The sequence below is a fragment of the Sorex araneus genome, chromosome 7, assembly GCF_027595985.1.
Source record: "Sorex araneus isolate mSorAra2 chromosome 7, mSorAra2.pri, whole genome shotgun sequence".
Taxonomy (NCBI): Eukaryota; Metazoa; Chordata; class Mammalia; order Eulipotyphla; family Soricidae; genus Sorex; species Sorex araneus.
This window is the reverse complement of record NC_073308.1, coordinates 42,840,850-42,892,915: the sequence shown is the minus strand read 5'-3', so window position 1 is coordinate 42,892,915 and position 52,066 is coordinate 42,840,850. Positions and strand designations below refer to the sequence as shown.

Sequence of the window (52,066 nt, the reverse complement as noted above, 5' to 3'; positions counted from 1 at the left end):
AGGATACCATTTTTGGCATTTCCAGTCACTCCTGGTCGTTTGATGTGACGGTGAGTGTGCTTTTGGAAATTTTTTGCAGGAAACACCACCAAACGCTCCCATCAGGGAACACAGGAGGTTCCAGGCTCCAGGAGAGAGAACCGAATCATCGTGGTGGGGCCAGTGACTGTACAGGGCCTCCCCCACGCGGGGCATGTACTCTAGCACCAAGTCACTTCCCTGGCACTGAATGAAACAATTTTATTATTTTTAATCTCTGATTGGTTTTGGGTCCATACCCAGTGATGCTCAGGGGTTACTCCTGGCTCTGCACTCAGGAATCACTCCTGGTGGTGCTCGGTGAGGGATGCTAGGGGTCAAACCCAGGTCAGTTACAGGTAAGGCAAGCGTCCTACCTGTTGTACCATCGCTCCAGCCCCTGAATGAAACAATTTTCAAGTCTGTATATCGGGTCGGGTGCTTGCTTTGCATGCGGTCCAAACTGAGGTTTGATTCCTCTCATCCCCTGAGCACCGCCACAAGGAATTCTGGAGTGAAGAGCCAAGAGTAAGCCCTCAGCCTTTGCCAGGTGTGGTCCAAAGACAAAACCAAAACCAACCGACCAAATAAAGTAGGCGTATCTAGGTACCTTCTACAACTCCCCTCTTCAAACCGGTCAGAGACCAGTAAAACCAATCTTTACACGTCAGCAGGGCACCAGCGCCACCTTGTGTTCAACTGTGTTCATTACGACCACGCTAGGACGGAAGAGCAGGCTCTGGGATTCGGGAGTTACAGAATATAGCTTTATTTATAGAATCTTACAAATAAAACATTTACAGTCCACATAAGTTATTTTATTTGCTAATTTGTTCTCATAACACCTGAGTTATTTTTTTTAAATACTGTGATGGAAATGTAGAACTGCAAAAGGAAATATGAGTAAAAACTACCCTCTCTCTTTGCAAAAAGGAGACAACTTGTTTTAGAGCAGGTTCCCGCGGCCTCCCCTCTCTGTGGAAGAACTTACTGAAAATGGGTCGTGGGGGCCCCCCGGACAGAGAAGTCCTCACTTTCAAGCCTAGAGGGAAGGACTGTCGTGGGCGGCTCCCAGGTGGACAGGACACCTGACCTCCGACCCGTGTCTGCTGAGGGTGATGGGGACAGGCAGGACCCTGCCTCAGGCTCCTGGTCTGTGGGCACCAGCCTGACACTCCCAGCTCAGTCAGAGGCGCTGGTCCCTCAGGGGAGAGAGACTGAAGGCGCTGACGCCAGGGGGAAAACAATCGCTTAGGCTCGCTACTCCTCGGGTTTCTACCACGTACAAATGCTTAAACCAGCAAAGCCGACACTCAAAGGCCAGCGAGAACCTGCCCCGTTCCCCACCCATGAGGCAGACCCACCACAGTGGCCACAGAACGAGCAGTGGCAGGATCTTCGTGTCTGTGTCCCTCCCGGGTGCCCGCCAGGACTGGCCTTCTGGGGCAACTTCAGTTAAGACTTTCCCCCCTGAGGCAGTTGTCTATGACAGGAAAGCTCTTTTCGCTTTCTCTTTTATGGCGCCGGGGATCAAGCCCGAGGGCCTGGCGGCCCGGAGGGAGGCGTGCGTTCTACCACGGCCACCTACCAGTCCAGTCCGAGGAGACTCCTGACAGACATTTTCATGACAAAAGAAACGGCCCTGCTTCTTTGGGTTTCATCGTTTTTCCCCTTACAAGTTAAAAGATTATAGTTTGGAGCTCTTCTAAACTAGAAACCCACTAATATTCTAACTTAATATTCTACTCCAAGAATAATGGTGTTAGTAAGGAATGGCAGCTCTACTGGGAATGGCTAAAATTATAATACATCAATGTGAATAGAGGAAAGCAGAATCTTCTAACGTCTTTATTTTGCTCTTTGGGTCACACCCAGCAGTGCTCAGGGCTTGCTTACTCCTGGCCCTGTGCTCAGGAATCAGTCCTGGCAGAATCGGGGGACTCTATGGGGTGCTGGGTATCAAACTCAAGTTGGCTGTGTGCAAGGCAAGCGCCCTCCCCACTGTACTATTGCTCTGGCCCTGGATATTCTAAAGTTTAAAAGTCTGAGTGTTAGCTCCTGAGAGCAAACTGAAGAAAATAAAATGGGGGGACAGGGGATGGGGCATAAATCATTCTCAACCTGTAACATATTACTAATAATGAATGACAGCTACAAAATAAAGATTCTGACATTCAAGGAATTGGTTCTTTGGTAAAACCGGATCATGATCCCATCAGGAGCCAATCCTGATTTTCATCTCGAATCCTGCTAAGCTGGAGCTTTCCCTTCGGCTTCAGCCCATTCTCGCATCCATCAGAGTCCATGCACGAGAGAGGCAGGAGAACGTAAAAGAGCATGTTGCCAGGCGGCGCGCAGACTCATTTCAAGGATATTCCTGTTTGAGGGGCGCGCCCCGGGAAGCAAAGGATCAAAATAGATGCTGCTTTGTGGTTTCCGCGGAGAACGAAGCTTTCCTGCGCCAGGACAGAAAGCTGGCAGGTGTGGGCCGTGGGCCAGCTCTGCTGGGCCCCCTCGCACCTCCGGCCCCGGACACGGCCTCTGGGCTTGCCGAGGCGGCACCGTGGGGAGGAGGAAGGCTTCCGGGGAGAGAGGCCCCCCAGAGTGGCTCAGGAATCTCACATTATCAATATGATAATAATAATTCAATTCACCTAGTGAACCTGGAGATGAGCTCCCCGTGAAGCCAGGGTTGTGTGGGGCCGCCCCCGACTGCCCCTGCCTCCATCCCCCGTTTTCCAAAGCGTCAGAGCAACGGGGATTCGGCCCAGGACAAGGTTTGCCCCGTTCCGGTCAGGGGTGCGGGAGGGAGGGCTGGAGCCCAGCAGCCACGGACCACAGGGACCCGCGACCTCAGACTTGTGGTCGGGAAGTGAACAAATCCTAGGGTCAACCCCCTGTCCTCCCCCAGCCCACAAGCAGCGTGAGACAGGGGTGAGGCCCCCCCTGACCCCCACAGACTGGATACCCCTGGGCCCCACTGCCCCCTCACAGAGGAACCCCGCTCCTCCTCCTCCCTGCCCTGGTCAGCTGCTCCGGCACTCCCACCTCAGGGTGAATGGACCATGCAACCCAATCGGAGCGACCCGATTCGGGGTCCAGAACACAAATTCATGGGTCCAGACATGATTCCCCTGCAATTTCCCACCAAACCGGGACCGGCCACTGCATTTTGGCATTGTCGGGGGAGGACCTGGCATCTCTCGGTGCTGGTTCGGGGAGGAAGGTGCGGGGAACCAGAGGTGAGTGGTCTGGTGCGTGCTGGGGGGCCTCGAGTGTCCGGCCTCGAGTCACTCTGAGGAGGGGGGCATGGCAGCTTCGTCCGAGGCACCGTCTTTGCTGGAGCTGCCCACTCCGAGGGGCCCGCAGCCGAGGGTCCGCCCCGTCCCGCCGGCCCGCTGCAGCCCTAGCCAATCTGGATCTGTCCCGAGTACATGGTGAGCACCAGCATGATGGCGAAGCCTGTCAGAAGCCCCAGGTTCTGGATGGCAAAGGGGACCAGGACGCTGCCCTTCCGCTCGTCTTCCTGGCAGACCTCGTTCATCTCAGGGAACTGAGAAAGGAGACAAGAAACGCGGTCCAGACGGGCTCGCAATCCCGTCACTGACCGCCAGGCACGTGCCCCACCGGGGCCCAAGGACCACACTGCGACGTGCACCTGCGACTCCTAACCAAGTTGGGGCTGACCGCTACACTGGTGCCCCGTCGGGAAAGGGCCTGGCAGCTCTCAGTGCTGATTCGGGGGGGGGGGGGGGGGCAGGTGTTCGGGAAACCCAAGGTTTCCCGAATCGGGTCTGACATATGCTGAGAACTGACTCCAGACTCTCACCTGGGCCCCCTCGTGTCTTTCTCAGCAAACCTCGTTCACTAAAAACAATCGAAAGGAGACAGAGAGAGACAGACAGACAGACAGATAGACAGACACACACACACACACACACACACACACACACACACACACGGGGGGGGGGGGGAACGTGCCTGCCATAGAGGGAGTGAGGGGTTGGGGCGGTGAAAAGGGGACTACTGGGGACAGAGATGGTGGGAAATGTACACTGCCGGAGGGATGGGTGTTGGGACATTGATTGTATACACAGTTACAAAGCTGATTGACACATACAGCTTTGTAACTGTATATCTCACAGTGATTCAATTAAAAAGGAAAAGAAAAAAAAAGAATCTTGTTTCACTTTTTTTGAAAGAGGGAAATAATTTATGCAAACATGGCAAGTAGATATCATGATCAGAAACAAGGAAACTAACCTTGCTATGCAAGCCGACAGATGAAATATTTCAGTAGCATATCTTAAGCTGGTGGGTTGTACTAAAAGGCATACTTCTTTTTTCTTAATGCTCAAGAGTTACTTCTGACTCTGCACTCAGGAAATTACCCCTGGTGGTACTTGGGGGATCATATGGGATGCCAGGGACTGAGCTCGGGTAGGCAGTGTGCAGGGCAAGCACCCTGACTGCTGACTCTCTCTAGTCCCGAAATAGTATATTTTGAAGTTAATGGTAATACCAAGTGTTGGTAAAGTACAATGGTATATGTTTTACACACTGCTAAGATTAAAAAAATTTTAAGCCCTTTTAGAAAGCAACTTTGCAGGGCTTAATAAATGCCTTAAAACATGTACTTCAGGGGCTGGAGCGATAGCACAGCGGGTAGGGTGTTTGCCTTGCACGCGGCCGATCGGGGTTTGAGTCCCAGCATCCCATATGGTCCCCTGAGCACCGCCAGGAGTAATTCCTGATTGCACGAGCCAGGAGTAACCCCTGTGCATTGCTGGGTGTGACCCAAAAAAGAAAAACAACAACAACAACAACAACAAAAAAAAAAAACCCAACCCAAACATGTATTTCAACAATTCTAGTTCTGGATAAGATATATGTTTTCACCAAACAATAATACCACTGAAAAGGGTACTTTTTAAAGCGCATGCAGCATGAATTATATTAATGATGCATTATATCGGGACATGAGTATTCAAAAGCAGACAGTGTGTTGAGACAGAGTGACAATGGGGCTTCAAGGGACAATGACTAAGGGGGACTGTTCGTTCCATCTTTCCCTCTCTTCTTCCTTCTTTTTTTTTTAAACATATATAAGTTTCTTTTATTCTTTTTTGCTTTTTGGGTCACACCCGGTGATGCACAGGGGTCACTCCTGGCTCTGCACTCAGGAATTACCCCTGGCCGTGCTCAGGGGACCATATGGGATGCTGGGAATTGAACCTGGGTCGGCCGTGTGCAAGGCAAACGCCTTACCCACTGTGCTATCACTCCAGCCCCTCTTCTTCCTTCTTGATTATGCAAATGCCAAATCTAGACTGTATAACTGGGAAGCCTAGGTTAAAAACTTTATACTTTTCCTTACAGAGGTAGATGAGTACGAACAGACCTTCTTTTCGCTCTGCTGTCCCCAACGAGGGCACTGGTGTGTGAGGGGCTCCTCAGGAGAGCTCTCACGGGCGCCGAGCTGCTCACGTCCCCCGCGCTGTCCCCCCACCCAAACTCAACCCTCCAGGGCAGGAAGCGGGGGCGACTCACCATGTCGGCCAGCGCGATGTACAGGAACATCCCCCCGGCCAGTGCAAAGATCCAGTTGGCGGAGAAGTGGCTGCCCGCCAGGATGCCGAAGGCCAGGCCCACGTAGCAGCAGCAGGCCGAGAGGAAGTTGAAGAAGAGCGCCTGCTGGATGCTCATGCCCGCGTTGAGCAGGATGACGAAGTCCCCTGGGCGGGAGAGAGGGGCCGCGGGGCCTGAGCACAGGGCGAGCGCCGGCTGCTCCCGGGAGGGGTGGAGCCCGCCTTGCGCTCCTGAGGGCAGCGGCCAGAGCCCTGGACGTGGGCCGCCCTCCCTCGCCAGGCTCCTGCTTCCACCCAAGAGGTTTCAGAGGAACCGAAAACGAGAGAACTGACAGGAAGAGCCTCAGTTTTTACTATTTTTTTGGGGGGGGCGCAGGTGGCGGTACCACCCCATGATGATGATGTGAGGGTCAACGTGGGGGTCAACCTGGTGCCCAGGACTAAACCCGGGAGTCCCGCATGTAGGCACGTGCCCAGCCTGCGGAGCTGCCTGTCGGGCTGAGGGGCGAGGGGAGGGGCTCCCTTGCTCATAGCTCTCTCTACTGGGGAAGACACGAGACTGGAAGAAGGAACGTGGGTCTCCGAGAGCTCGGCACTGGCTGTTGGCGACACCAACCAGAGAGAGGGGCGTGAGTGCCGCCCCAGACCCGCCTCGCCTGGGCCCTTTGTCCTGTCTGGGCCCTAAAGGGCGGGACACACTTGTTTCCATTTCTCCCAGGGGAAAGTAGGGGTGGGTGCCCGGGCCTGTAGCTTTCTCTTTCTGCAGGAGGCAGGGAGCAATTGTGGCTCCTCACAGAGTAAGAATATGAGAGAGACAGAGAGAGACAGAGAGACAGAGAGAGACAGAGAGGGAGGGAGGGAGAGAGAAACAGAGAGGGAGGGAAGGAGGGAGGGAGGGAGGGAGGGAGGGGGGGGAGGGAGGGAAGTAATTTCCTCAAAGTACCGAGTCAGTAATGGCAAAGCCAGGATTTGACAGTCTCTGAGTGAGGCAGGCTCTTTTTGTTTGTTTGATTTTGGGCGGCCACACCCGGGGATGCTCAGGGGTAACTCCTCACTCTGCACCCGGGGACCACTCCTGGCAGGCTCAGGGGACCATATGGGATGCTGGGGTGGAACCCGGGTCAGCCACCTGCAAGGCAAGTGCCCTCCCTGCTGTCCTGTCACTCCAGCCCTGAGACAGGACTAAGTTTTGGTGCTGCGGTGAAGCTAAAGACCCTCTAATCCTCGGGCACTTCGTCCACCCACCAGGCGCCTCACATACTTCTGTAAAATGACGGGGGCGTTAAGACACAAGCAGCCTGGAACACAGACTAGGGCCCAGCACGCGGTAAGGCCTTGTATACTCCCCCCTTTATTTCTCTCAGTAGAGCCGGGAGCCGGACACGGATCTGAGCCCCATGGTACAAGGGAGGAAGCAGAGCCTGGGGACACCAGAGGGGAAAGCAAATCTCTGCACTGAGCCATCTCCGGGCCGAGGCGATAGTAAGGGCATTCGCCTTGCAGTGACCGACCCGGGTTCGATCCCCGGACATCCCACATGGTTCCCTGTATTTCCCCAGATCAACTCGCCAGGGTGGATCCAGGAACGCAGAGCCAGGAGGAAGCCCTGAGCACCACCGGGGTCTGGCCCAACCCCCGGGAACCCCCCACGCCCCAAACCCTCTGTTTCCAGCCTCGCTCGCTGAGAGTGAACTCAGCCGTCGGGGTGAGCACTGAGGTTTCCCCGAGCAGGCAAGGAGCCGAGGGACTCTCAGTGGGGGGGCTTCCCCCGAAGGGTCAGGGTGACTGGGGGGACGACCGGGCGCGTGCTCACCCAGCTCGTGCGGGAACTCCTCACAGAGGATGGCCACCGAGGTGCTGATGCCCTGGAAGACGGACACGGTGAAGGAGGCGCCGATGGCCAGGCCGTCGATGAAGTTGTGGAGGCCGTCGCTGAGGGTGATCATCCAGGCCAGGGTGCCGATGTCGGAGTAGCGGACACCTTTCAGCCAGTAGCAGGCGCTCTGGGAAGCCTGCAGGTCCTGGAGGAGAGGCCGTGCCGGGGGTGCCCTTGGTCAAAGGGGTCGGCGGCAATGACCTTCCCGGCAGGCCCCAGGAGAGAGGCCGCTCCCCCCGGAAAGGCGCCCCCAACGAGGGGGACGGCCTCCTGCTGACCTGCACGGAGAGCGAGCCCACGATGACCTTCTCGTCGCCCCCGGGGGCCTTGCTGTCCGGCTCGCCGTGCTGCGGGATCATGTGGTCCAGGTCTCCGTTCTGCAGCTTCTCCGTCACGCCCTCCTCCTGGTCCTTCTTGGATGGCAGTGTCTCGGAGGCGTAGTGGCTGTGCCCGTGAGGGTGCTGGGATGGGGGTAGGGTGCAGGAGGCAGATCAGCCACAGCCCTCGCCCAAACCGCCCAGAGTGAGCCGGCGATGGCCCCGTGCCTGCCATCCTGGCAAACACAAGCACAGAATCCCAAGGAGAGTTCTACAACGCTGGGCCCTGGCCAAGGGAAGCCACGGTGTGTGTGCACAGACACACACAGAACCGGGAGGCAGAACCACTCCCAGTGCTCACAACTGCTCCCACACAACTACTTAGGGTGTGGGCACGTACCAGACACCAAAACCAAAGCAAACCGGGCACCCTTTGGGAACTATAATAAAAGGTTCTGTGGTTTTCTTTTCTTTTTTATTATTTTCTTAAAATTTTTTACTTTCTAATGAATCACCGTGAGGTGAAATTACAGGCTTCCAAACTTTCGTGCTTACGTTTCAGTCATACAGTGATCGAGCACCCATCTCCCCACCAGTGCCCATTCTCCACCACCAATGCTCCCAGTATCCCTCACACCACCCCCCCACACACACACCCCATCTCCCCTCCACCCACCCTGCCTCTGGGTCAGGCACATTCCCTTTTACTCTCTCTTTCCTTTTGGGTGCTGTGGTTTGCAATGCAGGTCTTAAGTGGCCATCACGTTCGGTCTAGAGTCTATTTTCAGTACGCATCTCCCATCCTGAGCGGGCCCTCCAAGCACCCTTTACTCGGTGGACCCTTTCCTATCTGAGCTGCCTTCCCCCCCCCCCCCCCCCCCCCCGCGCAATGCGAGGCCGGCTTCCAAGTCGTGGAGCGATCCTCCTGGCCCTTCTCTGGACTATCTAAAAGGGTCCATTTACAGCCACTCTTTACCCACGATGAATGCACGTGTGGAGTCCCTGCCTGCTTTTCCGAGGGGCAGAAGAAGCGCAAGGAAATATTCTAGGACACAGCAACGGGGATCACTGCTGCCCACAAATGCCCTCCTGGCCTGAGGGCCAGTGTGTGGGGAGAGCCGAGCCCCCGTTCCCGGGACACACGCGTGCATCCCCTCGGAAGCACCCCCCACACACCTTCTACCAACACGGGGGCCTCACCTCATTTTTCTGCTTCAGAAGCATCTTCAAGATCTTCTCTGTGAAAAAGAAAAGGTAAAAGCCCCCAAATACCACTGCAGACTTGGAGACGTAATAGTCTTCCAGGGGGTTGAAGCCGAAGGCCTGCAGACACAGGAACACGAAGGAAGTTTAAGGAAGTAACACCCCTGGGCTCGATCCCGCCCCGCTCCTAAGCGCCTCCGGGATTCTAGGGAGTGGGAGGGGCGCCTTCGAGACCACCCTCAGAGCCCCGCCCCGAGGGCTGACGCCCCACCACTGGGCATGTGACGCCAAGGGCCTCTTGAGCGTCGAACAGCCTCCCCCTCACGGCCCTGCGCTCGGCTCCTCATGTGCTCGGTCTGCCAGAGGGGCAGACTGCGGCCAGTTCCGTATGTAAGGAAAGGACTCGGTATTTATTTTCATCTGGCGTCCTTGGCTGACCTGCCTGTAGGCGCACAGGGAGAGGGTGGAATTACGCTTTCTAAGATGGTAGGGCCACTGCCCAATTAAGAAGCACGAACTGGAACAGCTCTGAACACAGACCTCCCGCTGGCCCCAGGGCCAGGAAGGCAGCGTGTGTGCCTTGGGGGGCCCCCGAGGTCCTTCCTGAATAGTCTCCTTGTGGGGCAAGAAAAAAAAAAAAAAACGAGCAAGAGACTCCACGGGAAGAGGGCAAGAGGGGTCAGAGAGATCTCCGCTGCCAGTGACGCTGCCGACCAAGGCAGGTCTTGGGAATCTGTCCGGGACTTGCTCACACCTCCGCTTTCGGGCGGGAAACAGGCCGCAGGGAGACGCCAGGCTCCTTGTGAAGGGGCCAGAGAGATAAAAGCCGGCCTCAGGGCCTCAGGGATGCCCGGATTCATTGCTCTTCCTCTCTGTGCTAACGGGACAACCTCCCCGCTCTGGAGCAGTTTGCCGAGGGGCACAGGGCCGTGTTCTGGAGCAGAGAGGACACACTCGGGGCCACTTCCCAGGAGAGCCGAACAGCGAGGCACAGCCGAGCACACAGGCAGGAAGCGCCGTGGCCTCCAGCGTCTGAGGGCCGGTAAAGGCAACCCCTGCTGTATGGTGAGGGGTGAACTCGCCTTGCTCTTCACGCCGTAGCTGATCTGTGATATTCTGACCCAGCACGAAAGTGCACGGGAGAACCCTCAAGGGTCCCAAGAAACCTGTGTGTGTGTGTGTGTGCCTGCCCACAGATCTTTCTGCTTCAGCCCCAGGTGTGTCCATCCTCCTGGCCACCCCCAGGCAGGCAGGCCCCTTGTGTCCCTGGGCTCAGCTGTGGAGACCACAGCAAGCACAGCCATCTCTGGGGGGGTCTCGCTGCCCCTCACAGACGGAGCAAGTCCGCCCCCTCCAGGGCCTTCTCCAAAACCTGGCCGGGGGGCTATGGGAACGCCCCCTTGACCTCCCTTTCTCTCTGGAGGTCCTGCCTGGGAAAATGGACCTTCTAACCCAGACCTCAGGAGGGTGTAGACGTGTTTGACCCCGGGGGGAGCCCCAACATGATGTGGTGACGGCCGGCCCTTGGCCAGCACGGCGCAGACCCCGCGTCTGCTGCCCGCCCGGGTTTCCAGAGGGGAAAGCGGTGACGAGCGACGCCGTGGGTGGCGGGGCCGGGGCTGGAGCCGGTCCCTCTGGCTCGCCCCCGAGTCTGCGCTTCTTCCCTTCCTGGGAGGAGAGGGCTCCGTGGAAAGGCCTCCCACCGGGCTCTGGGCCGGGCTCGCCATACCTCGGGGATGAGCTGGAAGAGGGCGTTGGAGTAGAGGGTTCCAATCGCCAGGGCTATGAAGTAGAGGAGCAGCCGCTTGTAAAAAGTCTTCTTCATGAAGGGCACCACGCTGGCCCCCATGAGGGAGCAGAGGGAGATGACGGTCACGCAGAGGAGACCGTACCCCCACACTGCCGGGCGGGGAGGGCAGCCCACCCGGGACGGGGACGGGGACGGGGCACAGAGGGTTGCCCAGCGCAACGGCGACCACCATGGAGGAGGAGGGAAGTGGGGGGGGGGGGCGAAGGGGGAGGGGGGTGAGGAGAGAGATTAACATAAGGAACAAGAGAGCAAAATTGGAGAAGAAAAAAAAAAGGAGGGAGGGAGGGAGAAATAGAAAATTTGTTAGTGATTCGAGTCCGGTGGAATTTCTCACAATCAAGTTCAGCAGAAATGAAGAGGGATTCGGGGTGATCTTAGAACCCTGGGCCCGGGCCGTGCAGGGCAGCGGGCAGGGAGCGAGCCCTGCGTGTGTGCTGACACCCGGCTTCCCGGGCTGCACACGGGGCTGGGGGAGCAAGCGCCCCCCGGGCCCCTGGAAACTCGGCAATTCCACTTTGCTTTAGTAGACAGCGGTGTTGGCTGCTTTCCATTTTTGTGTTTTTTGATTTTTTTTTGTTTTGCTTTGTTTTTTTAAGGGGGAAAGATCGGTTAGGGACCAGAGTTCCAAGATCACCCAGTCACAAAATTCATTCCTCCAACACTAGCCGGGCTCACATAGCCCAGGGGCAGAGCCAACAGGAGCCTGGTTCAGACACGCCCCAGGGGGCCAGGCAAGGGGCGCGGAAACTGTAATCACTGCATTTCCATTCAAGTCTTCGCGCATATTGCATTTCAAATTATTAATAATAATAATAATAATAATAAATTCAACTTTGGAGCTGAAAAAAAAAAAAGTCCAAGATGCGGGAGACCCACGAGAAGTGCCGTCAAGGCTCGCCACGAGTCCCGGAGCCCAGCAGTCACGGTGATAGAGAGCCGGCTGCAGGCCCGGCCACCTGCAGGAGGCTTACGTGAGGCCCCGCCCCCGCCCCACTCTACCCTGCGGGAGGTCTGCTCAGGACCACCCTGTGTGCCCCCATCTGCGCCAACTTGGACTCTATTTTTTTTTTCAAGCTCCTCAGTCTTCACAATTAAAAAAACAAAATTAAACATTTCAAAACAGCCTGGGAAGGGTGTGCCAGGAGTCTGTTCTCCTCAGGAAGAGGCCACGATGCAAGGCGTGCGCGGTGCGAGGCTCCCCTCCCCTCTGCTCTGCCCCCCCCTTTTTTGGTTTTTGGATCACACCTGGCAAGGCACAGGGGTTACTTCTGGCTCTGCACTCAGGAATTACTCCTGGTGATGCTCGGGGGACCCTACAGGATGCTGCGAATCGAACCCGGGCTGCCGAGTGCAAGGCAAACGCCCTACCCACCGTGCCATCACTCCAGCCCCAGCTCTGCCATTTTAATTGCTTTAGGTGAAGCCCGTCTCTGATCCAGGTTCAGCGCCTGTGCTGTGAATTCCGGTCACTTCAAACACGGGCGTGGCCCGTCTTCAGCCAATTCTTCCTTGTGAGGCGGGTAGCTCACTGGCGAGCTGCCTCTGAGGGGCCTCTGAGGGGCAGCTGGGAGCCCCCCTGCCCCGCCGGCCCAACAGACGAGGGCCGGAGTCGCCACCACAGAACCTTGCATCTGGCATCACCCTGAGGGGCCCAGGGCCTACCTGGTGACCCAGAGAGAGAAAACGCTGGAAACCCAGAGGGAGAGGTCATTGGGGTCCCTGGACACAAGAGGGGAGGCCACTTCTCAGGGGGGCGCTGCCGAGGCCGGGCGGGCCGGGGTTCTACTGCACCTCGGGGATGAGCTGGAAGAGCGCGTTAGAGAGCAGCGTTCCAATGGACAGGGCGATGAAGTAAGTGAGCACACGGCTGAAAAACGCTTTCTCCGTGCAGGGCAGGACGAGGACTCCCAGGAGAGAGGCCAGGTTAATCAGTGAGACACTGAGGAAACCAAAGCCCCACACTGCGGAGGAACAAGAACAGACGAGGCCTCCATTACTGAGGGCGGGAGCGGCCCCAACTCGCTGCCGCTCGGGCAGGCAGAGAGCTGCGGACCCGTCAGGAATGTGGAGCCAGGCCACCTCTCCTGGGGGCTGGGATGAAGGAAAAAACAAAATGAAAAATAAAACAACCACACGCACACTCTCATGCACGCACCTCACACACACACACACACACACACACACACACACAAATACTCTCTCACGCACATACACACACTCACACACACTCTCTCACGCATCAATACACACTACACACACTCTCTCTCATGCACTGATACGCACAATGACACACCCGTATACACACATTCTTTCACATACACAATCTCTCTCTCTCTCTCACACACACACACACACACACACACTCACGCACTGATACACACACACACACACATACTCTCTCTCGCAGCATGAGCACCCAATACACACACACACACACACAACTCTCTCATACACACACACTCTCACATACTGGTATACACACACTCTCTCACATACATTCTCTCTCTCTCACACACACACACACTCATGCACTGATACACACACACACACATACTCTCTCTCGCAGCATGAGCACCCAACACACACACACACACACACACACAACTCTCTCATACACACACACTCTCACATACTGGTATACACACACTCTCTCTCACATACATTCTCTCTCTCTCTCACACACACACACACACACATACACACACTCACACATACACTCTCACACACAGACTGAGGGCTGCAGAGACACCACTAAGGGTCCCTGAGGTCTGTCAGATGTGACCCCTGAGCACAGAGCTAGGAGTAAGTCCTGAGCACTGCTGGGTGTGGCCCCCAAAACAAACTAAAATAGAATACAGAAAATCTGCTATCCAAAAGTAGTGTCGCTCTTCGATGGAGAGGCAGAGGGAAATGACACACCTCGGGGCTGGGCAGCCACTGGGAGGTGGGAGGGGGGTGTGGCGTGGGAGGGGGACACAGTGTGAGGCAGGACGCTGACCCCAGCACCCGAGCTGGGAGACGCAGGAGGCCCGACCTGGTAAGATCTTCCACGCAAAACAAAAACACAGAAGCGCCAGGTCCCTGGGGTTAGGAAAAAGGAACCGTGGCCCGCAGCGGCCGGCACTCACCTGCCCCGCCCTGGCGTGGCCCTCAGCCAGCAGCGCTGCCCACCCCCCGCGCCCCGGCCGCCGGCCCTGGGCCTGCCTCCCTCCCTCACCTTCCACGGCGCTGGGCCTCCCCTCCTCCGTCTGCTCGTTCTCCCTGTTCTCCCGGTTCTCCGAGGAGCAGGCCTGGGAGTCCAGCTGCTGCAGGATGGTGGGGCAGAATTCCTGGAACTCCCGCCTCCCGATGCGCGACTGGTCACTGAAGTTGTGGGCAGCGAAGAGCTCTCCAGCACTGAAGCACTGAGGCGGGTGGGGGGGAGGGACAGAGAAGACTTAAGAACCCGCCAGCCCAGTGTCCCCCGTCCCGCTCAGCAGCGACTCGGTCTCCCGGGAGGAAATCACGAAGACTGAAGTATCCCAGTCACACAGACAGTGCTCCTCGGACTGATTGTCAGGGTCAAGAAAGCCACTGGAGAGAGTCAGGCGCAAGAGACCGGCCGTCCGCAGGAGTCTCAGCCTGATGTGCCTCCACCTCTACGTGGCTGTCCAGAAAAATTCTGGAAACAATTCAGTTCCAGTGGCCGGGACCAGGACATGGATTCTTTGGAAACTGCCTTCTATCTGCACACCTGACGGGCTACGCTACGGAGACCCCCGGCCTGGCAGCACATCACCAGTCAGGAAGCTGCCACACTAAAACACGGAGTGATAGTAGTATAATGGGTAGGCCGTTTGCCTTGCACGTGGCCGACCCGGGTTCAATCCCCTGGCATTCCATACAGTCCCCCAAGCACAGCCAGGAGTGACTCCTGAGTGCAGAGCCAGGAGCAGCCTTGAGCATCCTGGGTGTGACCCAAAGAGAAAACCCAGAGCTTTGGGCCCAAGTGATAGTACAGCAGGTGGGGCGCTCGCCTTACAATGCTAGGGGTGGTGCCAAGTCAAAACAATGACAACCCCACAGCCACTGCCTCCCAATGCCCCCCTCCCCCTCCAGACCCTGCCCCGTAGCTTCTAGAACCTTCTCCAGGGGTGTGTGCATGGCAACTCCAGGGAAATATTTGTCTCTTCACCATATAGGGTTGGGGAAGAGGTTCCCAGCCTGAAGGGGTTGGCAATGGTGAGGGAAGGAAGGCTGGCCTAAAATTCAGTGTCTACCGTGGGGCGAGCGTGGGCTGGCCGGTGGGCATGAGCCCGGAGCCACGGAGGGCGCAGGCAGGAGGCCGGCACATGCCATTCCTGTGACACATCCAAGCTGTACTTCTAATTACACGGACTTGCTTCGACACGGACCAGCCCTCCGGGGGTGCTGACAAGCGAGAGCTTTTGGGCCTACGAGGTGGAGGGCTGGACTATGGCAGCATGGGGGGTCGGGCTGAGTTGGCATCCCCCTCCAACTGGAAAGCGCTGCCTGCTTCTCTGAGTCCACACCAGGCGGGCGAGGAGCTCACCGAACTCTCCCACCCGCCCTGCAGGGGTAGCGCCAGGACACGGCCTGGGAAGCTTCCTGCCCGGGCCCCTCCAGGCCTGGCCCGTCCCAGCTCTGACGCGTTCCCGAGGGGGCTGCTAACGCTTTTCGAGGCCGGCTGGGCCCCACCTCCCCATCAGACTCCCTGCACAGGGGGCTGGAGTGATAGCACAGCGGGTAGGGTGTTTGCCTTGCACACGGCCGACCCGGGTTCAATTCCCAGCATCCTATATGGTCCCCTGAGCACCGCCAGGGGTGATTCCTGAGTGTAGAGCCAGGAGTAACCCCTGTGCATTGCTGGGTATGAACCCCGCAAAACAAAGAACTTCCTGCAGAGCACACAGGGGTCTCTGCTTCTCACAATGCCCTGAGAGGGGACACAGAGCCCTGCTGGCTGACACACAGCCTCCCTCTCTGGTCGGCTCGGAGGTCTGGAAGAAAGCACAGGGAACCAGGAGTCAAAAGACCCCAGCGGCTCAGTCCCAGGAACTTCATAAGCAGCTCCCAGAATAACGAAGATTTTTTTTTTTTTTCCCTGCCAGACTCACCTGGGATAGCAGCTAGCAGGAAAAGGGTTTTGAAGACTGAAAACCACCATCAGAAACATGCCAACGGGAGTTGACAGGGCCATAATGGAGCCACTTCTGCTACTCCCCACTGAGATTTATTTACTGCTCCACTGCGGTTCAGCCTAGATATCCCGATAAACAGGCAGCCTGTGGGGAAGGCTCCTGCCCCCGGCCCCCCGACGGTGACCCTGCTGAACTCATTACAACTCCTTGCCAGCTGGGATGCTGACAAGCACAAGTTACTAACAAAACCACAGAGATCTTGGGGTTCGTGCCACTGAATTTTCTCTCTTCTTTTTGGCAGGAAGGATGGGGCTCAGCAGGCCTCACTCCTGCCTCTGCACTTCCTCCTGGTGGCCTCCAGGGACTATACGGGACGATGGGGATGAAACCCAGGTCGACCGTGTGTGAGCAAGGCAAGCATCCTACCCGCTGTACTGTCATCTCTTCGGCCCTCGTATAAAATTTTATTCTTTCAACGCCATACCCAGCTGTGCTCAGGGGACTGCATGGGATGCTGGGATTGAGCCCACGTCAGCCGCATGCAAGGCAAACGCCCAGCCTGCTGTGCCATCGCTCGGGCCCCAGAAGCTGTTTCCTAACAATGTCACCGTCCCCCAAGAGTTTCGGCTTTCCAGCAGTCCCAGGGCACCCTGGCTCAGTGGGAGAGTCTGGGGGAGAGATAATTCCCCACCCCCCAAATTTCACAGCCACACGGGGAAAGGGTTGGCACACCTGACGCTGGCAAAGCAGAGGCAGGCCTGGAGAAGCCCCCTGGCCGGCCCACACGGTCACCCCAGTCCCGGGTTGCTGGATGCCCGCCCCCACTAGTCCGTGACCCACACCCAGGCCCAGGCCCGGGGCTGCCGGGCCTCACCGTGGAGAGGTTCCGAGGCCCCTGCACGGGCTGGCTCACGTTGGCCCGGCTCACTACCACGTTCAGGTGGCTGAGCAGCTTCTTCAGTTCCTGCAGGGTGAGGCTGTCGCCCTCGCCATAGTGATGCATGAGGTCATTCAGGAACGCGGCCGCGCTGAGGGTGGTTGTCCCCGTGGACACAGCAGAAGCCCCTGGGGCAGACGTCCAGACGCTGAGCAGGGTGAGAAGAAGGCAGGCCCCGGAGTCTGGGCGGAGCTTCATGGTGAGAAGTCGGCCTGGACAAGAGGGGGAGAAAAAGCAGGTGAGGGAGGGCGCGGAGGGAGAACGCCTGTTGGGCCGGAGGGGGCAAGTACGGCCACAGGACTACAGGACAGACGGGGAAGGCCTCACGACCGGACCACAGTGGGCAGTGCAGCCCCATGTAATCACAAGCATTGTGGGGGAGGGAGTGTACACACACACACACACACACACACACACACACACACACACACACACACACACACACACACACACACACACACACACGGGCCCCTGGACGTCACTCTCGGTTCCTACCTGTGCTGAGCGCAGGTATTAATAACGCCCCTGCCCCAGGTGTGTGCGTGAGGCACACTTTGGAGGCCACAGCTCCTTCCGCGCTACCATCTCCACAAAATTGCTCCCCACCTCCATGTTCTTTGTCAAATCTGTCCCCAGCAACTTTCAAACAGCCCGGACAAACACAAACCCACTCCCGGCGGGAGAGACCCAGGTGACCGAGCGGCGTCCCCAGCAGGCACTCCCGGAGCTCCCTGAAGTGCCAGGCGACACGCCCTCTGGGCGACACCTCGCCCACCTCACCCCACCCCAGGCCCCTGGCCACTGCGGAGCGAGTTACTTCAGGTCAAGGGGAGTCTGTCGAGGGCCGGGGACACCGGGCAGGGGCCCCACAGCTGCTGGGGCGAGGAGGGGGTGTTGGGGGGACCTGTGCAGGGACTCGGGCAGCTGCTCGGCCACTGCAGACTCGAGGGCACCTGACTCTGGCCGACACCCAGCGCACTTTCTGCTCTGGTGGAGACTTGCCCAGGAGAGGCAGATGGCGGAGAAGCAAGTCTCCGGAAGAAAGGAGAAAGCAGAGCACGCGGGCACGGTGCGGGCACGGTGCGGGCGCAGTGGCAGGGCACGGGTCCCGAGTGCAGGAAGGACAAGTAAACAGCGGAGAAAGAACAGGTGCGGCCGGGCATGAGAACATCCGACCAGCCTGGAGCCGGCCACCGCTTTCTTCCCTGGGCGCAGCTTCAAAGAGCCTGAGAGCCTCAGGTCTGTCTCCAGGGCGCCAGGCCCAAGCTGCATTGACCTCAGTGCCTGAGTCTGTGTGTGTGTGTGTGTGTGTGTGCGTGCGCGCGCACTCGCAGGAACAGGCTGCATTGACCTCAGTGGCGGGGTTACCGCCTCGCCTGGAACTTGGTGGCAGAGGCTGGACACTGAGGTGAGAACACTGGTAGACGGGAGTGGAAGGGAGGGGCGTGAAGAAGTTCCCGCCGGAACGGCATCTTGTCAGAGCTGGTGAGGGGATGATGGGAGCAGGAGATAGATGGAGACAGAAGGAAGCCCCCGGCAGGGAACCCTGAGCCCTCAGCTCTGCCCAGACAGACGAGAGGACAGCCGGGGTCTCACCCATGTGCACAGGGCCAAGGAAAACCACATGCTGGGGGATGGCCCGAGAGAGGCCCAGTGACAAGTCCAGAGCAGCACAGCCCAGCAAGGGGACAGAGGTGGGCCGGGCTCCAGCTGCAGATTTCAGGCCTGGGACATGTACAATGGACAGACAATGGCGTGGAGAGAGTGGAGGTGGGGTGGTGGCCCAGGGACGGGCTCAGGACATCCGGGCATTGGGGACAGGACATCAGGCCCTGAGTGGGTCGTAAAAAGGTCGTAAGTGGGTGAAAGGAGAGGCCTGGACGTGGAGAAGGGCTCAGACACACCCACACAACTGGACAATGAACCTTAACTTCCACAGCTCTGCTGTGAGTTTCTTCGGGGGCCACATCTATGATGCTCAGGGATCACACGGAACGGTGCTCAGAGGGCCCTACAGGATGTCGGGCCTGAACCCAGGTTGGCCGCATGCAAAGCAAGTGCCCAGCCTGCCGCACTGTCCCTCGGGCCCCCAACTTGAACTTCTCAAAGTGTTAGCGCTGGAGTGACAGCACGGCAGGCAAGGCACTTGCTGCGCTCGTCCACAGACAACCCTGACTCAGCCCCAGGGATCCGAGCACAGAGCCAGGAGTAAGCCCTACACATAGCTGGGGATGGCCCCAACACTTAACAAAAACTACCCCAAAAAGTACCTGAGTTTTATATGCAAAGTCCCCACACAATACTGAAGAGCTCAGGGATAAACACACACACACACACACACACACACACACACACACACACACACACTTGTGGAAATAAGACCAAGACCCCAGCTCCACCCTGGGTGAGACCCCTCCCCTCCCCACCCAAGGGACCCGCCCCGGCAGTGGAAAACCTCCAGAACTCAACTGCTCAGCCGCTCTCCACACACGGGGGCCGAGCCTCACCCGCGAGTGAACCTATTCCTGAACGCCTCACAGGACACACCCGACCCATACTCCGAGAGCACCGCACCACATCTGATGGGGTTCAAAGCAGGAGGCAACCAACCTTAGAGGGAAATATTCTATTATTTCGGTTCTGCTTTGGGGCAGGGACTGGGGTTCGGGATGGAAACACCTGAAATACGGTGGTGGGAAGGTGTCATGGTGGTGGGATTAGTGTGTGAATATTACATGTAATCAAATATTGTAAACTACTGTATAAAATTTTTAAAAAAAGAAAGAAAAGAACAGGATCCCTCCCCCTCCCATGGACGTGGGAGCCGCCAGGTGCCCAACACACGCACGGCAACCTCTGAGGGTGAGTGTGGGCCAGGCCAGACGCGTGTGGAGAAGGCCCAGCCGCTCCTGAGGCCGGAGGGTGAACCCAGGAAGAGGTGCTGGGCTCCCGCTGAGGCCTCCTGTGGGAGTCCACTGAGGCACGGGCCAGCTGTGCACACCCAGCATGGCAACGGCAGTGCGGCTGGACGCTGGCTGGGGACTGGGAGATGGAGTGGGGGTGGCAGTGCTCCAGCCATCACAGGCCTCTGTGAAGCGCTCGAGCTCATTATCTGTGTCTCAACTGAAATATATATTAAAAAAAAAGGGGAGGGGGGCGACGCGAAGAGTCTAATTCTCTTCCAGGCCTCTGGGGACTGAGGACAAACAAGCGTCAAGGGGCCAAGATCTGAGTCCACAGTGCAAGGCAGGGCAGCCCCCGACCCTCCCAGGTGTCACTCCACATGCCAGCCCCACTGCCCCCCTCTCATGGGCGACTCATCCCCCTGGCAGGGCCAGCACAGTGGGTGCAGGCTCTGTGGAAGTGCTTTGTGGGCACTGTTGCAGGGTAAGCCAGGGCGGGTGGCCCTAACGGCCCCCAAACTAGCATGGGGTGGGAGGGCCAGCGGCCTCAAGGATGAAGGCTCGGAAGCTGGTGCCTGTCTCACAGCTCACTGAAGTCACCAGGTCTGTCTCCTGAGCTTAAAAAAAAAAAAAAAAAAAGGACAATAAAAAAGCAGAAAGGGAAACACTTTATGGAGAGGAAAACACTACATAAAAAAAAAAAAATCAAGATGTTGAGCTAAAAGGGGAAACTGAAATGGCATCGCACTTTTCCTCCCCGGGGGCCATGTACATGTGAGGAAAAAACAGCGGAGTGGGCCAGGTGGGGGAGAAGGCCCAGACGCCGGCCGCAAGGAGACTGCACTCACTTCAAAAGCAGGGGAGGAAAGGGCTGCGGCCGCCTGGTCACCGTGACCTCCCGGAACCCGGAGGCCGCCTGCCGCCCGGACCTGATTCACTCGTCAGCTGCTGGGAAACAAAACAGGTGGGAAGTGAACAGCATCACCAGGTCAAGGTCCCCGCTGAACTGCCGAGCCCGCCAGCCGGGCCCCTGCACGAACAGGAAACACAGCCTCCAAGCAAGCAAGGACAAAGACAGCTCCCGGAGCCCCAGGTGAGGGCGGACCTGTCACCTAACCGCCATCTCCCTCTTCGCCGCCATCAGGCTGCAGAAAAGCGGCTGCAGCTGGGTGAGGACAGACAAGTCAGCCTGGGGAAGGAGAGGGAAACGCCGTCTAGTTTGGGGGGTGACCAGCGAGGCCCCAAACAAGCAGAGAGCCACAGCGGGCAAACGTAAATAAATGAACGTGAGTCGGAAAGTAGGGCGGACTCCAGAGGGCGCGAGGACACACAGTGGGGCTGGGGAGATGGCCCACAAGACCTGTTCCCAGAGCACCTGTTTGCGAGCTGCAGCCCAAGGGCAGGCGCGACACTGTCTGGTCCTCCAAGCCCAGAGCCAGGAGCAGCACCACCATGGGTGGCCCAAGACATTTTTGAAAGGGGGTCGGAGTGATGGCACAGTGGGGCCTGCCTTGCTCACAGCGAAGCTAGGTCAGATTCTCAGGACCCCCTATGATCCCCAAGCCCCACCAGGAGTAAGCCCTGAGCACAGCCGGGGGTGGTCCAATCCCCCTCACCCCCCAATTGTAAAACACACTTTAAAAAAGGGTCAGCAGACTCAGATGCCTCTTCCCAGTAGCAGCACAAAGAAAATGTGTTTACCTAAGTTTGAAATAAGACAAAAGGTAAAACTCTTTTCTTTCTTTCTTTTTTTTTTTTTGTGGGACGGCCTCTCACGGATTGCTCAGGGGGTCCAAGGGAGGAAGGAATCAAACCTGGGGTCCCAGATTATAGCAAGGTCTGTATGGGCTTCAGCCCATCCACCTACCTCCCCAGGTCTAAAGGGAGAAATCCTTTCACGGGAGCAGCCCCCCGCTCCCCAGCCTGAGACTGTACCCCCCCCCCAGAACTCAGCAGGGGGGGACCAGTTCCCACGCCTGTGGACGTGGGCGCAGTCTGATGACTGCCCAGTGCGGCTGTGGGCCACTGAGGGGGTTCCCAGGCCTCAGCACCTTCCCCGAGGTCGGGGTGGGTGGAGAAGGGAGGCAGCATCTCTTCTCTCGGGACTGCGACAAGTTACACAAGTCCCAGCGTTCACACAAGTTACCGGCACCCCCGACCACAAAATGGTAGTATGTTATATGGAAACGTGGATGAGGCTGTCTGGGGTGGGGAGAGGGCCAGTCCTCGCAGGCAGAGCTCGGGTTCGAATCCTGGTCACTGCGAGTGCAAGGCGCGCGACCTCCCTGGGCCGGGTGACTTGTGTCAAGGAGTCAGGAGTCACTGTCTCAACGTGGCTCCAAGCCCTGGACCCACCAAGGCGGGAGGACAAACCCTGCCAAGAGCCTGAATCCGAGGTAGTCCAGGATGGGCCACGACTCGGCTGTCTGCACATCCTTCAGCTGCAGCCAGGAAACCGGGAGTCGAACAGCCTGTACTCGGCCGGGTCCGAGTAGGAAATATTGCCTGGGGTTCAAAGTTTGAGAAAAACGACGAGCCTGTGCCCTCCCTCCCCAGGTCCAGCACAAACCACGCTGGGAGATCTGCCCTGCCCCGGGCCCTTGCCCCCTGAGTGGACATACTCTTCTTCCTCTTCCCACCCCCAGAACCTTAGCTTTGGCCCAGCTCAGGGAAGAGGGACACACACACACACACACACACACACACACACACACACACACACACACACACACACACACACACACACACACACACACACACACACACACACACACACACAATCTCATGAAATCTCTCATCTTGCTGCGATGAGAAAATGAAAACAAACTGAAAAGCGAAGGGTGACCCAGAAGCAGGGAGGGAACCAGGCTCAGAAGCGGCGTTTGCTGAGCCTGGCCGTGTCAGACAGAGCTGCAGGAGGGAGTCTGGGAAGGGCTCAAGGGCCTGGCCCCACGCTGGGCCCTGAGCGAGGGCCACGGCGGCCAGGCTCCGAGCCGAAGCCTGGGGCGCAGGAGAGCATCTGCCAGGGCTCGACGGAGCCAAAGTCTTCCAAGACCAACCCCCGGGGCCCGGCGGCCTGGGGAGCCAGAATCCGCCGGCCAGAGCCCCAGACGGCCGGGAGTGGCCCTCATTCATCATCGAGTTCCAGACGCTCGGTTGCAAAATTCTCACTTACGGTGCTGAAGTCCACTCTGCTTTCTGGGGTCACGGGGCCAGCCTGAGGCTTAGGAAACACGGAGCCCACGTTACATCGCCTGTGTCCAGTGAGAGACTTCCGATGTGTTAGGCAGGGCAGGGGTCGACACACAAGTAAAAGGGATGGTCGAGAGGCTCTGGCATCAGGCCACGTGACGACGTGACAGAGATGTGTCCTGGGGACAGCAAAGCTCTAAGGTTGGAGCCCAGCACGCTCCCTGCGTCACTTTCTCACCAGTACCCTGTCCTCAAGCCCTCAGTCCTCTTCTCCCCAGACCTGAATCATGTCCCTTGACAGAGGGTAGCTCAGTTACCTCCTCTTCTAGGAAGCCTTCCTGGACCAGTCTTCTCCAATTACTGCGAACTCTCAATTACCTGGTCTCCCCAACAGATTATTCCTTGAAGGCAGGAAGGGCCCATCCCCCATGGCCCCTCCTCACAACTCAGCACCCTTGGGGCCGGCTAGGGGGGAAGAAGCAGAGAAATGGAGCTGAAGTTGCTAAGTCCAGCCTCCTTCCCCACAGAGGTCTGCCCATCGGCCCAGCGGCCTTCTTTCCACAGACCCACCCTCTGGGTTCCCTGAGCCAAGTTAAACCCGAAGGAGGCCAGTGATGAGACTCCTCTAGACTGTTTTTCAAGTTCATGTAGAGTCATGAACTGAAATGCGAGTTAGTCCTTTCAGCCAGTTCAAGCTCCGTCCAAGAGTTCACTCACTCAACAAATACTCATTACCCTTGGGTTTCACAGGTTGGGGGGGGGGGGTCCGTGTGGGGAGTAGCACTTGCTCTCAAAGCAAACAATGCAACAGATCATTCCTAAGAACGACTGAAGGAGGTACCAGGTTTCCTGGGAAGTGAGAGAAGGGGCCCTGCTGTCACGGGCCCCGAGGCCACCCCCAGAGGCACGAAGGATGCACCCCTTTGGAAATGCAGGAACTGATGAACCAGTTCCCCCCAGAAAAGGAGAAGCTCCAAGAAGGCTGAGACTTGAAGAAGACGAGGACCACCAAAACCACAAAGCCCGTAAGCCAAGGGTCTGTCTCGCTGTATCTATCCGCAAAGGGAGCCCCAGAGCGAGGCAGTCTGGGGAAAGTCCAACCACAGCGACTCTGCAAAGGCAAAGCAAGCGTCCCTCTGGGGCTGGGGGCGGGGGGCAGGGGGCTGCACATCAACCTGGACAGGCGATTCCTTTCTTTCACTCTGTGGGGTGCCGTGGGCTCGCTTCTCTCTGGAGAAGTCCGCGTTCTCTCTTGAACACGTAATTCTCTCCCTCATTATTTCTCCAGTGTAACTTACTTGTCTCCTCCAGAAATTCCTGCCCGTGTGGGAAGATGATGAAAACAAGTGCAACCTGGGGCTGGAGCGATAGCACAGCGGGTAGGGCGTTTGCCTTGCACGCGGCCGACCCAGGTTCGATCCCCGGCATCCCATATGGTCCCCCAAGCACCGCCAGGAGTAATTCCTGAGTGCAAAGCCAGAAGTAACCCCTGAGCATCGCTGGGTGTGACCCAAAAAGCAAAACAAAAATAGAATTACTCCTAGCAGGGGCTGGAGTGATAGCACAGCGGGTAGGGCGTTTGCCTTGCACGCGGCCGACCCAGGTTTGATTCCCAGCATCCCATATGGTTGCCAGGAGTAGCCCCTGTGCATCACCAGGTGTGACCCAAAAAGAAAAAAATAAAAACAAGTGCAACCTGGGGAGAGGTAAGGCCCGGCAGCCCCAGCCGGAGCCCCCGGCTGCCTGAGAAGGCAGGGAGGGCCAGTCCCACTCCCACAGGGCGCTGCGTGAGTGAGCCCACGCTTCGGCTTCTAAGCGGCTGGTGCCCTGCTGAGAGTCCACCCTGAGCTGCTGCCTGGGACAGTGCCAGGGAGACACAGTGTGGGCAGCACTCTTGGCAGCTCTTACTCCCCTCGCTCCCTACTCCCACTGGCCTGGTAAGTCACCATCTCAGATCGGGGGAACCCCAGGAGACCCAGAGCTCTAGGGGGATGACCCAAGTGACCGGCATTATGGGAGTCAATTCCTTCCGTTAGGCGATCTGAGCAGGATGGGGTTTTGTCACGCTTCACCGAGTGTTTCTCAACAAGGAGCCCGATGCGCCCTGTGGGACTCCAGAATCTTGCAAGGGGGCCGGTCACAAGAGAAGAATCACACAAATGGATGGAAGGGGCGCACTGCACAGGGGAGGGTGCCACGGGAAAGAAACCAGGTTGGAAGTGGGCCGGGAAAGGGTTGAGAGGCACTGCCTGGGAGTATCCCAAGAGCTAGAGAAACAGACTCTAGGTTCTAGCCCAGGGCCACCCCCAGAGATGACGCCTGTCCCAGGGCCATGCCACCCATCCTGACCTACCCTGCAGCAGCTGGCAGGGCGCCACACACACATTTAAGACTGGACTGAGTGGGGCCGGAGCGATGGTCCAGCAGGTAAGGCGTTTTGCTTTTTTGGCACCTGGCCGACCCAGGTTCGATCCCCGCATCCCATATGGTCCCCCAGCATCACTGGGAGTACTTCCTGAGGGAGTATTGCTGGGTTTGCCCCCCCAAAAAGAGACTCGACTGAGAGCAGCCAATTCAAAATTCAAAGATGGACTTGGCTAGAAACTAAGTTCAAAGATGGCTGCAAAACCAAAAAAAACAAAAAACATTTTCCAGAATGAGGGCGGGAGCTCAGTCAGCAGGCGGGAGCACACGGGCGGGCTGCACACAGGCCTGGGCTCAGTCCCTGGCAACCGGACACAGTCCCCCCCAAGCACTACCGGGGGTGAGCCCGGAGCGGAGCCAGAGTGAGCCCTGCACAACTGGGTGTGGAACAAGTAACTTATCAGTCTTTTTGGATGAAACTTTATTTCCTAGTGACTTACTTGCCTTTTGTAAACGGATTTGCCAGTGCAAAGGGAAAATCGCATCTGAAGAACCTCTCGGGTTGGGGTCATCTCAAGGGCTTCCTGCCTTCACCCTTTCCACAGCAGGACTTCATCTGCATCCCAGTTGAAAACACTGTTACCCCAGCAAGGGAGCCTGGCAACGTGGCATCCCCCAGGCCCCAGGCTGGCATGGGAAGTTCCAGCGGGCACGGCAGGGCAGCCGTCCTCTGGTTAGGGGACACCTCCAGCGAGGGGATGCGGGGAAACTCCGAGGAGTTGGTTTTTTTTTTTTCTTTTTTAAAGCTGAGACTGAAGCGAAAAAGTGGGTAAGGGGGGAAAGGATGGGGATGTGGCAGGATGTTCTAGGAAGAAACAGCTGCATTTAGGAAGATGGACCCAAGAGCGGAGGGCCTGGCTCAGCCACGGAAAACAGAGAGGAGCATTTATTTATACATGCTAACTGCAACCCTCTGAAAACAACTTTGGGTAGAATTTGCCACCCAGGGGCTTCCACAAGAAGCGACTTCTGTTCCCTTCTCCCAACACGGGCGAGCCACACCCTGAGTGCCAGGATGCGTCTGGGAGGGAGGCTGGCCCAGGCCTGGCAGTGAGAACTGGCCCTGGGGATAGCCCTGCCCCATTGCGTCCCCTTGCCCACACTCACTCCCTTTTATCTATTTATTAATTATTTTACTGAATCACCACCGTGAGACGGCGTTACAAAGCTTTTATGTTTGAGATTCAGCCATATTAGGATCGAACACCCATCCCTCCACCAGGGCACACCTTCCACCACCGACGGCCCCAGTATCCCCTCACCACCCCCCCCACGCCCCGACATCCCAGTCCTCACCCTCCCTCTATGGCAGGCAATTTCCTCAGTACTCTCTCTCTAATTTTGGGCATGACGTTTTGCTCGAAGTTTTCCACCACCATTCAAGCCTACCTGCCAGGGGCAGCCGCTAGATAATGTATTTTCCAATTGCTCCTTCTGAATACCGTGAGGGCTTGTGCAGCCGCAAAGGCAGCCGCGTGCTTCTGGGATTCTAGATTGTAAATGGCTGGGTTCCAGAGACCTCTCTGTAGGGCACTAATCCATTCTGGGAGTCAATGGGGAGTCTCTGGACCAGGGCTGTGGGTGCGCCAGGATGGCGCCCGGAGGCAAACTGTGGGCGAGACAGCAGCCCACACTCCCTTTCTTAATTCCAACCCCCGACACCGTCCGCACCGACCTCTGAGACTCGGGCTGTGCTGAGTTCTCTAGGGTGAGGCGCCCAGGCCACCCATGGGAAATCTGCAGGCTGGGCAAGCTCTCGGTCCCGCGCATTCCTTCCTAAGGAATTGGAAACGGGGCTGGGGGTCGGGGGATGAATACCACGCTCGGGAGAAGACCGTGCTCACAGGACACGTCCGGGTTTCTCTACCAAAGCTCCACTGCAGTCCCCAGGGTGGCTGGCGAGAGGCACAGGGCACAGGCAGAGCCTCACGAGTACTTATTAGCAGGGTAACGAAAGAGTTACCTCAGGGTTAAAAGCCGCTCTTTTCTAATCCAAGTAAGAAAGGGGCCGGGGGGGGGGGGGGGGGTAAGGCAATGTTCCTGAGTGGAATTGCTCTTCCTGCCCAAGGTCAGACCTGAGCGCCCGCATGGCTCAGGTCCAAGGTCACTGGCTGTCACCATCAGAATTATCAAGGCGAAAGGTCTTCCCACCCACCTTCCCTGCTTCCTCACGGGGTAACACGGGCATCCTGATCCCTGAGAAAGCCAAAGTGGAACCTTCCCAGGAGCGGGCGGGCGGGCAGGCAGCCCTCCCCGGGCCCCACCGCCCACTTCCCTCTGCCCCAGGCACAGTCCACTCCCTAGCCTGGGAGTCAGGGTTTCTCCATCCTCTCTGGCCACTGCCCACTGCTCCATCCTGCCCCACCCAGGCCCTTATACCCCTGCACCTTCCTGTCACCTAGAGACACGGGTGCCACCTGAGAATAGTAACCACCAAGAAGAAGTCTGACTGGTAACCTGTCAAGAGAAGCGAACAGGTGCCTGCCGGGGTCCCAGACACTCTCTGCACCCCACCCCTCACACAGTCCCGGGGTCCATCAGCCACCACCGTTCTGATGGTCAACTTCAGTTCACTTTCTTGGTTTTTTTCTTTAGTTTTAAGATTTGGGGTTTTTTGTTTTGTTTTGGGGTCACACCTAGTGATGCTCAGGGGTTACTCCTGGCTCTGAACTCACAGATCACTCCGGCTGGTGCTCGGGGGACCATATGGGATGGCGGGGATTGAACCCGGGAAGGTTACATGCAAGGCAAACGCCCTCCCCACTGTGCTATATTGTCCGGTCCCATCAGTTCACTTTCTTGGTCTTTTCAGAACAACCAAGGGAGGTTAGTGGGGGTCTAAGTCAGGACTTGCACAAGTGCCCATGGGACCAGACGCACCCTCTTCCTGGCTAGGGGGTCATTTTCGGGGAAAGGCTCCGCAGGTGCCTTTCTCGGGGTCATGGGTCAAGGACAGGAGTAGACACTACTGAGGTCCAATGGACAGCCCCAGGGAGAGAGGGGGCCACTACTGGGGACAGTCAAGAATCGCACATGGGTGCAGCCTTAACCCTCCTCAGGTTAAGACGCCCCTCAAGGTGGCAGGGGCCTGGGCAGTCTCAGACAGCCTGAAGTAAAAGCAACAGTGAGAGCAGTGACTCTCTCTCCCCCTGGCCCCCCACCCCTGCCCGTCCCAACAGTGAGAGCAGTGACTCTCTCTCCCCCTAACCCCCCACCCCTGCCCGTCCCAACAGTGAGAGCAGTGACTCTCTCTCCCCCTGGCCCCCCACCCCTGCCCGTCCCAACAGTGAGAGCAGTGACTCTCTCTCTGACCCCCCAATCCTGCCCGTCCCAGCAGAGCTTTGTTACTGGGTAATCGCATAGCCACTGTGCAGACTGGCCAGCAGGTGACCCAGCCTCTGCCTCCTTGGGTTCCTGCCTGTCAAAGGAGCCAGCCCAGCACCTGGGTGAGAGACCCCGGCCGAGGCCTGGGACGAGAAACTGTGAGCACAGGGTAAGGAGTGTTTGTTATCGAAGGAAAATATCAAAAGCCCTGCACCAGAAGGCCCACAGGCCCGCGGACACCTGGACCCCTCGCTTGCCCAGAAGTAATGATCGAAAAGCCCCACAACTCTCTCCGTTCCGGGCCCAGAGGGCAGGAATCCATTGCTCTTCCCTGGGTCCAGCTGGGTGCAATGATTAAAAGCTTGTTGCTGCTGTAAGTTCTCGTGAGTGCCGGCATCTGTTCGACCGAACGGGGTCTGTTCCCACAGCATTCTCCCAACTCGCAGGTCCCCACCCCCACCAGCAAGAAGGTCACTTCCCTAACAAGACCAACTTCCCTCCGCTCCCTTAACCTGCCCCCAACTCTGCCTCTCCATTAAAAGGGGATCAACATTCTGACCAGACTTAAAGGCTTACTCGGCCGACACCCACCCAAAGGGGCCATGGGGCTGCTGGCCAGAGAGGGCCTCTCATTTCAGAGACAAGCTCCAGGCGGGGGGGGGGGCACTTTCAACCCCCGATAGAGAAAACCAAAGAAATAACCCGTGTCCATGGCACCATTTCACAATAGAACGCCAGACAACCCCAAGCCCATGGGCAGAAGGGCAGGAGGGGAGCGCGGACAGTCTCACAGGGAAGGGCACAGCCACCGACCAATGTGTGGGCAGGGCACTGCCCACTGCTTTCCGCCTGCTCCCCAGCCATCCTTCAAGGCAGAAAGGCTGCCTGACTCTCCCGCCCAGAGACAGGACAGGGAAACCTAGGAGCTGCAGTGAGCGATATCCCAGAAATGCTCGTGGAAGACCCCGTGGCAGCACAGACTAAGGCGCCTGCACGAGCCACCCCTGGCTCAATCCCCAGCACCACACATGGTCCCCCAGAGCCCTGTCAGGAGTCACTCCTGAGCACAGGGGCAGGAGTAAGCTGCTAGGTGTGGCAATAAAACAAAACAAACAAATCTTGTTTTTTTGTAAAGTATTCCGATTTTAGGCTGGCAAGAGAGTACAGCCAGTAGGGTGCTAGCCCTGCCTGTCGCCAACCCAGGTTCAATCCCCGGGACCCCAGAGGCCCCCCCTGAGCCAGGAGTGATCCCTAAAATGCATCAAAATTTTCTTCTTTTTTTGGTTCTGTTTTGGAGCCTGGGCTCAGAGATCACTCCTGGCAGAGCCCAAGGGACCATATGGGGTGCCGGGGATCTGGGATAGAACAGCAGGCAGGCACAAGGTCCCTGCGTCCTCCAGGAGGGATCCCTGAGAACAGAGCCACAAGCCAGAAGCAAAGCCAGAGTGTAGCCCAGCACCCCCCACAGCACCCCAAGAAAACAAAAGATTTTTAAAAATCTGTAAAAAGAAAATTAGACCTTCTGACCAGAGATCTAACTTCTTCCGCACTGTCAGAGTCTTTCCTAATTTATTTTGTTGTTGTTGTTGGGGCTGGAGAGATAGTACAGCAAGTAGGACGCTTGCCCTCTACGTGATCAACCTAGGTTTGATCCCCAAAACTGTATGTGGTCCCCTGAGCACTGCCAGGAGTGATTTATGAGTGCCGAGTCAGAAGTAGCCCCTGAGCATCATTGGGTGTGACCCAAAAACAAAACAATATTTCTGAGGTTCTGTGGTTTACAATACTATTAATAATGCTTTCCCATGCACATAATTCCAACATAAAAGGCACCATCCTGGCTGCTTTTTAACATGACATGCATCAGCATTGTCAGGTCTGAGAGTTGTGCCATGCCAGAGATGAGACCAGGGGTCCTTGCACAACCCCTTAAGCCACGTCCCTGGCCCCCACCTGGTTATCAGAGGACCCTCACCCTCCTGGTCTTCCTGCTGTCCCTCTGACAGTCCAGTGCACTGTGATCACAGGGACTTTGCACTTGCTCTCCCTGCCTAGGAGCCTTAAGGCTCTATCGGTCTCAAGTTCAAAGGCACTTGAAAGTGGGGAACCAAACAAAAGTGGGGCTTGAAAATGACTGGACAAACAAAAAAAAGTCCAGTCATTCCCAATTCCGAATCCCTCTGTACAGGATTCAGGGAGAGCCTGTTCCCAGCCGGCGCCGATTTCCTGACTCCAACTAGGCCACAAGGCCACTCACTGGCTCCGGTCTTTACCTCCGGGCCATCGACAGGTAACCGTAGTGGGTGAACCTCTCTTCCTGCAGGGCTGCCTGGGCAGGGCCGAGCTCGGAGACAGCCAGAGAAGCAGGTCTGGAGCGACGAGGCCACATGAGACACCCAAAAACTCAAGGTGGGAAGGGGCAGCCCGTAGGAAGGGGGGCGGTAAAGGGGCAGGGCAGGCGGGCAGCCTCCCCTAGGGAACAGCCTGTGCACGATTCCCCGCGCAGGGGAGAGACGGGAGCCCCTCCTCCCGCCCCGACCAGGCACAGGCTGTGTGTCGCGAGTTCCTCTGCTCTCACGGAAACTCTGACACCTGCCCCGTGTACGCACTGGAGACGTGGCGGAAAGGGCTCCGGAGCCGTGCCAAGGGAAGGGAGGGTGTGAGCGAGCACAGCCAAGGCCACAGGCCAACGGGGCAGTGCCACGGGTCAGGGCCACGCCGTGGGAGGCTTCTGTGCTGGCAGCACTCGGCCTCATGCTGTTGGAGGGGCCCGGGACATGGGGGCAGGGGCAGGGGGCAGGAGCTCTGCGCCCAGGCTGTCAGAGCAACTTGCCAGGGGCCCGGGGCTGGGGGAGACTAGTGGCTTTGGATGCGCGTGCACTTTCCTGGCAGGGATGAGCAGGAGTGTGGCCTGCTGACCCTGGGAGTGAGGCAAGGACCCCATACTCTGAGAAGTAGGCGGCCCTCGGACGGAGACTCTCCAAGCTCAGGAAACCCCCGGACAAGGACATGTAACGTCCCCATGGCAAGATAACCACAATTTCCACAAATTTTCTTCTGCAAAAATATATGATGATGACTCCATTAGCCATTTGGGGGTAACATTGTGGGGCAGACTTGAGGGGGGGTTGGGAAAATGGAGACAATGGTGGAGGGAAGGGGACAGTGGAGGTGGGACTGGTGTTGGAATATTGAATGCCTCTAACATATCATTAGGAACAACTTTGCAAACGATGGAATTTATTTTTTTTTAACTTTTTTCTTTTTTTTTTGCTCTTTGGGTCACGCCTGGTGATGCACAGGGGTTACTCCTGGCTTTGCACTCGGGAATTGCCCCTGGTGGTGCTCAGGGGACCATATGGGATGCTGGGATTCGAACCCCGGGTCGGCCGCGTGCAAGGCAAACACCCTACCTGCTGTGCTATTGCTCTAGCCCCCGCAAACGATAAAATTTATATACACTGTGGGTGTGGAGGGGAGTCTCCAAGATCAAGGCTGTGGTGAGGCCTGAGGGACACAGCAAAGGCTTCATGGCCGCTGAGAAGGCCGAGCAAGGGAGTGAGCTGAGCTAGCTGGACACAAGGCCTGGGGCAGGGAGCAGTGAGGGAGGGTGGCAGGGCCGTCTCCAGGCCCAGGCCTCCGGGAAAAGGATGAGTAAGTACCGGACTGGCCGGACACCACCCGCCCCCACTCTTGCACACAAACCAACCTTTCAGACTGTGAGTGAAAGTGAGGAGAAGCAGCTGGCCAGGAGCGGCCCAGTGAGCAGGGGCGGGAGGCCAGCAGGGAAGGCCCGGGGCGGGGGGTGGGGTGGCGAGGGGAGATCCAGGACGCCCTGGGGGCTCAGCAAGTACAGAGAACTCGCAGGTAGTTTGCACAACGTGCTCCACTACCCCTCCGGGAGTTAACCAGTCGCTGACAACCACCCTTGGGTGCGGACGTTAACCAGTTGCCTACTAGCATCCACTGCTGTTGACCAGTTGAATACTTCCACTATGTAAAACGGAATCTGCTTCTGAGCTTCTCTCCTGCGCTGCGTTCTCCAAATGCTGTGACTTTGGTGGTTTAAAAATGTAAAGATTACTGTTATAATCTTTAAAATTTGTATCCTGGGGCTAGAGCGATAGCACAGCGGGCAGGGCGTTTGCTTTGCATGTGGCCGACCCGGGTTTGGTTCCCAGCATCCCATATGGTCCCCTGAGCACCGCCAGGAGTAATTCCTGAGTGCAGAGCCAGGAGTAACCCCTGTGCATTGCCAGGTGTGACCCAAAAAGCAAAAAAAAATAAAAATAAAAAAATAAAAATAAAATAAAATAATTTTAAAAATTAAATTAAAAAAATAAAATAATAAAATAAAATTTGTATCCTGTGACATTACCAGCTTGGCTAAACAGACTCAGGGGCCTAACCCGTACTTTTTTGTCTTCTCTCACAGGCTGCCTGTTTCCCTGCAGTTTTGCTGACATGGTCGCCCTTCTCCTTACTGGTGTAAGAGTTCAGCATGTGGTAAAAACATTAACCTCTTGTCACATGTCATAAGTATTCTTATTTACTCGCCTTTTAACTTTATTGATTAGTATTGATGACAAAAATTGTTAAATAAAGGCAAATGCATCACTTTTCCTTTAAGGTTTCTGCTTCGCGGAGTATGCCTGAAAAATTCTTTCTCACCCTGAAATTATTGAAATACATGTATATATTTTCCTGTATTGAAAAATACAGATCTAAGCCTCCACAGAGAGGGCTCCAAGGGCTGGAACACGGAGCTGGCAGGAACAGGGCCCAGGTCAACCACCAGCTCTGCAAGGCCTCCCATGCAAAAAAAAAAAAAAAAACATCAAAAACCAACTACACAAATCTAATGTCTCAGTGTATGCCTAGAATTTAATCTGACATGAGAAAGAGACCGCAATGTAATTTTGTCTAAACACCCAATTTCCCGATGCTGCTTAGTGAGAGTCGGGTCCTTGCGCAGGAGTGCACTGCAAAGTCCGTTAAAAGTTAACGAACAGAAGCAAAGCCAAATATACCCTTTGCACTGAGACCACGGGAACCATTCTGGCAGTGAAACCTGAAAACGCCGCTAGGAGTACAACTCTTCCCCTTCCTTCTTCCTGCTTGGGGGTACAAGTAAGTCTCGACCAAGAGGACAAAGTCCTCTGCGCCGAGGATGGCAGAGCAGAGCAGGGAGCTCATGAAGGTGCTGGATTTCAACAGGTATCACGAGGGGAAATGGGCCTCACAACAACAGCTGCCAAACGAGGCCTTTCGTCTGCTGCCAGCTCAAACCAGTACTGCGCCCCAACACCACAGAACTCACTCGCATCCTTTCTTCTTTAATTTTATAATTATGAGCTGTTAGGACGCAGTGTTCCCAGGCACTGCGCACAGCAATTTGGCCGTGTTATCTCAGTAAGAGACAGTCTACAAGGCCGGGAGATAGTGCAGGGGGCGGGGGGGGGGGGTTACGGGCAGTACGAGGGCCTGCCATGCTCACAGTCAACACGGGTTTGCTCCTGGCCTGAGCACCACCGGGAGTGATCCCTGAGCACAGGAGTAGGGCCTGAGCACTAACGGGTGTGCACCAACCCCTCCCTACACACACGCACACACACGCACGCACGCACGCACTCGGTCTACAGGGCTTGCCTTGCACACGACTGACTCCAGTTCTATCCTGGCCCTGCTGAGAATGTTCTCAGACAGGGGCACGGATAGTCCCAGCCCTGTCCCCTACCACAAACTACCAGATAAGGCCCAGACCCCTCCCCCAATAAAAAGATACATAATCTACAGTGTTTCCCAATTTCTAAGTACTGTTAATGACAGCTTTGCAGAAAAGAAAAAGCCTGTATTTAGTATATACAAACAATTTTTTTTTCTCAGAAACTGTAACATAAAACAGAAAAGCATCTTAAAGTCGAGGAAACAGGGTATCATTTCCACTTTACAGATAAGGATTCTGAAGCTAAGCTCACTCTAAGTCATACCAACTAAGGGCTGGAGAAAGACACAAGGAACATAGCTTTTTCCCTGCATGCAGCTGGTCCAGTTCAATGGCATGTTTAATTTTTCTGTATTAATATTTTTCTGGTAACCAGGCCCAACTTCACTGCTTTCACTTCAAATTTTTCTGGCTCTTTCTACACATTTATTGTTGTAGAAAAAGACTTCAGCCCAGTACTTCATTTTGTGTACGGAAATTATCATAAACGAGGGGAGGCATGGTTAGTGGGGAGGGAACTTAGTGGTAACTCAAGGTTTACCCCTGGTCCTGTGCCCAGGGATCACTTCAGGTGGTGCTTCAGGGACCATATGTGGTGCCAGAGATTACCTTTCACATGGTGAGGTCAGCTGCAGACAAGGCAAGTGCCTGAACCTTTGTACAATCTCTCTGGCCCCAAACATTCAGGTTTAAAGTACACTCAGCAACAAATATGTAGCACTGTAGCACTGTCGTCCCATTGTTCATTGATTTGCTTGAGCGGGCACCAGTAACATCTCCACTGTGAGACTCGTCACTTTACTGTTTTTGGCATATCGAATACACCACGGGTAGCTTACCAGGCTCTGCCGTGTGGGCGAGATACTCTCGAAAGCAATTTGAGAAAGGTAGCTTGCTGGGCTCTCTGAGAAGGGCGGAGGAATTGAATCTGGGTCGGCTGTGTGCAAGGCAAATGCCCTATCCGCTGTGCTATGGCTCCAGCCCATCAGTTCTTAGTAGTGTAATGAAAGTAAGCATACAAATATGTATGGAATATTCATATCCTTGGCTGAAAATACCTACCCTCCTGGAGCTTGCATTCTGCCAGGGAAAACTTGCAAATGACCTAAAAGTAAAGGGACTGCTAAAATAACCCATGTAAAGATGCACAGAGTTCCAATCCAGAGATCTGGAGTGGGGGCCTAAGTGAGACACCTCAGTGAATCCGAATCGCTCCAGCTTCAAGGTTTTGGGTCGAGCCATACCTTCAATGAGATTCGTTTTCCTTACATAAGAAAGGAAAAAGAAAGAAAGAAAGAAAGAAAGAAAGAAAGAAAGAAAGAAAGAAAGAAAGAAAGAAAGAAAGAAAGAAAGAAAGAAAGAAAGAAAGAAAGAAAGAAAGAAAACGCAAGCAAGCAGGAAGGAATACCAACAGTGCCAACTTTGAAGCAACTTAGACCAAATAAGTGAGATTCAATGCACAGTAACTGCTCAGTGAAAAATTTAGGTGTTGGGGTGGTGGAAGAAGAATGGCCTAGAAAAGATATTTGGTAGCAAATAAAAAGAGTTTGGTAGCAAATAAAAACAGGTGTGGGTCACACCTGGTGATGCACAGGGGTTACTCCTGGCTCTGCACTCAGGAATTACTCCTGGCAGTGTTCAGGGGACCCTATGGGATGCTGGGAATCGAACCTGGGTCGGCCTCGTGCAAGGCAAACGCCCTACCCACTGTGCTATCACTCCAGCCCCTAAAAAGAGTTTTAGAACAGATCACCTTTCCTTAGCAAGCTTCCACTCACAGACAAAGACCACAAACATATAGAAAACATGTCTTGGTGGTGGGTTTAACAATAAACCCTGTTAACCTTCTGGATTCTTCTGTACTTCCTACGATACACATATATACATATACACATATACACATGTAGTACTTTAAGGAGAAGCTAATGAGAGTGCAGAAAGGCTTCATGCTGATCTACAGGTCTTCAGAAACAGTGTATCTTCCTGGGGCCAGAGCGATAGCACAGCGGGTAGGGCGTTTGCCTTGCACGCGGCTGACCTGGGTTTGATTCCCAGCATCCCATATGGTCCCCTGAGCACCGCCAGGGGTAATTCCTGAGTGCAGAGCCAGGAGTAACCCCTGAGCAATGCCGGGTGTGACCCAAAAAGAAAAAAAAAAAAGTGTCTCTTCCCTGCCAGTCTGGAGGTGAATGCCAGACCTCGTCTGTCCTGAGCTGGGCGCAGCACCGGGGTCCCTCACCTGACTGCCCGGGGACAGGGCTTCATCTCCTTTCTCCTCACAACTTCTTGGGTGCGACGCAGGAATCTGAACATCTAGTTCTGAGCACCGAGTCTTCCCGATCTCCCGGACACTGACTCAGTGATTCAGGACTGCTAGGCCAAACAAGGACTTGCCACGACGACATTTTGTGGCTTACTAAAATTGTGTGAGTGAAGTCAGCTCCCTCTCTGCTAAACGGATACCACAATCTCTGCCCCACCCATCCAACTGGGAAATAACAGCCCAAACTCTCCAACAGGCGTGCAGCTTTTTTTTTTTCTTTTAATTTTTATTGCAAAGAGCCCGGGTTCCAGGAATGCCTGCGTCTCGGGCCAGCTTTATACCCACTTGATTCTTGAATCTGAGTCAACGCGGGCCGAGCAGGCAGCCGGCAACTGGATCCCGATGCCAAGAGCTGGTTTTCTTTCAGTGTAAGATCGAGAAAGAAAACCTCCCCCTGTTCTACAACTCTGTGAACCAAGAACGCTTTTCTCTCCCCGCCGAGGGCCGTGGGTTGAATGCCAGCGATACCCAGCCTCCCACCAACACCCACCTGCAGCCTCAGAACTCGACCTTATTTGGAAACCGAATCCCTGCAAGGACCTCAAGCTCCTAAAGTCGGGTTTGGGGGGGAGACCTTTCAATAAAATCACCGTGGGTCCAGAGTGTTTCCAAGAGGCGGGTCTGGACCAAGGCACACGGGGGCAGAGGCTGAAGAAATGCTGCTCCAGGCCTGTGGGCTGGCGGAGCCCCCAGAAGCAGGAGGCAGCAGAAAGCCTCCCCTCGGTCATTCAGAGCGAAGGTGGCCCCGCAGACGGGCTGGTTCCAAGCTGCGGCATCCTGAGCTGGGAGAGCACACATTTCTGTTTCATCTCCGAGATGCTTTGAGGGGTGCCGGGGACCAAACCCAGAATCTCACATGTGTGGAATGTGCTCTACCACCAAGAAGTCACATTCCAGTTCCAATTTCTGCCACTTTAAGTCGTCAAGTTTAGTTTGTGAAGAGGTGACCATCAGGAATACTACAAGGCCTGGGGTGGCTCAGTGGCAAAAGTGCCTGCTGGTAAGGGGCTCCATCCCTGCTGCCATCCACACATGCCATGTGTCGGCCCGGCAGGACCAGAGTGTGACCGCTGGCAGGTACATGTGTGATATCACGGTTAAACCATGAACCCCCGAAGCACCAGAGCCAAGCAACATAATCAGGTGTGTGCACACGCCCCGCCCCCCCGCCAGTTACTGTAGCAACAAAGGCCAAAAAAAGAGGGGAGAAGGGGGAAAGGGGAAAGCATGAACTCAGGACTTTGGTGCCGGAATTTAAGTCTGAGCACTGTGATCCAACGAGATGCCGGGGCTGGTGGGACTCTAAGATGATCTCAGCATGTGTGGGAAAAGCCTGTGAATGTCAGATACAACTCCTGTAACTAGTGTATTACCGTCGGTCGGGGGGTGGGGAGAGATTTTGCAGAAGCTGGTTAACCAAGTGCGAGATGGGAAAGCAGAGGGCCGAGGGAGGCCGAGCTGCAGTTTGCCCGGCAGGCCGGGGAAGGGCCCTGCGCCTCCCCATGCATCAAGGGCAATTCAGGCATCACGGCAGAAGTGTGTGTGACGTCTGGCTTGTCAAAACAAGTCTCACAGCACCCACTAAACAGTATGTGGGAAGGAAGGCCAGGGGAGGGAGGGGTGAGGGTGGGAGAAGATGGAAGAGGTAAGAAGGGCGGGGGAGGGAGAAAGTACCCTAAAGGGTACTTTAAGAACAGATCCCCTTGAAGAACAGATCTCCTCCCCACAAAGGAAACGCCAGAGTTGAGAGAGTCAAGCTCGGCCGACAAGCGACACAGAAAACCATCGTCAGCAAGAGCACCAGGATGCTACGCAAGAAGTGGTACGACACAAGCACGCGCCTGGCACGGGAAAGGTTCTGGGTCAATCCCTGGCATCACATACACCCAGCAATACCGTGAGGATGGCCCACAGGGACCCCAAGCGCCGCATCCTCTACCAAACGGAGGACGCAGGACGCAGTATGACTTCTGCGACTTTCTCACCAAAATGGCGTGACCTCCTCCGAAGAAGGAAAGACAGAGGGCCTGTTACAGACGGGAGGACAAGGCACTAGATACCAGCTGCATCTGAGTGGCCCGCAGCCTGTACTTCGTTAACGCTGCGCCAATTATTGTTTCTCTATTCTTTTTCCTGTTGTCTTCCTTAACTTACTTACTTATTGAAAATAGGTACAAAGCTATTCATGAGGGCTGGAATAGCACAGCAGGGAGGGCGTTTGCCTTGCCCATGGCTGACCGGGGTTCGATTCCCAGCATCCCACATGGTCCCTTGAGCACCACCAGGGTAATTCCTGAGTGCATGAGCCAGGAGTGAGCCCTGTGCATTGCCGGGTGTGACCCAAAAAGCGGGAAAAAAAAAAAAAGCTGTTCATGATTGGGTTTCAGTCATCCAATGTCCAATACCCATCCCTCCCTCCACCAGTGGGATATTTCCCACTACCAATGTCCCCAGTTTCCCTCCCACCACGCTATTACAGGGGGAGGTCTATAAACAAACCCTACTAAAGTTTAAAATTACTTTAAGAGGTTTAAATTGAGGGTTGGAGCAATAGTACAGAGGGCCAAGCATACGCCTTGCACAGGGCTGACCCAGATTTGATCTCCGGCATCCCATCTGGTCCCCCGAGCACCACCAGGAGTGATTCCTAGAGGAGAGTCAGGAGAGAGCCCTGAGAACTGCCGGGTATATCCCCACTCCCAAAAAATTTTGTTTACATTGTTGAGCAGATTATGATATAGCCATAAAGCAGATTAAACTCGAGGGGAAAATTCTGATCCCACGGTAAGGGGTGGTGGTGGCTGGAATCTCAGCTCTGCCATGAGGGAAACTATTAATGATAAGGCGACAGGCAAGAATTACCAGAGACTGCCTCAGGACCACAGGGTTAGACTCCCCCCCCCCTCACATATTGATTTACAATTTTTCTTTTTAATGGCTCATGCTGCTTTGGATTATCAAAAGAAAATTACATTTAATACCAAAGAGTTGCTCGGGGATATGGTGGGATATAAAGAATCACTGATTCGGGAAGAATCTTTAAGGTAGAGGGGCTGGAGCAATAGCACTTGTGGGTAGGGCATTTGCCTTGAACACGACAGACCCGGGTTCAATCCCCAGCATCCCATATGGTCGCCTGAGCACCGCCAGGAGTAACTCCTGAGTGCAGAGCCAGGAGCAACCCCTGAGCATCACTGGGTGTGACCTAAAAAGTGGGGGAAAAAAAATAAAAGAGGCTTTAAGGTAGAAAGGGCAGTGCTGCACAGGGCTAGGGGAGGCTGGAGAATGGGGGCTGGTGTGGAGGATGAGGGTGGTCCTCAATCCGGAGAGTGAGCCCCCATCTGTGGCCGCCACCTCCCATGACAGGCGTGTCCCTTGCTCATCTCTCCATCAGTTCCTCTGACCCGGACATGCGCAATGTCCCCGCACGCCAGTCTGACGCATTTGAGCCCTTACTCACACACTTCCATCTGCCAGCCCCCTCTCCCCCGTCCCCCCTGCCCGCCGCCTTCTCCCTAGATCTCAAAATGGGACTCAATTCCATCTCCTGGAAACATCTGCAAACCAATCTGGGCCAGCAGACCTACACTACACGTCCTCGGCCCCTTCCATGCAAGGGCCCTTAAAGAACACCAAAGGGAGCAAGAGCTTTCGCAGTCGCTTCCAGCACCGACTCGACAGTGTATCCGGGCCTGGGTGTCCTACCTGGCCTTGTGCAGTGTAAGCTCTCAGCTGAGCCCCCACCAGATCAGCCCATCCCCCCCACCCCATCTAGCAGGAGCCTGAGTCCACCCTGGCCCACCAGGCGGCCAGCCCAGGCTGCCCAGGCGGAGGGCTCGGTCACCACGCCTGTGCGCCCTTTCTCAAACCCCTTCACATCGCTTCCATGCTTTCTATGATTACAACGTAATGAATCAGTAACTGGAATACGAATGGCGAGAAAAAGGTTTGAGTTCCTTGAAAATTAAGCTAAGGGATCCACACGCCAGCTTCCTAAACCGTGGGTCACACACAGGTCCCATGGATTGCGTGTGGGGGACGTGAGAAACTTTGGCCACAGCAAAGTGGTCCTGAGTATTCAAAAGTGAATCCAAAAATCAACCAGGATCTGAGGTGCTTCTGGGGTCACCAACCCACGCTGCCCTTCCCGGGCAAAGGGGATCAGGAGTGGAGGCCGAGAGATGCCAGCAGGACAGGGATGCGCCTTGCATAGGGTCGACCCCAGCTCAAATGCTGGCAGGGTTCCAAGGACCACCAGGGATCACTCCTGAGCAGAGAGCCAGGAATAGCCCCTGAGTAGCACTGGTGTGTAGCCTCAAACACCCTCTCCCCCCAAAAGAATTTTAGAATGAAAATCGTTTTTAAAATAATGATTTGAATAGATAAGTATTAGATAAGATTTGGTATGTGAACTGATTTGCAAATGACTCCTTTAAAAAATTTTTTTAAATTTTTTACAATTTTTTAAATTTAATTTAAATTTTTAAATTTCAAACCCAGTAATGCTCAGGGGTTATTCCTGGCTCTCTGCTCAGGAATTACTCCTGGTGGTACTTTGATTCAGTACTATATGGGATGCTGGGATCAAACCTATGTCATTGCATGTAAGGCAAACACCCTATCCTGTACCTATGGCAACCTATAACTACTATAGCTACCTACCTGTACTACAGCTCCAGCCTCTAAAATTTCCTTATTGAAATGACAGGAAGGAGACGTTGCAAAGGGGTATGGCACTTATCTCACATGAGGCTGAGCCCGAATTAATCCCCAGCACCATATGGTCCCCTGGAGGGCACCCAAACATCACTATGGCACTGGAGGTCCCAGATCACTGTTCAGGTGGCCCTGGGTCATCCCTGGGGGGCACTGAGCCCGAGCAGTACTGAATCCTCGACCCCACTGGGTAACTCACTAGGAGGGGCCACAGGATCTCAGAACTACTTTCCCCCACTCCTGTGGGGTGGGCGGGGGAAGGTCCCTAACAGATAGAGCTATCCTTTCACCAAGCAATCCCGCTTCAGTTTATGGTCACACACCACGTGGGAAACGCCATCTGCACAATGTCATTCACAGCAGCACTGCTCATAACGACACATACTGTAAACAATCATGCCGGGCGAGAGAGGGAGGTGACCTGTACTGGTAAAAGCAGGCGATGGCACCGCGGAGATCGTACCTTTGTTTTTCTTTAAATGAACTACCAAGACTGAGTGCACCAAGATTCCGGGGGCCCAGTGACAATAAACTTTGGTCACCTTTAGTCCACCAAAGCCCCGGATTTTCTCCATCCAGGGCCAGATGCTGGAGGAAGCAGATTGGGAAGCTGAGGAGGCAGCCAGACTTTGAGTTTCCACAGCAGGAAACAGGTTCCCACCGCAGGGCACAATGGGCTCGCCTGGCTTGCTGACAGAGGCTGACCTGCCTCCTGCCCTCTGGGAGAGAGGCCTGATGGCTCCCGGGCAAAGGGGCAGACGGATGGGATTGGAGCAGCAGAACAGTGGGGAGGGCATTTGCCTTGCATGAGGCTGACCCAGGTTCAATCCCCGGAGCATCTCCAGGAGTGATTCCTGCATGCAGAGCCAGGAGTAACTCTTGAGCATCTCTAAGTGTGGCCCCAAAACAAAAACAAAAGGGTACGGATGGAGCAGCTGGGTCCACAGACTGACCGGCTTAGTCCTGGGGAGGGCATGCAGTCTGGACTGGCAGCAGACTCTGGACTCTTTATCTGCTGGCATCCTGCCAGCCCACCAACCTGGAGGTCAGAGAAGTCCAGTGTAGACATGCGGAGTTCTGGCTGGGCCCCGCACCCTCCCCTAGACAGCATGACCCTTCACCAGCTCCCCAACCTCCTAAGTCCGCAAGCCTCTGAGAGAGACACAAGAGTCAACCAGAAGAGGGGCTGCAGGGATAGCACAGCAGGTAAGACACTTGCCTTGCATGCAGTTGACCTGGGTTCAATCCCTGGCACCCCGTATGGTCCAAGTCCCGCCAGAAGTGGTCCCTGAGTACACAGCCAAGTGTAAGCAGGTATGACCCCCACCAAAACCAAACCAAAATTAAAAAGTCCACCAGAAGAAACATTTATCCATTTAAAAACCAACGAAACAAAACCCTTCAATAAGCAAGCAGCCTTCAACTGGTTCCTTCCTCTTCATGATCTTAAGGAAAAGAACCATCAACAATGTAATCAATACACTTCATTAGGAATGGGAACATACTCTTTCTCTAGTCTTCTCCATCAAGCCTCTTGGCCAAGTTCAAGCAATATAACTTGAGAGTACAAACACAGAAATTGTATTTCTTCTGTTATAAGACAGAAACGAATTCCTAACGTCCTCCCAGCTCGACATTCTATCACCTTCTCTTGTTTTTGGATCACACCAAGCTGTGCTCAGGGGACCATATGGGATGCCAGAGATTGAACCTGGTCGGCTGTGTGCAAGGCAAGCGCCCTACCCGCTGAACTATCTCTTCGCACTCATTCTATTATCTTTGATTCTGCCAAATGTCTAAGTATTACTTTCCTTAAGTGCAAAGAGGCTAAGTTATTTCCATACAGTATGAAGAAAAAAAGCTTCCAATTTCCAGAAAAAGTCTCTCCAACACAATTACTTAAACTCTAAGAGTTTGTAAATAATGGACATAGACTGGGGTTCCCTGTGGAATACATGGGCAGGAAAGGAAAGAGGAAAGTGGGAAGATTTCGAAAACAGAATCAGATTAGGGACCGAGAGCATGTGCCCAGGGGTCTACCTACCCTTCTCCCTCCTACCCCCAGGCTGCTGCCTTTAGTCAGCATTTCCATTATCTGAAGAAATGAAAACAGCTCTCAGCACTCAAGGTAGAAAAAGTTTTCTCTTCCATTTGCCCACTAAATTTGGTACAATGGTGACAGACAAGAGGCCTTCACCAAAAGGCCATGTTCAAAAAAAGAACAGGCCGAGTTCATAAGGAAGAGAGGAATGCATCCTAAATCTGGGCTCAGAGCTACACCCCAATCTGGATCAGCTTCTGGACTCCTTAAGCAACCACTCCAAGAGATGAGGATGGGATGGTAAGAAAGTACCCGATTCCCATCTCAGTGGTCAAACAGTTCAAGTGCAAGAGTGGGGGGGAGGGGAGGGAGGCTGGCTGGGGTCTGATCCCCAAACCAAACACCAAACCAATCTCAGTTACACTCCTGTAACAAGGTAGCAACTGATTATAAAACTTGGGCTTTAGGTCCAAAGCTTAAACTCTGTCCCTTCCCACCATGGCTAGTGGAATTAACTGGACACTACAAGGCACCCTCTGGGGCAGTGATTCCTCATCCCTCACACTGGCTGCTCTTTCTCCCCAACAAGGACTGCCCTCTCTCGGGTGTCCTCAGCAACACCCCCCACCCCCCGCCCCCGACCCGGCCAGCCCCAGCAAGCACAGGGCAGGCACTATGTTTTTTAAGTGAAGCAAAATAGTTTTATTTAAAGAAACTTGCTTAGAGAAGTGTGAGGGATGGGGGAAAGAGAACTGTGTGTTCAAGTCACTGTGTACTTATGCGGGGAGGGGCGGAGGGTCCAGTCCTCCTGGCTTTCCTCCCGGCCTAAAGACAAGGTTAGTAATTCTGTTTGGCGCCCTCTAGTCACAGTAGGAAGGGGACCGACCACGACTGCTTCCAGCTCCTGGCCACTGTCACACTCAAGAAAACTCAGTCCTGAGTCGCCACCAGGAAAAGGCATAGGTGGTATTGCACTTCAGCTGCTTCAAGTTTACTTCTGGATGTTTTCTCTTGCATCATCAAATTCCTCCCCATCTTCAGGGCTCTCATTTTAAGAGATAACAAACTAATCAGGAGCTGTTAGGGGGTCAGAGCGGGAAGCTGCCCTTAGCTCTCATCCCTTCCCAAAGCTGTATCGGGGCCAATTGGGAGCAGAGGTGGACAGAGGTGGACAGAGGCCAGTCCGCACTACCCTCTAACTAACATCTCCACTCGCCAGCAGCCTACCCAGCGGACAGGGCCCCGAGGGACGACGGCGGCCTGCAGACCTAAACCTCCTCCTCCTCCCCCCCCCCCCCCCGAGCCCTAGGAGGCTCCAGTCCAAGCTGGACCTGCCCTCCGCCCGGGGAGGGCACGCGGACCCTCACCAAACCATCCTCCTGGCACGCACCGCATCTTCAAAACCGAAGACACAACCCACAGTCGGAAAACGTTCTTGTCTTCGCTGGGCTCCGGAGGAACCGGCTAGGATGGTCCTTGTGGTCCCAGTGCCCTAACCCACCAAGAGAGGGCAGACTGACCCCTTCCTTTCTGGGTCGTGGGGAGCCCAAATAGCCCGAAACCCATGCTTTCCGGGCAAGTCGGGCCGAGTTGAGTCGAGCGCCCCAGCCATTCTCGAGCTCCTTCTGCCGCTCAGCCGGGAGGTCTGGGGGCGGGGGGTGGAGGGGGTCTGGCCGAGAGGGGTCCCGGTGGCGGGGGGTAGGGGGGACAGTTCTTGGAAAGCAGAGTCCGGCAGGCAGCGCCGCATCTGAGCCGCCTCCGGAGCTGGCCCCCGCGCTGCCTTTTCTGTCCTCCGTGCAGGGTCCGGAGAGCCGCTTCACGCTCCGCACACCCTTCTCCGGCCCCGCGCTGTCCAGCCCCGGGACGGCGGCCGCGACCTCCCCGCCCTCGCCCCCCACCCCCCACCCCCACGGCGGCCACTGCGGCCAGGTGCCCGCTTCCATCCGGGCTGCGGGCCCTCGGCGGGTCCTCGGGGGCCGCTCCCTGCGATGGCCCGAAGCCGGGACCCACGGCGACCGGGCTCCAGCGGCTCGGCCCGGCCGTGCACCCTCCCCCACCCCGCAAGACCCGGTGACCCCGAGACCAGCCAGCAGGCTAGGGCTGCTATATCTCGGCGCGATGCCCCATCCCCGGGGCTCAGCGCCCGGCGCCCGCGCGTGCGCCCTTGGCCGCTCACCTGCCGCTCCGGCGAACGCCAGTCGGGCCCCGCGCAGCCTCACAGCCAGGCCCCTCGGCGGCGGCGGCGCCAGCAGCAGCGGCGGCGGCGGCGGCGGCGGCGGCGGCGGCGGCGGCGGCAGCTCGGTGCGTGCGTCCGCGCGGCACAGCCCCCAGCGCTCGCCCCCCTCCTGCGTTCGTCCTCCCCGCCGCGCGCATGCCCCGCTATATACCGGGCGCGTCAGCGGCAGGCCCCGCCCCCGGCGCGGCGCGGCCCCACCCCCGCACCAGCCCGGCCCCGCCCCCGGACTCCAGCCCCGCCCTCAGCCCCGCCCCACCTCCCCGCCCGGAGCCCGGGCCTGCCACGTGGGAACCCCGCCCGCTCCTGGGCGACTTGCGCCGGCCGCCCGCCTGCGGGCTCCCGCTGGGCTGCAGCCAGGGCTGTGCTTGCCTCGAGCTACGGTCAATCTTCCCACCCTTTCGAGAATTCCATTCTTGACTCATCCAGGCCCCCTAGGCTCCTCCTTCTGCTGGGATCCTCCCGCTCAGGCCGTCCCCTTTGGACGTGGGACGCGGTCCAACCCAGCCGCTTTAGGAGTAAGCCCGCTACTTCAGAACCACGTGAAATCTTCTGCCTCCCCGATTCAGTGTTTGAAGGGGACTCACCCATACCAACGTTTCTTACACCTAAGGACAAAAATGCAGTTCACGTTCCGTATGATGCTCGTTTTTTTTACAAGTACTCGAACCATCCCCCATCCCAGCCCCAACCCCCATATAAGGCTACGAAACCGTATTTCCTTTTTTAAAAATGGATTTTTATTTAAAACAGCGTGATTTACAAAGTTTTTCATTATAGCTGTTTCAAACATTTAGTGTTCCTTCCCTCCAACAATTTCCCTTTCCCTCCCAATCCTACCTGTCCCCTTTTAAAGCCGCATTTCCCAACTCAATGCTAGGTGAAAGGTGACCTTTTGTGAGTGACCCTGGACTCTCTTCCGAGAAGGAACCGTTGTAATTGAGATGGATACCAGCACTTAGAAATGTAAATTTATTGATAAGCCACTCATTAAGCTTCCATTGTTCTATTCTGCAGGAGGGGAGTCAAGTATTTCCTCTGTTGACAAGTACCCCAAAGGAAAGACCCTCTGAAATTGTAAGCACCTACATTCAAGCTCTAGCTCAGTGACTGATGCCCAGTCGGCACTAAGTCTCTGACTTTGCCCAGTGAAAGGGCCCCCTGAGGCTGGCAGTGCTAAGGATGAAAGGGAAAGCAGGCAATCAAGAAAAGGGAAAGCATCCCACATGGTCCCCTGAGCACCACCAGGGGTAATTCCTGAGTGCAGAGCCAGGAGTAACCCCTGTGCTTCGCCGGGTGTGACCAAAAAAAAAAAAAAAAATAGGGGCTCAACAGCAACTTGTTCCTACTGGCTGGGTATACCAGAGCAGGTCACTCCTGAGAGGAGCTGGGTCCTGGGTTTTTCTCAAATTCAATTATCCTCACCCTGCAATTATGGTGTAGGGAGGGTATGGTGCTTGGGTAAGGGGTGGGGTGAGTCTCATTTTCCAAATAATTTCAAAGTATGTCTTAAAGATCCTTTACAGCCCCTCATCTTTGTAATAACCCTTTAATTTCAGACATTATGTCATCTATTGGGACTCATCTCCAACAACTTTCAGAAACGGTGCCCTCTCTATCACCTTTTTTTTCTCCTTGCAGTGCCATGAAAGGAATGGAAACCTCTGCCAGAGATTAAGTACATGCTTCTAACACAGGGGACTCTGAAAAGTATAAAGCCCACAAATACGTATTATAATGAAATATTCTCTTCTTAAAAACTGGGATCCAAAAACAATTTTATGGCTTTTCTAGGCATACCCTCTAGAATAAGGTACATGATTGCCCCAGGAGCAGAGCAGGGAGGGAAGAGGACAAGACACCCCGTCACAGGGCCTATCACAGCATTCTCACTTGTTTGTAATCAGACTCCAAGGATAGAGCTGCCAAAGTCCACCAAAGCTGATAAGTTATCAGTAACCCATTAGGGGAACACAATTAATTATTAACACAGGTAAAAACCCAAAGCTTTGAACTCTTTATATCCATCCCCATACAAAATAGTTTACAAAGCCAACCTTGTGGCTTTGTAATCCAGTCCTAATTCTATCCTTCTCTCTGCCTAGTATACTTTCCCTTCTTTAATCCCTTTGCTTTGTAGCTGTTGCAATTTTATTGGGCTGGGGGTGAGGCGGAAGGGTTGGAGGTGAGAGACAACACACGAGTTGTGTTTGCTCGTATTTTGACTGTAGTGTTTGCTGGGAGTGTTATGGTGCTCACACGTGCTTCCTGTGAGGGTCACACTCCTGGCCACAGTTCTAGTACATCTCACCCCTGCCTCTGTGCTGGTGATGACACTTTGTGTTGTGGCATTGGGGTTTCCAGACAATAAAGTCACTAGGAATGCAACTGTGCATATGGGCAGCACAGAGGTTGAACTCATGCCTCAGACTTGCAAGTCACTGAGACATCTCAAAGGTCCCCACCTTCTTTTTCTCTCTTGCTCTCACACTTAGAAAAAGAATTCTGTTTTTCAATTCTATTTATTTTGGATTTGGGCCCACACCCGACAGTGTCAAGGCTTACTCCCGACTCTGTGCTCAGGGATGACTGTGACCATATGGGGTTCTGAGGATGGAACTCGGACTGGCCACATGCATGACAAGCTCCCTCCCTGCAGTGCTCTCTAGTTCCCTCCCCTATTCTTATTTTTTAAACCACCTCCGAGCAGAGGAGTTGGCTCAGAGGTGAAGAGCATACCTTGCATGCATGAGGCCTGGTTAACTCCCTTTCAGAAACTTGCAGCATATTTAATTTACCCTCTTAAAAATTATTATAATTTAAGTAACATGATTATAATGGTGCTAAATGAGTGTTTATGGGCTTTTGTTGTTGCTCCTTTTTTTTTTTTTGACAGTAGGGATGGGTTGTATTAGAAAGGCATCCAGTTAAGCACCCAGGATGGTGACCTCCCTCTCCACACCCAGCTGGATGCTGATGGGAGTGATCTCCCAAGGGCTGCGCAGCTCTGTGAAGCACTTGGGGATAAACATCTGAAAGCTGTCCCAGGTCTTGGAATCTTCACCACATGGGGTCTTCCTAGTGGTGATCCTCAGCGTCTTGTTGGGTTTCCACACCAGCCCCTTCACTTTCAGGTTCTTGGATGCAGGTTCTTCTACCCGAGTCAAGGTGCTGTGCGCCTTCTCCAAGGGATTCTCTTGTGAGGGTGATCCAGATGTGTTGTACTGCCGCCTATGGCCCTACCAATGTTTTTGAAGGTCATGTCTGATGTGTGGCTTCCTAACCAACTTGTGCCACCATCGAGGAGAACAGAGTGAGTCAGGAGCAGAAGTAAGCCTCATGGATCCGATCCCCACCCAATTCCCATGCATGTCTTTTGAAAATAAAGAATGTTTATAGTTTTGATGTAAATATTTACCAAAGTGCCCAAGATTGTCCCTCCAGGCCCACAGCTTGGTTGTCAGGTGTGTGTGTGTGTGTGTGTGTGTGTGTGTGTGTGTGTGGTTTTTGCTGTTGTTTTTGTTGTTTTTAACCCAAGTCCAAGGGACAAACTTTTGTTTGGGGGCCGCAGCACTCAGCAGTGTTCAATGGCTATTCTCCTGGCTCTCTCCTTGGGGATCACTTGTGGAGCTGTTCGGATCATATTGTGCTGGGTATCAAACTCTGGTCACCTACATGCAAACCATGCACTTTGTGGCCAGAGAGAGTACAATGGATAAAGCTTTGCAGTGCTGACCTGAGTGCAATCCCTGGCATCAACATGGTCCCTTAAGCACCACCAGGAGTGATCCCTGAGCACAGAGGCAAGAGTAAGCCCTGAGAACTGCTGAGTGTGGCTCCAAAAGCCTAACCAAAAACAACACCAAAAAAAAAATATATATATATATGCATTCCAGCCTATGCGCTCCCTGGACCTATCTTTTCAAACTTAAAAAATATAATCCACACTGAAAAATACTTTGAAGGAAACCAGGATTATGGTTCAAAAAGGAGTACTTGCATGGCATATGTAACACCCTGACTTAAAGTGGATTGAATGCCCTGGTATGGCATTTCTCCTAAGCATCACAGCATCTTCTGTCCATCCACCCATCATCCATCCAATTAATCAATCATTTACCCATAATTTAACTCCTGGAAAAATATAGCAAGTAGGGACCACAGAGATTGTACAGGGGTTAAGTACCTGTCTTGCATGCAGCTAACCTGGTCTGACTCACAGCACCATGTATGGTCCCCAGAGTTCTGCTAGGAATGATTCTTGAACAGAGCCATAAGTAAGTCCTGAGCACAGTCAAATATGGCCAAGTCAGCCCCCTTCTTGCCCCCTTCCAAAGAATATGGCAAGCATTTTGTAAATCTCCTTAGTATATGCAATGTACTAAAATTTTGTATTCTTTTGACATTTTTTTAAATTGGTAATAAAACCACGAAATAAGTCATGATCTATTGGGTGATAATCCACCAATTAAAGCATTTTATATGGCTTACAGTACTTGAATTTTCTCCTTAAATTTGGTTGCTGGTGTTTGGTTTTATTTTGGCAAGAAGTGGGACACTCTGGGCAATGCTCAGGGTTTCTCCTGGCTCTGCATTCAGAAATTATTCCTGGCAATGCTCAGGGGACTATACAGAATGCTGTGGATCAAACCCAGGTATACTGTGTGCAAGGCAAATGTTCTACTTTCTGTACTCTAGTTCTGGGTCTCCCCTCCCCGACTTAGTTACTTTATTCCTAACCTATTAGAGCTTAATTTGTCTTAATTACAAGATATTTCTGCATATGCCCATATCCCTGGGCTGGAGCAATAGCACAGGAGGCAGGGCATTTGCCTTGCACACAGCCAACCAGGGTTCTATTCCTCCGGCTCTCTCGGAGAGCCTGGCAAGCAACCAAGAGTATCCCACCCACACGGCAGAGCCTGGCAAGCTACCCCTGGCATGCCAAAAACAGTAACGAGTCTCACAATGGAGACGTTAATGGTGCCCACATGAGCAAATCAATGAAGGGGACGATAGTGCTTACAGTGCCCATATCCCTAACATAACATTTTTTTTTTTCTTTTTGGGTCACACCCGGCTATGCTCAGGGGTTACGCCTGGCTTTTGCACTCAGGAATTACTCCTGGCGATGCTCGGGGGACCATATGGGATGGTGGGAATCGAACCCGGGTCGGCCGCATGCAAGGCAAACGCCCTACCCACTGTGCTATCACTCCAGCCCTCCTAACATAACATCTTGTACATAACAGATTCTTAATAAATATTTGTTTAATGACGAGGTCAGCTCAATAAAACTCTGGTGTTAGGCAATATTTAAGGGAACTAAGCACAAAAACCTGACATGTTAATGACTGCTATTTCCCTTCTGAGAAGATACTCTAGCTACCTGCCAGAAAAGATATGTAGAAAGATTTCCCGTAGCTGATTTAAATAGCCTTATGAAAGCAGCCAGAAAAATAAAATATGTGTGGTGGTGGTGGGCGGGGGGTTGGTGGGATTTGGCATTCAGAATACCAAAGCCCCTTCTATGGTTACTGACAAAGTGGGCAGCATGGTTGATCAGAGTTGGGGCATGAAATATCCACCTCCCCTCCCCCCAGACCTTTAGCAGATTTCTTTGACACTTTCCAGAGACATTTCAAACTGTTTTGTCTAGCTTAATAAATTTAGGGGGGAAAGAAGGAAAAGTGAAGATCCTAATCTACCCAATATCCTATCCATATTCTGCCAAACGAGTCTGGATATCTTTAGAAAATTTAATAATTTGTAATCATTGGATAGCTTTAGCAGACAAAAAAAAATGCAGCGTGTGTGTGTGATTGGTTCAACAGAAAAATTACAGGATTGTCCATTTCATCTAAAATACCTAACTTGTTGTCATAAAATTGTTCATCGTGGGCCAGAGAAATAGTACAGCAGGTAAGGGGCTTGCTTTGCATACTGCCAAGCCAGGTTTGATTCCTGGCATCTCCTGAGCACTGCTAGGGGAGAACCTATGTAGAAGTTTTTATTTCTGGGTCTTGAGAAATAGTTCAAAAGGCTACTACGTGTGCTTTGCAAGCCAGAGGCTTACTTTTAATTACTGGCACTGCATGGTACCCTAGCACTGCAGGAAGTGACCCCTAAGCACAGAGCTGTGGAATTCACAGTCAGAAATTTGCTCCTGATTACCACTGAGTGTTGGCCCCCAAACAGTTTTTACTATTTAGTTTTAGATTTGCAGCTAAATAGAATGAACAAGGGGAAGTGTCATACATCCCCTAACCCAATTACAAAGTCTTCTTCATTAACA

At 54.7% G+C, this 52,066-nt stretch overlaps 1 protein-coding gene across 2 annotated transcripts; it reads right to left on the bottom strand.

Moving 5' to 3' along the window:
• Window positions 1–771: 771 nt before the first annotated feature.
• SLC39A14 (solute carrier family 39 member 14) lies at window positions 772–45,872 on the bottom strand. 2 transcript variants are annotated; one of them, XM_055144755.1, is made up of 9 exons: window positions 45,715–45,872; window positions 16,828–17,102; window positions 14,030–14,216; window positions 12,604–12,773; window positions 9,000–9,122; window positions 7,761–7,943; window positions 7,420–7,627; window positions 5,569–5,753; window positions 772–3,571 (listed from the first exon to the last, which is right to left on the bottom strand). In XM_055144755.1, the coding sequence occupies exons 2-9, from the start codon at window positions 17,086–17,088 to the stop codon at window positions 3,425–3,427; spliced, it is 1,464 nt and encodes a 487-aa protein (XP_055000730.1). In that variant the 5' UTR covers window positions 17,089–17,102; window positions 45,715–45,872; the 3' UTR covers window positions 772–3,424. The 2 variants fall into 2 exon arrangements, with proteins under 2 accessions (XP_055000730.1, XP_055000729.1); XM_055144754.1 differs by lacking the exon at window positions 12,604–12,773 and adding an exon at window positions 10,732–10,901.
• Window positions 45,873–52,066: the final 6,194 nt, after the last annotated feature.

Bases quoted from the DNA above. Each gene is read 5' to 3' on its own strand.
- SLC39A14 (XM_055144755.1), bottom strand. From the start codon at position 17,088: ATGAAGCTCCGCCCAGACTCCGGGGCCTGCCTTCTTCTCACCCTGCTC. The intron at 9,123-12,603 runs GTGCAGTAGAAC...CTGTGTCTGCAG, and splicing joins TCTTCCAGCTCATCCCCGAG to GCCTTCGGCTTCAACCCCCT. The intron at 3,572-5,568 runs GTGAGTCGCCCC...CTCCTTTCTCAG, and splicing joins ACATCGCGCTGGCCGACATG to TTCCCTGAGATGAACGAGGT.